General features: G+C 40.9%; 3 protein-coding genes across 4 annotated transcripts; 1 reads left to right on the forward strand and 2 right to left on the reverse strand.

Moving 5' to 3' along the window:
• Positions 1-18,211: 18,211 nt before the first annotated feature.
• On the reverse strand, positions 18,212-43,085 carry TMEM67 (transmembrane protein 67). The gene is made up of 26 exons (XM_065751826.1): positions 42,894-43,085; positions 42,256-42,344; positions 37,559-37,628; positions 37,367-37,441; positions 36,258-36,320; positions 35,193-35,347; positions 34,972-35,080; positions 32,784-32,870; positions 31,993-32,058; positions 31,444-31,600; positions 30,937-31,060; positions 29,832-29,937; positions 28,284-28,340; positions 28,098-28,196; positions 27,793-27,891; positions 27,348-27,434; positions 26,601-26,700; positions 26,360-26,499; positions 24,549-24,689; positions 23,980-24,060; positions 22,823-22,939; positions 21,591-21,707; positions 21,403-21,507; positions 20,941-21,043; positions 18,933-19,075; positions 18,212-18,597 (listed from the first exon to the last, which is right to left on the reverse strand). Exons 1-26 carry the CDS (start codon positions 43,083-43,085, stop codon positions 18,517-18,519), a joined length of 2,763 nt encoding a protein of 920 aa, XP_065607898.1. The 3' UTR covers positions 18,212-18,516.
• Positions 43,086-43,232: 147 nt separating this feature from the next.
• On the forward strand, positions 43,233-49,208 carry RBM12B (RNA binding motif protein 12B). The gene is made up of 3 exons (XM_065753492.1): positions 43,233-43,319; positions 46,022-46,067; positions 46,806-49,208. Exon 3 carries the CDS (start codon positions 46,834-46,836, stop codon positions 48,928-48,930), a length of 2,097 nt encoding a protein of 698 aa, XP_065609564.1. The 5' UTR covers positions 43,233-43,319; positions 46,022-46,067; positions 46,806-46,833; the 3' UTR covers positions 48,931-49,208.
• A 3,053-nt stretch (positions 49,209-52,261) lies between these two features.
• Positions 52,262-69,203, reverse strand: CIBAR1 (CBY1 interacting BAR domain containing 1). Of its 2 annotated transcripts, XM_065752460.1 has the most exons (9): positions 69,118-69,203; positions 67,890-68,124; positions 66,894-66,962; positions 62,672-62,773; positions 60,377-60,382; positions 58,118-58,222; positions 56,971-57,084; positions 55,657-55,776; positions 52,262-52,512 (listed from the first exon to the last, which is right to left on the reverse strand). In XM_065752460.1, exons 1-9 carry the CDS (start codon positions 69,147-69,149, stop codon positions 52,435-52,437), a joined length of 861 nt encoding a protein of 286 aa, XP_065608532.1. In that variant the 5' UTR covers positions 69,150-69,203; the 3' UTR covers positions 52,262-52,434. The 2 variants fall into 2 exon arrangements, with proteins under 2 accessions (XP_065608532.1, XP_065608533.1); XM_065752461.1 differs by lacking the exon at positions 60,377-60,382.
• Positions 69,204-71,488: the final 2,285 nt, after the last annotated feature.

Consider the following 71,488-nt stretch of genomic DNA (forward strand, 5'->3'; position numbering starts at 1 on the left):
TAGATTTATAACCAGGAACACACTCAGAACCACTCTCTTCGATATCATAGGGCCCCAGGTTGTATTTCACGTGTCCTCTTCTAACAGAGAAGGTTCAAAGGACTACCAGACAAAGGAGAGCACTTTTACACTGTTTACTTTCCTGCAGTTTACCCTTGCCTGAACACTGGGAAAATAACATCCAGCTGTATCCTTTGGGACTTAAAACTTGTATGTGATGCGAAAATATAGGCATTTGTTCTTTCTTCATTGAGGAAAGATGAGTTAGGTTACTCTTTTCCTTGACAAATAGAATCGCTATTTCAGGAGCCAAGGAGTGGCAGATTCCTGTTTGTCAGGGACCAGTCTTCACTGCAGGAGTAAGGATTACTGTCACCTCAGCTGGCCTGTGGCCGGACAGTCTGAATAGTCTTCTGGAAAAACAGTAAGTCTGGACAGAAGGTAAAAGTTATACCAGTGTGTTCCAGTTAAAGGGAACTTTGCAAGGGGATTGAGTTCTGGATGAGGGCACTGAGTGCGGTCTCAGTAAGTTTGCAGAGGACACCAACTTGTGGTGATCTGCCTGAGGGGAGGAAGGCCCTATGGAGGTTACTGTTGGTCTCTGCAACTGCCTGAAAAGAAGCTGTGGTGAAGTGAGGCTCAGCTTCTCCCAGGTTCCTAGTGACAGGACAAGAGATAATGGCTTCAAGTTGCACCAGGGGAGGTTCAAGTTGGATATCAAGAAACATTTATTCTAAGAGTGGTGAGGCATTGGAACAGGCAGCCCAGGGAAGTGGTGGAGTCACCATCCCTGGAGATGCGCAAGAAATGTGTGGCACTGAGGGACGTGGTTAGTGAGTATGATGGGGATGAATCAATGGCTGGACTATGTAATCTTAGTCACTTCCATCCTTAATGATTTCTATGATTCTACAAGTGTTTGCCACTGGGCTATCCCACTGCAAGACAGGAAGTGGTGAAAGGAAAAAACCCTTGTTTTAGAAGAGAACTCTAAACTTCCTTATGGTGTTGAGGAACTGGAGATAGACACCTCTGAGAGATCCTGTCGATCTCAGCAGAACAAAGCTCTGCTCCTAAGCAAGGCTATTAGTTGTAAAATAAAGCTTGACTGGGACAATTTCCACCAGGCTTGCTTTCAGAGTGCCTTTCTTTTCCTCAGAAGTTTTTTAGAAAGTCACTTAGGAATCCCAGCTGTTGATATGCCATAGACTGGCACCTCTATGCCACTAGATTCCCATCCAGTGCTGGGTTTAGTTTGGACCTCCAAATAAACTGAGTATTCAGCTACACAAATCAATGATGCCCTGACAGAAGGGTTCAAGGAGGTGGTGCAGAGTCACAGATTTCCCCACAGATGGACTGTGCCTGTGAAGATGCTCCAGAAAGATCCAGGAGCATCAGAAAGACATTCAGTAAGGCACCTCCTATGGTGTGTTTTGAGAGGAAGGATTATTTATTCTACTTGCTCCAATCCAAAGCACTGGGGCCAAAGACCAGCCACATCAGGCTGTCTCATTCAAACTTCTTTGAGCTTCGGGTGCATCTCTGCAGCCCGCAGCTTTGTATAACTGCAGCGATTTGTTCAATTTGACTGGATGTTATATAATCAGTCTTTTCTTTTTGCTTGTGATTATGCTATGTGGGCTGCCTTCTTAAATTTCAGCAACCCCAAGGCAGCCTGAGTCATGTGTATGAGGCTCTTTTTTGCACTGTTGTGTAAGTTAGTAAGTTGCAAAGGTCATGGGAATGAGTTATTTAAAAACTGAAACATGCTGGGCTCTATCCAGCTCAGAATAGATGAGCTCAGGAAGGCATCTACGTTTTAAATTACAGTGTTGGTTATCAAGGACTGACGGACTTGAAGTCAGTCTAACTGCTTCCTTAACAAACTGCAGTGTCACAATATTCCTGTTTCTTTTATATGCATTGCTGTGTCATTATGCCTTTACATGAGACGGTGAATAAAATATTCACTTTCAGTCTTCAGAAAACAGGTTCATTCACAAATACGGCCGTCATAGGCAGTATTAATGCTGATTCGTTTTCAGTGCTCACAGTAATTTCTGTCCCTTACTGTTTGTTCTCAATGGAGCACATTAGGTCAATAATCAAAGTGTGCGTTTGAGTGTTCTGTCCCACCTAATGGTCAGCCCTCTTGCAGTGACCAAAGTGTCCCTACGCTCATGGGTAATCTTGTTTAGTCATAACAACGCTGGTAAAAGGCACAAAAAGATAACAGAAGTCCTGTGGGCAGGTTTCTGTTCGCTCTGTGGCCTGCCTGCTTGTGCCATTTAGCTGCACCTCATCTATAGGAAGCTCTTTCTTGCCATCCTCCTTCATGTCCCCTCCCTGGCCCTCCAAGTCACCACCCATGCCAGAGTGCTAACTGCAGCATCTGACTGTACTTTAAAGTATGGCCAAAAAATACTTTCAAGCTTGGATTGTTTTACACAGTGCAGTTCAGGGCACGGCTCCACAGACAGAGCAGGCAGAGCAGGACAGGCAGCAGTCACCAGCAGAAGGGGAGAGTATGCAGCAGGGCCAAGGGAGCAGGATCTCATACAAGATTGGGCAACAGTAAATCCCATGCAGATTGGTACTGCAGTATGCTGGTGAATGGCACAAACAGAAAGTGGTTAAGCCATGAATCTGCATCACAAATGTAAGATTAAAAAAGGGACAAGAAAAAAAACATAAAAATGAAAGGGCAAAGTGAGTTCAGGGGCATGACACTAAAAATGACAGAAAAAAATGAACACTAGGGCAAAGGGCTTCCTGGCAAAGGCTTGAATGTGAGCACAGGTAGGCTGTTGCTGTTTGCATGGATGTTTTTGGCTGTGTTCAGAAAAACAAGAACTTTGTACATGTCTTGTTAAACTGAGGGACTGCATAAAGTCTGTTGCAGTGTAACCAGTGCCAGAAACATGACTAGGGGTGCAGTCACACAGGGCTGGCCATAAATAGGGGCTGATGCAAGGGAGGCCAGGGGCAATGAAGCCTTAAGAGATGATAACAACCACAACAAATCCCAGTGATTTTCCTAAATTCAAGACTTGTTATTGTGCGTTTGCACGTATCAGCAGGCAGAATATATAACTGAAAGGCTTATATCTTTCTTGCGTGTTGATAATGAAGGAAAACCTTACCCAGGGTCAAAAAGCAATGCCTTGGGTTAATCTGGAAAGCACTGTGGAACCTGCCATCTCTTGGAAGTTGGCAACACACTTTCCTCCGGAGAGCTATAAAACCAAGCAGTAGAGATCTGCACAGAGAAAGCTAGTTCTCTTCTCTCCCGTTGCTGTTACCCTCTTGAACTATCTCAGGTCGAGCAACTAGAAGACGGCATGTTCTGTGGGCAGATGGCTCCTGGAAGGCACTCAGTACAGCTGTGAATGCCAAGCTTTGTGCCAGACATGAGTCTGTAATTTCTACTACTGTCCAATTGTCAGCTTTTTCAGGGCACCATTTAATCGTTTCCTGAGAAGGCAAAGGGTGCCCATCAGGCCTAATGATACTTCACTGCACACACATGGATGTGTAGGAGGCTGGTGTAACACACCCTTGGAAAATGAGCACATCTGATTCAAAATGATAGCAGTAATACTGATGCAGGAATGTGCAGACAGCTCTGAGAGATCCCACACCCTTTGTCAAACAAAGACGAGTTTTCTTCTGACTTAATTTTCTCAGCCATCTACATGTGAGAGTGTTTCTCCCCTCGGGAGAAACGAGAAGCATGTTAGTTTTCATTAACTTTTAATTTGTAGCCTGTGTAACTGAATGAAGCCACTGTAGCAATCTGGAAATGGTATCTGAATGCCCTGTTGAATCAGAGATAAATCCTTCCTTCTCTCTGAAAAGCGCATATGAAAAAGGTGCTTTGTGCAGAGACACAGTGCTGGCAGAGAGTCTTCTCCGACTTGAGCAGCAGCAGCAGCAGCTCTAGGAAGTCATTTCAGGCTTCTGCAACATTCCCAGGGCCGTAGGAAAGGTCAGTGCTTTGCGTCCTTCAGCCACGCGGGGTTCTGATTAACAAATCCGCACAGTCGGCAGCTCTGAATCGTTTCCAACCTGCGGTATACCGGGGCTGCCGTGTGCTCACGGTGTGCGCTTCCCCGTGCCCAGCCGGTGCTTGCAGGCGCTGGGCTTGCCGCACAGCCTTGGGCTTACTACAGGCAGGCTCACACCCAAACATTCCGATCGTGTCAGGAAAGAAAGGTTTTAAGACGTTTTGCTTCCTCTTAAGCAAACAAACAAACCAAAAAAAAAAAAAAAAGAGGGCTGGGTTTAAATGCTTAAGGATGACCTCTGGAAACAGCCTTGCCTCCTAGTCTCAAGTGCCACTCCAGTGTGTTTGTAACACTACTGACGCTCTTGTGAGCACTGATATTGTACATGAAGTGAGGAAAACTCAACTAAAGGAGAAGGGACTGTAGGATGTTCCAACTCTGCAGGGCCAATCCTTAAGTCCACGCTTTCAGCACCAGACCCTGAGTCTGCAGGGTCTCAGCACACAGTGCTGTCAGGAGCCTTTGCCACCTCTTCCTCAGGCTTTGTGACCGTGTCCAGTGCTTTTTGGCCTTGCTGCCAAGGCCAGTTCATCAGGTGAGGTTCTGGGAAGCCACACGTCTCTGGCCCAACCAGGGCTCTGCTGTTACACTGTGGAGAAGGTTCAGGGTTAAGAGCCCTGCCACCCATCCCTGGGAAATAGAAATTCCTTCTCTCTTGCAACCAAGCACCACTAATCAGTGTTATGGGGCTAACTCTGGTTAAGGAGACTGTCATCCCCAGCTCTGCTGCTGTTAGTTCCACGCCATGCATTGGTATAGTGAACATCAAAGCATCTGCAGCATTCTTCCTCTCCTTTTGAAAGCTGATAACAGCAAGTGGAAGTACATTCAGTAGCTGCCTCAAACCAAACAGCTTCAAATAGATAAAGAGTTTTGATTTTTGAGAGTTATTATTTTTCTTTATCCTCTTTCAGCTTGAGCTGCTTTCTGCACCAGCTGCCTGCAGCTCTTAAAAGCCATTCTCTTCGGAGAGCCCACCCCAATGCAAGGGCTTGCTGAGCACAAGTTTGCACAAATAACTTTTAATCCCTAATTTTCCCTCCTTGGCGTGGTTGCTCCCACCATCTGCTGAGTTTGGGAGCCTTTCAGAAATGGTGCTCTCTGGGTGCTGCCCCCACCACCCCATCTCTTGTGGCCAAGCAGCTGGGATTGGGGATGCAGCTCATGTTATAATTGTTCCCATCCTCAGGTGTCACCACCGCTGTGACACCTTGCTTCTGCAGCAGGCTCTCAGAAATGTGATCTTGTCAGAAACAAGCTGGAAGAAGGTCACCCTATGAAGCAGAGCAAAGCAGTAGTGCCACGTGTCTGGCAGCAGCTGGCGAGGGGAGCTCCCTTCTGGCATCAGAAGTTGGATGTGGAGAGGAAAAGCATGAATTTAAGTGAGAGGAGAATCTGGCTCAGGGCCACCTCTTGCTTTTGTACAGTCAAGGAAATCTGAAATCATTACTGCTGGTAGCAGTGCCAGCTTTTAATGCTAGCTGCACCATCGCAGCACATTCTACAAAGATTTATGTTAACACTGAATTTTGGAATTTGCTTCTTTTTTTTCCCCTATGCCTGTCATCTTGAAACATATTTCTCACAATGCCTGGCTGCTGGGTGAAGACGTGTCCCCGTAACCAACATAATCAGGGAATACAGAGGTAGTGTCAAGTGCAAATTTATGTTTATGCAAATTTAAACTTCTTAGCAAGTTTAATATTTGTTAAAGTTCACATCTTTGGAACATTAGTAGGCCAGTACTGCAGATAATCTTGCTCAGGCTCACTGAGTACACCATCTTTCTATATTCCTTATTAAATACTGTGAATGAAGGTTACCATAGTTACAGCTCACTTCAGAAATTAGCTTTATTGTAGTGCAGTTCTGGTTTTTTTCTCCTCTTGCTCAGATACAATGAAAGGCACATTTCCGTTTCTGTAATTAAAAAATGTTGCTCACTGATGTAGAATTGTATGGGGGGGGGGGGACTTTCATTCTCATTTTCACCAGAAGCAGTGAGCTACATTATTTTTCGTGCACCTGTACATTCAATGCATAACTTCTACTTACTTACTTATTGAAATTTAGCTTGGTATTTTAATTTATTGCAGTAATATGGACCATAAAGCAAGCAAGTATACGCTTACTTTCCTTTTTTATGAAAGATAGGTTGTTTGTTAAGACCTGTATTACATTAACAATTATTTTGAGCAACAAAAAGAGATCTTAGTGCTACTGGAGTCTGGACATGGACTTCTGTGTGGTTTGGATTGAGTCTTGAGGTGGTGGGTGGTATGAAAGAGTCAGCAAGGACTTCATGTAGTATCTACTGAAAAGCAAACAGCTCCTTGTCTAGATGAGAGCCGATAAGGTATCTGTCTGACTGCCAGAACAGTTTGTCTCCAGGAGCTGTTTGCTAGCACATCCAGAATGCCACATGAATAATTGGTAATGGTTTGGAGGTTTTTCAGACGCTTGAGTTGTTGCAAAGCAAACTGTGAGCCAGGTCACAATGCCCTGCAGGCGAGGGCTTGACACAGCCAGGTCTGTCCCGTGCTTGGGGGCGAGATCTCCCCCTCATGCGGATGCCCTGGAGCTGTGGTCCGGCTGCACTCCTCACTTGCATCTCCCTCCTGCCCCTGCACCCCTCCTTGTGCCGGCTTTTGATCTCTGCAGAGCCTTTGCTGAGAAAGTGCAATTCCCGAAGCTGGAAACAGAGAGCTGCTCAGTGTTTCTCAGTGTGTTAGATATCAGCGGCTTAGTGAGTTCCCTCTGCCTAGAGAGGAGTACAAGGGGTACCAGGCTGGTCATGGGATGTGCGTGGATCTGCTTCTCCTCCTGGCTCTGCTCCACCATCCAGCTGTGCCTTCTGAGCTTACATATGGTGTGTGGCCATGGGATTTGTTGAGGAATCAGCATCTTTACTTAAAACAGGAGTGAGAATGTGTATGCTTTATTGCCCTGAGTTGGCGTCTGGGCAGGTGTACTCACTGCAGGCAGAGAACACCATGTAAGGGGGAAGCAGAGCCAGCCTGTGAATATTTTCTTTGATTATTTTTCCCTCTTGTTTACCTTACAGAAAGGATCCAGTGGCCACCTGGGACAATTCTCCATAAACAACAAGAGCAGGATTTTGTCTTGAGTTGTCTGAACTAGATATTTAATGCAGAACTGGTAGAACATGAAGGAAAAGCAGCACTCAGCACACTTTAAATTAGAGCCCTCAGAACTTAAATGTGTATCACATAATGGTAGTACTGAATACACACTTTGTACCCACAGCGCAGTAAGTCTTCTGTTTCCTTGCAGCCTGTGAGCTGTGCTGGCATGCACTTGGCTGAGTGCTGCTGCCATATCTCTGTGCAGGGATACTCTGTGCTCCGGGCAGTGCTGTGTGGTGACTCACTGGGGTAGGATGCACGGCAGAAAAGCTCATTTCCCTGCTTACTCAGAGGTAAAATATTTTTGGAATTGAGCCTGATTTGTGTTAGGAATATTAAGGAGGTCTCTGTTTTTCTGATGAAGTTCAGTTTAAAAAGGGAGCAAGAGAGAGAGAGCCCTCCTTCAGTTAGCAATGAATTACCTCAGGAGGCCTACAGCTGAGTTCTCCTTTCCAAATCAGTTTGCGCAGCTCTGTCTGAAACATGCCGCAGAACGGCACAGTCAGCTTATGTATCAAGCACAAGGACTGCATTTACTCTTTCATCTTGGCTTTGTATTTGATACCCATAGCAAACTGGCAGCGAGCCTTCATCAGAAGCACAGACCGTAGGAAATCTGATTTTCCAAGCCTTGATGGAGTAATTAGGAAATGAAAAGTCATATGATAAAAAACAATTTAAAAAGAATAAGTGCAGGGTTAGCTCCATTAAAACTGCTGAAGTTCATCAGAATAATGAGTAGTATTGAAACTGGTTTGTTTGTTTGTTTATTAAAACCTAACCCTGAAAATAATTCTCCTGTAGTGCATATCTGATCAGGCAAAGAGCACAGTGGCACTGGACCTAGAGGTGAGGCACGTCATATATTCAGGTACATGTGCGTGGTGCTGGTGGGCTCACATACCTCCTGTGTTGGAGTGGCTTTGTGCAGATCTTGCCCTGGCACCAGCAAATCCAACAGAGCAGAAAGATCAAAGAGAAAGAGATGGAAGACTGATGAGTTGTGTTTACTGAGCTCAGAGACTTGTATCCATCAGGGTGGAAGAAGGACAGGATGGTCCGCTGATCAGCTCGTCTATCTCTCCATGTACTATATCTTCACTTTTACAAATATTTTATTTTGCATCATTAATTGAACCATAAAATGTGAATGGACACTGTGAGGTTAACACGATGAAAAATACCAAATGATACTATAGCCAAGATACTTTATAGATGGTATAGTTAGACAGATCATTGTGATGGAAAAGAGACAATTGAAATAAAGGGAAAAAATGCTCACCCACAACCTAGGCTCATGATAGGAAACCCCAAAGGAGCAATCTCCAACAAGAGGTCCTTCCCCAGTGGTGGTCAGCCCTTAAATGGGGTCTGGGAGAGGTGGAGCCAGACTCCACCCCTTCTGGTCACACAGTGCATTGCCTTCACCTGTGCTGCTGTGGCTGACTCGGTGCTCACCTCAGGTGATCCATCCATGATCAAGGTGTCATTCAACAGTTCCCATACAGACACATTCAGGAAGTCCATCATCTTGCTGTTGGACTTAGTGATAAGCTGGACAAGTCTGGTGGGAGAACAGATGCACCTACGAGGGACTGTGAGGTACAACTGCTTTGTACACTGGTTGCTATAGAGCTCACGTAGTTGATCTGTAAACTTCTGCAGCCCCTGGTGATGAGATGGAGCACAGTCTGGCTCTGTTCCTGGGGGGCAGCTGCCTGTTTGCAGAGGGCAGATGGCTTCTCTGAGCTGCATACAGTTCTGATGAAGCAAAAAATAGCAAGACATTGAATGTATGTCCTGGTTTTAGCTGGGACGGAGTTGATTTTCATCATAGTGTCTGGTATGATGCTATGTTTTGGCTTTAGGTGAAAAACCTTGTTGATAACACACCAGTGTTTTTGTTGGTTCTGAGCAGAGCCAAGGACTTTTTGTTTTTTCAGATTCTCTTACTGTCCTGCTAGTGAGGGGGGCACAAGGAGCTGGGAGGAACCAGGACAGCTGACCTAAAATGGCCAAAGGATTATTCCGTACCATATGGTACCATGTGAGAAAACAGTAAAACTGAGGGGACTTGGCCAGGGTGAGGCAGGCACTGCTTGGTGATCAAGGCCAAGGTGTATGAGATGTCAGAAAGCATCTCATAACTGCTGCTGTAGGCACCAAGCCTCAGTGGTGACAATGGGAAAACTTATTTCTTCTGAAATGTCTCCTCTTTCCTCACGTTCATCTGCCATGCTCCACATCACTCGCTTCCTTTACTTTCTGCAGACAAAATAAATGAGATATGTTTAATGCCATCCTCAGATGTAGTCAGTGCTGTGGGACGCCTCCTCAGCTCTCTGCCACCCTTTGCAAGTGTGCAGAACTGGGTCTGGTCCTAAATCAGGACTCTGGAGGATCTTGTAGAGGAATTCAAGTGGGTTTGTAACCTGGTGTGAAATGCCTTTAAACTGTACAGTGTAACCGTTGCTCCCTTGATCTATTTTACAAGACCTGCCCAATCTGGTGCCTCGTCATGCACTGAGTGGTGGTGGGAAAGGCCTACCCAGAGGAAGAGATGGAGCTGCAGCCACAGCAGCAGGTGTATTCTACCTTATCTCTGGATCTCTTAAGGGCAGTTTCACTCTGGTATACATAAGAAGCAACACCTGCTATTCGGACACCTTGGAAACCATCAACAAGTAGCACTTACAAATATCAAACGGGAGAGGTGAGCACCTTGATAGAAAGAGGGGACGTGTGCTCTCAGTACAATGAAGGCTGTGCTGAGGGAAGTGCACTGACCAATAGAAGTCCCCAGGAAAAATGGCAGTTCCTGCAAGGAGTGAGGAGGAAACGGACAATTACAAAACCACAAACGCTTTCCTTGCCCAGCAGCAGAAGGATAGCTGGGTTTGGTGCTCCCAGCTACAGAGCAGGGTTTGGGCTACAGCCTGGGGCTTTGGATAAAGCTTTAGACACGTGAGAGACCTAAGCAGAAAAACCTGGCCTGTTATTTCAGATTTGGTGTTCCTTCCCCAGCAATTTCCAATTGATGTTTCTGGGTCCTCTTCAGTGCGTCACTGCTCCCTGCAGGTGGGCATGGAAACCCCGATGTCCTCGATGCAGGGTGGTGTGAGATGCAGGATCAAGTGCGGGCTGGTGGTGGTCTTCCCTCCTTCCTGTCTCCTGCTTGCAGTGCAGGGCCCTCCTCTGGGCCTGTCGACACAGTAGGGTAGGCAGGGTTCTCTGAGCACCTTCTAATTTGTTTATTGACAGTGACAAAGGGACATTTTTAGTTCGGTCAGCAGAGACAAAGCAGCTGTAAACGAGCAGGCTGCTTTGCCTCGTGCATAATCAGCAGAATTGCCAGCTAAGCACTAATTCCTGAGCCCTTTTGTGGCTGATGCTTGGCAATGATGTATGGAGCAGAGCAGCAAAACAAGTCGCCTACTTCTATTTTGCTGTGCTGGTGGTTAGAAAAATGTGACTTTAACCACTGAAGTGATTACACTGCAAGAAGTGAGGGTGTATGTACATGCAGGTGGGTTGTGGCCTCAACAAACCATTTCATGGACGTGCGTTTCTGATCAGTGAGTCTAGATACCTGGTTATTTTGCCCCAGTGCATACTTTTTGAGTAAATCTGCTAAGATGTAGATGGCAGTAATGAGCTGATGAGGTGGAGTGATCTGTGTGTTGCTGCATGTAACAGTGGATATGTACAACATACACATAAAACAGTACAGTGCAACACCCTTAACTCAGAGCATCCTAGGCCCAACATTATAAAAATAACATTAGAGATTGTTCCAGGGAGACTGGTTTTGGTTAGCTTCAGGACCATGCTTTCTCCCCTGGAAGCACCAGCTCTGCTGCTTTGTTCCCTCACCCTCCTCTCTTGGCACCAAAAGAAGGGAAGCTGGGACTGCTTCACAGAAGGACAGGGGAATGACACAGAAAAGACATCCCAGAGGAGCAGCCCGGAGCAGGCTGAATCAAATAAACATAAGCAAGTGTGTCATAACAAACAAAACAGTGAATATTCAAGGTCATTTCCTGGCAGGGGGAGGTTTAAACAACAAGCCTTTTTTAACCTGACTTTTTGCAGTTTCTGGTATATTTTTTTCATCTGCTGTTCTCTGGCAGAGAACGATCTTTCAATTCTACCTCTCTCTTCGGTATGACTGAGATAGACACAGGCACAAATGGGAGTCCTGCTCTTCGGTGTCCCTCAGCAGCCAGAAGTGCCTGACATGCAAGGGATGGGTGGGACCTCTTTGGGAGCAGCAGCAAGGCAGGGGTGTCAGAAGCACCTACCCTCTGCCTGCCCCCTTGCTCTATAGAAAGGGATCCTTTATAGAAAGAGGCCGGCTGCCATAAATCCTCCCCTGCCAGTGCTGGAGTGCAGCTTTCATTCTGCATCTGCAAAGGAAATGACATTTCATTCACAGCTTTGTTCACGAGGGCCACACGTAACTTCTCCACTCAGTAAATATTTGGGGAGCAAACGGTGTAAGAGCCTGTGCTATTGGGCAGCAATGGGAATGGGCTGTGCTGTGCTGTGCTGTCAGCACTGGGCTTAGTGGTGGGGTTGTTTTTTTTTGACCCAAGCACTTACAGGCACTGTCAGCCTAAGCAAACAGGGAGATTTTGCTCTAAAGCTGTGGCATCACAAGACTTTGGACTGGGATGTGAGCTTCTGACGTTTGTACAACTGCTTACAACCTTCCTCTTAAGCAATGCCTTGGGGCACAGGGACAGCTGGGCCCAGCTGGCTCGTGGGCTTGTGGCCAGAAACACTCCAGGTCCTGGAGCAGTGTTTTTTGGGAGGGCAGTGAGGAGCAGCCTGGGCTAGAGTCCTGTGGCTGGGCCTTGGGCTCATCAGTGGGAAACCAACCCAGCAAGCTGTTTTGTTTATGTGCATGTAGTCCCTGCTGGCTAGTGTTCTTTAATCAAAACAACGCTATTTCCCAGTAAGCATTTCCTTAAGACCTGTTCCAGCACACTTGTGGTGAAGGGGCTGAGGCAGGCAGCCTCGTGCTCTTGTCCAGCAGAAGCTCCACGAGGGTCTGCTGTCCACCAGGACTGTGGCCATGCTGCCCACCCCTCAGCCCTGGGGTGGAAGAAGGCTCCAGGATGGCCTAGCCCAGGGCTGCACTTTTCTGAGGGGACACAGAACGTACAGAGCAGGAACTACAGGGCCTCCTGCAGCCTGTGAGCCCCTTCCCAGCCCTGTCTTATTCCCAGGATTTATTTGTTGCCTTTTAGGTATTTATTTATGTTATCCCATCCCCAGCCAAGCAGGGTTAGGTGGAAAGCTGGGACTGAGGCAGCTAAAAGCCTCAGGAAATAACAGCCATTCCCCAGAGGGGATCACCTCCTAGCTATTCCTCTAGAAATACTTAAGTACCTCTGCTACTTAATTGCATCTTTAATAGTGCCCCCAGGACAGCACTGCCCATAATGACAAACCTGGCAGTGGAGGGGGGGTGGGAGCTGAGAGCACTGCATGGCACACATTGAGATCTGGCTGCCTAAAGGACCCCATTTACATTGCACCCGGGCACTAAGTATTGTTATTTCCAAGAAGTATCCTCCAAGCATCACTCTGCCATTCACATCACCAGAAGTAAGCCACTGGTGAGCACCGAAAGCTCTGAACAGCAAGAGTGGCTCAGGACCTCGTGGTTTTCTCACAGTATCAGGGTGAGGAAGCAAAACTTCCTTGCTGGCACCCCCAACCTTCACGTGGAGTTGGAGCTTTGCCTTGCAACCATTGCACTGCCCGGTGCTCTGCAAACCCATGGGCACGGTGCCACCTAAAGAGAAATAACATGCAACTGAGGTCAGCATTAGTCAGGGCTGAGGATTTCAGGTGTGTGTAGAACATTCAGCCATATATATATATATATTTTTTGCAGAGAGGTAGGAGCTGTGACCATGTCTACACAGAGGAATTTGTCAGGCTTTGTCCGCATCTGTATGGAGAGGGACATTCCCCTGATCCTGTATTAGTGATGCTGCTGGGGGAACCCCAGTGAGTTCTGGGCAGGGCTCGGGTATTTTGTGCCACAGATCATCTCTACGGAGCAATCTCCTCATGGAAAATACTTCCTGCATACTGTGTCACGCGTCTGTCCATGCTGTAATATTTTCCAGTGTTTGTGAAGATAAGGACTGCATACAGGGCACAGATGGAGCTGTGGTCTTTCCAATAGTGCCCCATCCCCAGGGGGCAGTAACAGGAAGGGGTGAGGTCAGGAGGCAGTGAGCTGTTTGCCAGGGACAGAAAGCAGCACAGCTCATCTCACCCCAGGGATCAGACAGAGCCCAAAGCAAATTTGTTCATTCAGCATTTGCAGGAAGAACTGGTGACTACGTTGGGAGCAATCAGAAGGGGTTGTTTCCTACTGGTGGTGAAGCAGGGTGAGAAGGTCATGGAGAAGATGGTATTACAGGTTGTTGGCTTGTTCTGTTCTGGATCCTTCCATCCCTCATGAGCTCACCAGCTTTTTTCACAGGAAAGAGCAAAGGAAAACAACCAACAGCTTCACTCTATGGCTTTCTGCCACTCTGATGTGGAGCTGTAAAATGGGAAGTCAATTATTGCTATCGTGGCATCATTTACCAAAAGAACGGGAAAGCATGGAGCTGTGCCTCCCGATGCTTGCACATCACCTAGGTGTGGCTGCTCTGCTTAGGTACCACCACTGCTTCTGACAGCATAAACACAACGGGTTGTGATGATCATCTGGCACGGGTTTTGCTGCCACGGTCAAAAAGGAGATGTCAGCTGCTGCAGCACTGCCTCCCCACAGGCACTGTGGGACCTGCCCCATGTTCCTGCCAGCAAGCAGGAATGCCATCCAAGCCTGCATCCAGGCCCCCCTCCCCTTGCTTTGAACTGGGGCAACAGCAGCAAGCCGCCTTCCACATGGCTCCCTGCAGAACTAGTGCCTAGCAGCCAGCTCCCTGAGCAAGCTGCCAACTTTTATCAAAGCACCAAGGTCCCAGGCATAAGTAGCAGCAGCTGGTGCAGGAGAGGCTGTATTAGTTGAAATTAATTATTAATACCTGTGGTGGTTTAACCCAGCAGGTGGCTGAGCACCGTGCAGTCATTCACTCACTGCCCCCCTTCCCAGTGGGATGAGGGAGAGAACTGGAAAGAAAAGCAGAACTCATGGGTTGAGATAAAACTATTTACAAGCATAGTCATAACTATTATCCTTTTCCTCTCTCAGTATAAAAATGCATATAACAAGGGATGCACAAGCAGTTGCTCACCACCCCACAACCAACACCAACTCACCCCACGAGCAGCAGAAGGGAGAGAGGTGAACTCCCCCTCCTTCCAAACTCCTTCAGTAGATGTCACGGGGCATGGAATGTCTCTTTGTCCAGTTCAAGTCAGCTGTCATCATTCTGTTCCCTCCCAGCTCCTTGGAGCCTTCCCTGTGCTGGCATTGGCTCTGTACAACACCGTGTAGCAGCAACTATAAACATCGGTGTGTTATCAGCATTGTTTTCCTCCTAGAGCCAAAACATAGCATAGTACCTGACCTGCTGAAGGTAACAATTCTGCCCCAGCTGAAACTACGACAGTGCCTTCACTGAGGACAAGGCATCCTATTTTCTTTTGGTTGCCAGTGGTTGGGCTAGCAGTCCAGAGTTTTTTTCCAAGCCAGCAATGGTGCATCTTGTGCGTGCTGGGTGGTGTCAGAGCCCTGCGAGGACGCTGAGGGCTGGGGTGGAGATGGCACGTGGGCAGCAAAGGAGGCAAAGCTGGAGGAAGCCAGGCTGCTTCTTTCTAACAGTTTGTTTGGAGGTGTGGCCACTGTGACTGTCTTTGCAGCAACTGGACAGTGGGTGAGACATTGAGCCTCGTGCCAGCTGTACTCCTCACCTCTTGTATGATTTACCTCAGCAACCATGAAAGGCAAGGACACAACCACACCTATCACTGAAATGAATCACAGAACTGTAGGGTTGGAAGGGACCTCCAGAGATCATGGAGTCCAGCCCCCTGCCAAAGCAGCTCCCTAGCCCAGGTTGCACAGGTAGGCGTCCAGGCGGGTCTGGAACGTCTCCAGAGAAGGAGACTCCACCACCTCTCTGTGCAGCTGTGCCACTGCTCTGTCACCCAAATGCCCTAGTGAAACAGAAATCTATCGAGTCCTCACTATGGAATGAAACTGAATTATAATGACATAGAAATTCCTGCAACTGTTCATTAGGACATGTCAGTATACGTGAATTGTGATTATTTATGGAGTTGACTATTTTGGCAGCTAGCCCAACAGACACTCTGCAATAAGCAACTCACTCATCCCATCAGTTGCTGCTACCCAAACCCACGTCCCTCTGCTGCCACACAGCCCACAACATTGTGTTCCTACACTTCTCAGAGAGCCACTTGCGTTGCAGAGCCAACAGAAGCCCCTACGCTGTTCTGAAAGCAGACAACTAAACCACAGCTCCAGGGCTGTGCCTACAGATGGCACAATCACATCTTCCATTTGTTTGCAGATACTCCCTAGTTTACCAGGGCCTGATTCCTACACTTTACTTATTCTAACTGAAGTCAGCCTGTAAGGTGTGAGGTTACCACAACAAATAATACCAAATGCTACTATAGCCAACATATTTTATAGATGGTGTAGTTAGACAGATCATTGTGATGGAAAAGAAACAACTGAAATAAAGGCAAAAAATGCTCACCCATGCCCTAGGCTCACAATAGGAAACCCCAAAGGAGCAATCTCCAGCAAGAGATCCTTCCCCAGTGGTGGTCAGCCCTTAAATGGGGTCTGGGAGAGGTGGAGCCAGACTCCACCCCTTCTGGTCACACAGTGCATTGCCTTCACCTGTGCTCCTGCAGCTGACTCAGTGCTCACCTCAGGTGATCCATCAGTTCCCATACACAGCAGTAAATCAGAATGTTCTGATGGAGGAATGCTTAAAGTGTGGTTCTATTCCCTGAAATAACTTCATGACTAAGAACACATCATCAGAATCTGCATACAGAAAAAGCTTCTGTTATCACTGACAGTGATGCACAGTGACGTGGCTGGGAAGTGACAGGAAGACCTCTGTCAGGGTCAGTCATGGTCTACTCCCTCACCTATGCACCACAGCCACTTCCTACATTTTTAAGTCACATCGGTCCTCTGGTACATCACCATTTCAGTACAACTCAAGGCTGGATGTGGCTCTGGGCAGCCTGGTCTAGTGGCTGGCAACCCTGCCCATGGCAGGGGGGTTGAAACCAGATGATCTTTGAGGTCCTTTTCAACCCAGGCCATTCTATGATTCTGTGATCTTGCAAGATCTGGAAACTACTTAGATGTAGTTATTAAACTCTGCAAAGATATTGCCTAGAAAAATATATAGGCTCTGTATGAGCCTAACTTTGGCTTGCCAACATCCCATTGCAGATCATTTTTCAGATGGCTCCTTAGCTTTGAGTTTTGGCACTCACTACAACACTGACAGGGGATGTGATAGAAAACTCACAACTAGTGAAGTCACGCAGTTGTGATACTCTGCGGAAATACAAGTTTCACATGGTTTAACAGATCCCAAACCTCAAGGATACTTTCTGTTACTATATTCACTGTAAAAGCATTCACATTAATTTTATTCACAGTGGACATTTTGCTTTTGCAAGTTTTCTTTTTTTTTTTTTTTTTTGAGGTATAAGGTAAACCCACAAACTAAGAATTGTGCACAGTAGACAGAAGTAAAGAAAGCATATGCACATGCCTGTGCTGTACTGCACATTAAGAAATGACGGTCCTTCTGGAAATCAACCTTCCTGTTATCTACCTTGCAGCCTGACTGACAGATACACATTTCTATCAGTTAATAGCCATTACTTTGGACAGACTACACTGTTTTTGCAACACCAAAAGCAAATGCATCAGAGCAACAGCGGCCCTGAGATTTATGTCTGTCTCACTGACAGTATAAAATCGTGGCATGACATTGTATCCACACAACACCACCTTCCTTTTCATGAAGCCAAGAAACACCTGAAAAAACAGTGCTGCTTCAGTTCAGATGGGCACATCTGTGCTCCAGACCTGCAGGGAGCAACCAAACACATCCTTAATCTGTGACTGGAGCAAATGCTCTAACCTTGGTTTATGTTCTTAGAGTGTTTCTGCTGGTGAAAGTCTCTTGTTGTTGTTTAATGATAAGTAACAGTCATAAAAAACAGCAGACAATATTCATGTTTAATCATTTACTGAAAAATATTCTTTTAAAAAGGAAGTACGGAGAGTTTTCAGGGATACAAAAGGGAGGGAGATGTCTCATAAATGGGAGGTAGGCACCTCACTTCAGGGTATTCCAAAGGCCATTTATAATCTCCCTTAACACTTACTAAATGGCACTTGAATAATTATTACCTTCTCTAAATTCTGAAAGAATGATGACAGTAAAATGATATCAAAGCCCAAAAATCAGAGAGCCAGAAGTATACAAACATATGGAGGCACTTGTGAAACACTTCCAAAAGATACCAATAATTGCTTCTTTTGAGTGGAAACTGCATACAACTACTGCTCTATTTCCCTGGGCATCAGGTGAGAGAAGACCAAACCCAGAATATCTACACACATCTCTGTGTAATTACGCTCAGACTGTTGTTCTGCATCGCTGTAATGCATCTCAAACACAAGGAAACTTTTGACACATAGTTTACACCCAAGAAAAACAAGGATAGGATAAACTTCAAGAGAGGAGACAAAATCATATCATACACAACAAAGAACAGTCAAAATTTCAAGCAGGAATCACTGTGATTTTGAACAGACCTCTTGAAATGTTTACCCAATTCAGAACAGCAGTTTGGCTGTTGAACATCATACCTCAAAACAAATAGGCAAAACAGAAAAAAAGAAAGCAAAAAAAAGATTGAAGGGAAAGAAAAAAAAGATTGAAGAAAACCTAAGAGTTGACAAGCAAACTGCCAACCACAATGCTCAAGTTGCTGCCTCACAGTCAGTGCTCCGTGTCGTAGGAAAAGCCATCACATGGTTTATCTTCTCCTGATAATAACAAAATTATGGCTACTCCTGCCTTCTTTTCATGTAGCTTTTCTTTTAAAGACTTACAGTTCTGTGTTCACAACTTCAAAAACATCTGTAAATACACCCAAAATAAAAAGCAATGCCAGTCAGTATCAAACTGGTACATTTCAAAACCATTCCAGCATTATTGAAAAGGGCACCACAATTGATCTGTAGGTCTGAGATGCTTCGGTCCAGGACACAGTTCCCACCATTAAGTTCTCCAATTCTGCAGTCTTGTTAATTAAATGAGAAATCTTTCATCCACCAAGGTTTTAGACGTCAAATTCTTCTGCCCAACTGTATTGCGAATAAACCTAAAAATCTAATGGCATTTAAGAAAAAAAATGTATTAAAGAACGAGTACTTCCAACAGCATGCTTCGATATCTAACAGCATAACTCCGCACTATACTGAAATTAAGTGAGGGGATTAGGTCTTTAACTGCCCTTAGTGATTTCAAAACTTTTCCCATATTTTCCCACCCTGAAATACAATAAAATTAATTGCAATTAATCTTAACTGTTATTTGTGTTTTCTATTGAAAGCTGTCTGTCATCTCTCTGTCCGTGACATGTATTTACCCTTCGCACAGGGTTTAATTACTGAATGCTCTAAGCTCTCACACAGCCCCAACTTTTTAACACTAATAAAGTTTACCTCTTGTTGCAAATACGTTAGAATAGCTGCTAAAACAAAACTCTGGGAAGCCAGATCCACAATGGAGAAAAACAGGATATCGAAGATGAGCAGCGTCGTCTCATTGCCATAATAGAGAACTTCACTGAAAGAGTGTCCTTCATCTACAGAAAGACAATGAGTTTTGAAGGAGGATTTTTACTGTGAAGTGCAGGTCTGTGAGGTTCAGCAGTTTACACAGAGGAAGCAAGTTAGAAAAAGGAAGGTTATAGCAAGAGGCTGTCGGGGGAGCTGGTCAAGGCTTCTCACTTAGGCAAGATAATGCAAACATTTCCTCTTATAAAAGGATTTAATACTCACAGAAGGAAATACATATGACAACTTCATTCGCTCCAGAAATCTCAGTCAAGTCGCTTAAGAAGGGCTGCTTTGAATGGGAAACAGGCAAAATTCCTTGTCACTGACATTTTTAGCAAGTGCCTGGCCCAACACTTATTATTTTGTTTGGTTCAACAAAATAATGAAACACGTGCTTAGATCTCACCTAAAAGGAGCTTCAGAGCTTAACGTTATCTTCATTCACTTAGTGATCAGTTTCCCAAACAGTGGGCCTTTCAAGCTTAAAATACCATTTTCCGTAGCTAAATTAGGTTACTTATTCACTCCACTTCAGAACCAGTGCCACTCTTAAAAGAGAACATTTAAGCAAGTACAGAAAGTGCTCCTGTCTCTCTGCTTTCTTATAAACATGTCCAATGGAAGTTTTATTGGCACACTGTCATTACACATTGCAAACATTCTGCTTTTATGAAATCCTGACTTGAATCTAAACTTGTGGAGACTACTGCAGTCTAACCCATCAAGCAAAGCGTTCATTTCAGTGCTTGCACGACCTCTGAAACAGTGGCAGTCAAAAGACAAAAAGCTGAATGCTGCCTGGTTTAGAAGCATCTCATTGGACATACATTCAATGCAAACATCACATACCCAACAATGCTGATGGCTGAGGACGAGAACAGGGTTTTGGAATGACTGCATGGGGGGGAATCACAGACAGAGGCTGCTGAGAGTTAATCTTGTAACATCATTAGTAAAGATAGTGCTTCATGGTAACAGGCCAGGAGAAACCAGTCCTTGATGAATTATGTGCACCTCAGATAGCCAGACTGAGCAAACCCACCAGGCTACAGCCACAGCTCCTATCTGGTTAGAAAGCACGTGCTATATTCCTGATGATAGGGCAAGGTTTGTGATTCAAATGAGAGGTGCAGATTTTGCAGTCTTGGTGTCAGAGAGCAGAAGTTTCGCACCGCTCAATAATCTAACTGGGGATTGCTATTATAGAAGGATTATATAGAGAGTATATTGCTATTGTATTTAGGATGTGTAACGGTCATTCTGTTTACAACAGTGGATTGGGTTATGGTTCTGATAAGGTTTGAAGTTTCTGAACAGTGAGACTGGAGAATCAAGTATGTAAGGGACTCAAGGCCCTATCACTAGTCAATACTTAGTTTTCACTAATGTGACAGCTGTGGTTCTGGTATGGGGTCAAATAGGAGTCCGAACTGAGTTCAGTAGAGTCTCCAAAAACATGTGGTATAATATAATCAATTATTTCACTAAAACATCCCCACTGTGATCAATATTCTCTTTAGAGAAATTGCCTTTCTGCTCTTTTAGTTGTTTCACAGGAAATTAGTTCTCTACAAAAACATTGTGCTGAACTACTTCCAATACTGCGGATATTAGTGGGTATCAGATCCAGAGAACGAGCTCAAGGGAGTGCTTCACAAACACGTCTGTGCACAGCATCCCTTCTGCCTAAAGGAGACAAACACTGCGAGTAAGTCACAAACAGCAAGTAGCATTTTGCTAACCTAGAGAACACCTCTTAGATACTTCCCTCACCATCTCTCGTTTTAAAGCCCCTCTTGCTATGAAGTCCAGTTTCAGCTGGAATTCCTGGGAAGTAAATCTACACCGAAACATACGTAGTTATAAAAGTACAAAAGCCAAATCCTTTTACCATTGTAGAAAATACTTTTCTCTATTGGTTCCATGAACTCCATGCCTAGAATCCGCTCGAGCAGCAACTTATCTTTAACAATATAATCCATCTCTTTGTGTACCTATAAGACAAAGAAAGGTGCAACTTGTGTTTCATGACCTCAAAGAAAATGCTTTTTTTTTTTCCCCAAAGTGGAGTACAGCCACTCAGACCCCTATGAATGAAGAAAGCATTGGTCTACTCCAAGATAAAAACAAACACGTAACAAATAAGGATTTGTCCTTTTGAAGAGCAGGCTGCATTGTTGCACAGCACTCCAGTGCTTTATTTGAAAGAACCACTGTTTCAGTTCCCACAAAATCTTTAACAACAAATCCTTATGGACATATGCTTAAACAGAAACCACAGGCACGCAGATCTACAGTTGTTAGTCTGTACTTATTGTAATCTTTCTTAACATATTGACATCAGTATACATACGTGATCAATAAAAGAAGCGAGGAATCTGTTCATGGTGTTGTATGCCCTCGTGCTTTGTTCAAAACTATTTGCAGATGAGTCCAAAAACCTAGCAGGGCCACGTCTCTGAAATACAACATGACCACGGCTTTAGTGGAAGAAAACACATATTTAAAATAACATTTACAGAATAAACATGCCTCACTTACTCGTGTCAGGGTTTCATGGATCCTATCATACTGCAGTCTCATTTTTCTTGAAATGGAGATCTGAAACATCTGGCCATCTGTGTTGGGGAGCAAACCTCTCTGACTGCATAGGTTTTCCTACAAATTAAAATAACTGTAAATTAGCATTACTCATGTCATACACAGCCCCCCCCAAAAAAAGGTCAGAGGTTTTTAATTCCTCCTCTTTCACGTACATAGTACATGATACCTCTAGAAATTTGAATTCACTGCACCCTCAATGCTATTACAGCAAGAGTTTTTTAGGACATGAAATCCTGACCCCTGCTGTCACAAAGTCATATCCCTCTTTTTACCTGTGTTCTATTCATTACCTTCTAAAACATCTTTTAATGTTTATTCTGAAGCCTTTTGTTCTGCGTTTATCATTTATTCTCTATTTCTCCTGCTTTTGCTTATGCCTTTCTCAGGTCATACATTATAGATCTCAGAAAAACCAAGAATGCTGAAAATTCATTGAAAAAATTGCCTCCTTCTCCCAGCATTATGTTAAAGACAGTGACTTGGAAAAGAACATAAAGGAATACACAAAAATGATACATAAAGGATTCCTCTACATTTCCATGTCTGAATGCTTTCACACGCTTAGCTTTTTTTTGTCAGTGCTGAAATAGACATATCCTTTGCCTAAGGTACCTCCTTCCTATTTACCCACACAACGATGTAAGATGATGTGAAATTCAGTGCATTGTGTTCCTGCCATATAAGATATATTGCATATTTGCTGCAAAGTTACAACAAATGAGAAACTTGACAAAATAATTAATAAGTTCATCAAAATGAACTGTTTGTAAAGGATAGTTTATGTCACCAGAGGAAGAAAAGATGGTATAAAATTTATTAGAAGAGCAGATGATCCGTTTTTTGGATATTTTCAATATAAAAAAAGATGGTGTATAAATGCACAGAAAGAAAAATAAATTTGTTAGAAAAAAAATAAATTTTATATATTAGAAATCTAAAGAATGGAAAGAAGAGAGAGAGTGAAGAAGAAAAAAAGAAGAGCTAATTAAAAAAATGTCAAGTCACTTATTTAAAAGATATCAGCTGTGAGTCTACAAGTATCTTAACTCAGTGCAACACAATGCAGAAAACTAGATCTGTAATTGAAAGTTTTAAAAGTATACATATATTTATTAATTAATTTAAGAAAATAATTAGAGTAGGCATAAAGCTTTACTCCTTTTACTTACTGCTTCTCTCTTTAGGTTCATATTCATCTCTTCCATATTGGTGTCTGCATGCCCGTGCACTGAGCGGCCATGGATGTAATAACCAAAGCAGCTGTGTGACAACAGGAACACTGAAATCTATAAGAAGTGCAGGAAGAGAAGAATGCTTTCGTTAGGTGGTACTATTTCTTCACAGTGGAGATCAGCAAGACCAGCTCTTCCTGAACACAAAGTATGTACATATCAAAATATACATGGCAGGAAAATATTTAGTAACCTGCTTACTTATTCATCTGTGTTAAGTTAGGGATACATAACTGCTTCAAGTTTAGTGTATGAACAGCAAGGATCACAGAGCCAAACATTTAAAACAAAGACATAAACTTTTCTTCTGATTCTGTGATACGTAGAACATATGTGCGATTTCAGCTGAGTTTCTAGGAGATGGTATGCAACAGATAGTATGATCTAATACTCATATCACAAAATGAACTCCCTATGCAACCCATGTACTACATGGTATTTTCATGGGAAAGGAAAAAAACAAGGCTGGATACAACAAGTTAGTACCTATATTTTCTTAAATTTCTGGCCAAATGATTTAATTCAGTGAGTTCTCAGACTTCTTGTAGTACAAGGCCTCAAAACTCACATTTAAACTAATTGAAGTAGTTCAGATATACATGAAAGTGTTTGAGAACGTGACAGCTATTCAAGCAGGACAGTCAGCAACTTTTGAGGAAGAACAAGAAGACAACAAAATGGAACATAAACCAATACGGTTGTGTCTAGAAGAGAAAAGTACTAAACTGCAAAACTAGAAAAGTGACGAAAAATGACTCTGTGCCAGATTTCTGTCACCATTTTCTACTCTTAAATTCTTTGAGAGCACTGTAACTGATACTCTTTCAAACAAGGATGTAAAAATCATTTCTAGAAGTACATATTGATATGAATGATTCTAAAATCTTTTTTGAATTAAAACTTAAGTGAAATCATCTTGTAGGTTACACCAGTGAACTGAGGTAAAAAAATAAAATCACCACTTCTGGTTGTTAGCTAGTCATCTCTGAACAAATTAATTACATGAAGAAATATTACTTAATGTTCTTGAAAGGATCTTGCATATTATTCCAGTCAAAACTGTCCCCATACAAATGAGTCAAAGAAATACTTACGTTGCTCACACAACACAAATCGACAAACTGGCTTAGCTTATCTTCAACAAATCTTTCATAAAACACAGCAAAAAATATAATCTGAAATAAATCAACCATATTTCATGTCATTATTTCAGCAGATTTTACTTCATTTTCTGAATTGTAAAGCAATTAACTTCAAAGTTTAGCATCCATAAATTACAGACTTCTGCAGTGGTTATCACTGCATCAGGATCTGTGACATGGGGCTGACATCCTTCCTCTACAAAGTAAGGTTGCAGCAATAACTTGCCTTTCATTTCAAACTTGGGAGATGCTCTAAATTTGCTTACAATAACAAAAAAAACGAGTAAATTCTTCCCTTTGACACAGTTAAAACTGCAATAAAGACAGCAAGGTCTCTCACAGTTAGGAGATTTACCTTCTAATGTACCACAGTAAAGAAGAGGAAAGAAGAAGAGGAAAAAAAAATACTCAGTGCTACAGTAAGCAGTGTTATTAGCACTGGGATGGCCTAGGGATATATTTTACTTCCCAAGAACCAGCACAAAAACCTCATCATTCTGTATGCCGTGTGCTTTACATACCTGCAGGAAGGCAATGGCCAACCACAGCGCAGCAGACACACCGAACCTCAAAACACGGCTCCATGGTGCTACGTAACTCTCACTGCTCCTTGTAAGACTGGAAGAAGAATCCATTAAAGCCAGGTTTGAAAATCCCACCACCTGCAGAGATAAGAAGGTTAACATAAAAACAGGAGGTAGCCCATAGCATTAGTTAGGGCCCTGTCATTTTCCTCGTAACAGGAACCAGAAGATAAAAAAAGATTAAAAGAAAAAAAGAATAAGAAAAGCACTGGGAATAGCAGCATGCTCATCAGAGGTGGGAACCAGTATTATTACTGAGAAACAATTAAAAACATGATGTGTTGATATATAAATATTTACGAACATAGATAAACATACACTTCTAAATCTCATGACAAATCAACACTGATTTTTCCTCAAAAAGTCTAGAAGATTCTACTGCTAGACCACAGAGAGATCTTATTCCTGCCAAATTCTAGCTTTCTACTCCTACAAATGTAGAGCTGAGGTGGTTTTTTTGAACAGAAGTATGTTTTCCCTCACTGTCTTTATAACTGAACCTATTTGAAATAAACAACCTGAAAAAAGTTCCCAAGTCAAAACAATGAGAGAAAAATCAGGTACTGAAACACACAGAAAAAGATTTGTGAAAATCATTCAGAAGCAAAACTACAATGGTGGGATCTGTGGTGGGATAGCCCCTGCCACAGCAGGATGGGACAGAGAAAAGGGTGAACAAAATAATACAACTTGTGGGTCAAGATGGAGATAATCTAATAAGCAAAGAAAAGGAAAAAGGAAACAACAACCCCAGAATCCCAAACAATCAAAGCAACCAATAAAAAAGCAGTGACTAAATACCTCCCACAAATAGATCAATGCCCACAAGTGCTTCCCTAAGCAGAAAAACGTATCCCCCTCAGGGTTGGTTTGTTGTGTGTGATGCAATCTGGTCCCTTTGGTCATTATGGGTCACTTATTTAGATTGTATCCTTTTCCAGTTTCTTGGGAAGTTGTGTCCCTTTCCCTGCTTGCCAGGAGGCCACGAGGGAGACACTGTGCAAACTCTCCTAAGCAACAGCTACAACACCCTTCTATTATCAACACGGTTGCAGCCACAGATCCAAAATACAGCTCCATATGGATTGCTGAGAGAGAACTGAACTCCTTCTCAGCCTTGCCCCTTAGTGAGGCTGCCAACCTCACCCTCACTGCCTATACAGTCACCACTGCAATGGTGACCAGTGCTGGCCAGAGGCTGCTTAGGTGCCAGCCACGAGGCCTAAGACAAAAGAGACTCCTTATTCTGTGCTTTGCTTTGCAACTTCCTCCAATACTTTTCCAGGCTTCTTTACTAATACCACACAGCTTGTAACTGTGATGAATGAGGACTGAATGGTAACTTTACCAAAACTAATAACTGCAGAAGCCAATTTTTGATGAATGTAGCTTTCTCCTGATAGCAGCTGATAGCTCTGTCTATTGCGTTTTCCTTCTAGAGAAACAACATTTCAAACATCTGCACAGCAATGAAATTGGTTAGAATTACTGGAGGTTTTCACAAACACCATTTTATTCAGGTATCTTTCACAACTTCCTCCACTGTCACTGTCAAGGAAGGGACTTTTCCAGAGCATATTCACAGCAGGAATTATCAACTAAAATGTAAACAAATAGTTTTTCCCTACTAGTAATAAAAGCTGCCTAAGAAGATTAAACAGAGTCATCCACAGAGACTGCAAGAATTACAATGCAGATACATTTTTTGATGTGAAAAATAAATAAATAAATATTTGTAGCAGTAATACCTCCAGGAAAAAAAGAACTGCAAGCACTTGAAAGAGAGGATTTATCTTCCTCACTGTCTGAATTTCATTCCATTCATTGGCTATAAAATATGTTCTCCATATGCTCACAGGTGCAGCAGCACTTTTTACATCACCTTCACCTAAAAAGAAAACACACCTTAAAGCTCCAGAATGTAATATTTTGGATCAATATAAGTTTGGTTAAATTTTGATATATATTAACAAGTATAGTTGGAGTTACCTTCAACTGCTTTAAGAACTCTGCCCTTAGGTCTCTCCCAGTCAATAAAGAAAATATCTACAGTAAGCTGTGAAACCAATAACTGCAAGAATTGCACAGCCTGAAAAAGAAATAAAAAGGAGAAGGGAGAACTAGAACTCATAAAAAGCAATACACTTTACTACACTTGAAACTGCAACTTCCTTACTAAGTTGTGATATGTAAACATATTTTAATTAAAAACTTGGAAGAACAGTAATTCATGTGATAAATTAGTAAAATACAGCAAAATAATAAATCCCAAGAAATCAACCCAGCATCACATATTAACCAGTACTATGAATTCTGATTCAATATTACATCCAGAATTCAAAATAAATAAATAAATGCTTCTATGTACTACAGAGACAGAATACTGACCTCTGAATTCTAAATGAATGTTTGAGGAGAATGATTTTAATCTGAGTTATACTCATTTTTAATCAAGAACTGACCGCAGTTGTTCTGCATTAAAAGAAAGCATTGGCTTTCTGGATATGCTGCTAATTAATTTGGGTTTCCTTAACTTTTATCTTTGAAATAATCACTTTCCTTAGATTCTTTAGGCATTTGCTTTCCCATAAAGACTTCATAAAATGAATTTCTATGGAAAAGAAAATTTTTAGAATAATTGTTCTTTATGCACAAATAAAATGTACCGTTCAAGCCTTCTGAAAATATAGATGTGTATGTTAAAATTCTTTTAATATATGAGGAAAAAATACTCACCTTTAAACTAAAAGCACATGCTATGTATGTAACAAAAGCTTTTTCCTGAGTTGGGAGTGGTAAAAGGACAGAGACGAACTGCTGAGCCTGCAATTAAGAACCAACACTGAAACAGAACAGGAGGAAATACGTAACAATACATGAAGGGCTTAAGACTGAATGCCTCTGGCAGAAAAAGATCAATATTTAACACGCAATTGATTCAAATTCATAAAATATTTTAACTGACTATTAAGCAGACTGCAAGCACAATGCAATCTAAGGAAAAGAAACAAGTGATCTCAAAAATTTAAGCACACAAAGTAGAATATCACATATAAACTTGCCTCAATAGTCTGATCAGAAAGGCAAAAAAAAAAGGGAAAAAGAAAATGAATTCTTGTGTAAAAATGAATGCCACATTAATAGCTATGCATATAACACCAAGATCTGGGAAAACACTTACTTTGAAGAACACAAGCCAGTAAATCCCTGTGCCCACTGTGATGATAAAGAAAACGTTGGCAAGATCTCCAGCGTAAAACAGTAAGAACTTCAAAACTGTCTGCAATTATAAAAGCACACAGTACAGATCTGTAGAAATAGTTAAGTGACATTCATGTATGCTGTACAAAACATTAAGCTTAACAGCAAGGCTAGAAATTATTCCAGTCCCCATAAGAAACAGAACAATTATATCACAGGGAATGACACCAAAGGTCTCTTTAAATAGAGGAAAACGTCCCTGCCTGGTTTCCCAGCCCTTTATACCTGTAAGTCAATCACAGAGCTGCCCGTACGCCTCTTCCAGCCTGCAGTCCTGAGAAGGGACCATAACACTGCAAGCCCACCCAACACACCCAGTGTGATCTGCAATAAATGAAAAGTATTTGGAGATATTTTTAGAAAGACAAAGCAAATCATTATGTGGAGGAATTAAATGGCAATATAACTTACATCGGTCTGAATCCGAGCCTCCGACTGACTCATCTCATAGCGGACAGAGAAGGAAACCTAAATATTAAGATACAAAAAAAAGTAAATATTGATAGAAATTGTTAAATGCTATAACCATTGTAAGCAGTGGTGGTTTTCATACTTGTTACTTGATAGGGTTACAATCCAGGTGCAACGTAAATCTTTTTCTGAACACATGCTCACCTGATGTGCTACAGTACCAAGTGTAGTACTAGCACGTGCTCTTCCAGCTTCTAGTGCTGCCTTTACTAATGGTAACACTGGAGATGAACCCCTACAACCTCTGGGTTAACAGCTGCACCTGAATGTAATCCTTTCAACTCTGCATGCATTTTTTCCATCTGAAAGTAGGCACCACAGGTTTGATACTTTCCCTTTTACCAGAGTTGATTAAAAGAAAATTCAATCTAACTACATCAACATACGAAACCAGTAAGTGAGCTCCTACATAGCTCAGATCCATTTTTTTCCAACGTGAATGAAATAAAAACTGCTAAGCAGCCACTAATTGCTCTCTATAGCTATTTACCTATTCTAAGACCTAAATCTGTGGTTAAACAAAGAAGTCTGGCTTTTGTTTTTCTATTCTTCTCTAATTCCCCATTCCCTCTTTCCTTTCATGCAGCTAATATGTAATGCAAGGAGTGAGTCCAGTACCAGGAACTTCCAGCTGAACGCCTATCTGAATTGGATACATGAACTGCTGAGGAATGTTGATGAGCAGAAAACATTATTAGCATTTATTTGTGGCAGAATGATTATTGTGTTACATTAAATTCAGTATTTTCATTTATTTAAGCAGTGCGATCTAACAAGCAAGCACGGCACTAGTTGCCCTGGCTACAGATTTTTGGATTATTTTACTTTAATTCTTAGAGATCTGTTGCAAATTATAAACATAAGCAGACAAAACAATAAAGGATGTATTATATGCATTATCAATATTTTAACTTAAAACACAGGTGATCAGAACTGTGTCATAACAATTTCCTCTTAATGCACTTATTAAAAAAAAAAGTATTCAGTTTCTTGCATCAATTGTTGCTTTTAGTGCACTCATAAATTATATATACTTTCAGTATTTCCTTTGCACTGGAGTCTAATGCCATTACGCACCCGACTGTAAAATTCTACATATCTTGATTTAAAAAGGACTCAAGACAGATCACAGAATCACAGAACTGTAGGGGTTGGAAGGGACCTCCAGAGATCATGGAGTCCAACCCCCTGCCAAAGCAGCTCCCTAGCCCAGGTTGCACAGGTAGGCGTCCAGGCGGGTCTGGAACGTCTCCAGAGAAGGAGACTCCACCACCTCTCTGGGCAGCTGTGCCAGTGAAGGAAAAGACTTTTAATTGCTTTGTCTTAAAGCTCTGTTTTGATGAGAGCTTGCGACTTCAGAACTGAGGTGAACTATATAGACTGCTTAGCTTTTTACAACCCTCCCAACATGTTCAATCAAGCAGAATTCCAACAGAACTAAAGCACAATTAACAAATCAGATCAATTAAGCTAGCAGGGGGGTCTCACCATCACACTCTGGGTATCAGGGTCTTGGACAAGCACGTCTGTGTAAGCAACAGTAATAAGAGGTGGGTAGATGGTTCCTTTCCGAGTATGGGATACCAGACGAATACTGCAGAAATACAAATAGAAAGCTACTTAAGTGTAGTAAATGGATTTGGAATTGGAAGGTACTGATTGAAACTTGTACTAACAAGAAAACGCTAAATAAAAACACAATCAATACAATCTGCACTGCAGACTCAATACAATCTGCATTTCAGTTTTGGCAATTCACATCTTAAAAGCACCCTGACAGGCACATACACAAATAGACAAAAGGAAAAGCTGGGCAAGGGCATTTATTTGTAAGATGATGCTTGAATCAATCTTTACATATTATTCCCATCACAATGCAACTGGAGTCAGTTCCAAAAGGTGACCTTTCTCAAAGCATTAGAGAACAAACTATTCTGTATTTACTTAGAATTACTGTTGTTCTGTTTTGGAGTGGGGGGACAAGGGGAACAGTGCTGTTCTGCTAAGGTCTCCTGCGTAAACTAGTAATGTTTTTCAGAAAATAAGGACATGTTAATTTTGTTTGGACAGTGATCTCAGAGAAATCTGTTATGTAAAGAAAATGTTCTTTCAAAACAGATTCCACTTCAGATTAGCAAGCAGCGATGACCCTAAAAGGCAGTGTTTCAGCTGAATGGCTACAGGACCACTCTGAACTGTCTGACAACACTTATAGACCAGAGCTCGTAAGAACACCGCAGAAAGAATACGGAGGATGGGAGCACCCTTGCATACACAGCAATACACACTTCAAAAAGCAACAGAGGAGTTTTGATGACACTTGATATCAGGAGATGAGTGAATGCCTGTTAACTTGCATTATGCACACATAGCCTGATGCATCTTAAGTGAGAAGTGACTTTAAACCCCACAGATCAGCGTTAGGTATTCTCACTCACTCAGGAGAATAACCTACAGAAACTCTTGCTATTTTCAAAAAATCAATGGGGAAAACAGCATGGGACATACAAGAACAACATATCAAAAGAGCTTGCATTTAAGACACCATCAAATGCAGACTGCACAAGGCTCTGTATCATATGTATTTCATCACCTTATTGTTATTTTGCTAGCAACTCTGATTATCCTTGGTAGTTTGCCCAAGTCATTTTCTCTTCCACTTAGTGTATCCACCAAGAAGAATCGACGAGTCAAAAGCCAGCTGTTCATACTGCTGCCTTTGGAAAAAAAAAGTGACGGTCTCGTAAGAGACTAAGAAAGTAATTCAACGCGTGAACAGAATGATATTGATTAGAAACAATATGCCCTCTTGTATTCGAGACTGAAAACTGTGTATTTTAAATGCAAACAAATAATAACACCAGATAACTGTTTTGTGCATATCATTGATTAGTCCAGCATATTCAACCAGAATCTGGTTGATGGTAACACCATCAGAACTTACCTATAAAAATGATAAACTACAAAAAAAAAAAACAAAAAAAACCTACAGTGGATGAAGGTATTTTTAAAAACAGTGACTGTAATCAATACAAAGTCATGGTATTTTGAGTTACTCAGATTATTTACAGTCAGAGAATTGTTACTGTGATGTTCTTACCTTTGTTCACATACATCTCACTGTACTGAAGATTCAGATTTAAAACTGGCACAGCCCAAAGATATCGCTGTCCATTGTCATCATTATATTCAAAGAATAGGTCATAAAAGATTGGATGAGAGAAATCCAGCAAAATCTTGGAAACAGAAATTTTGCACTGTGAGAAAAAAAGCCACATTAGAACACAAAGGTGACTTCCGCCATTTAATGACTTTCTCAAGTTGTGGATTCCTCCCTGATAAAATTACTGTGAAATTGGACCTATATCCTTTGCACAAGACAAGGGATTCCAGCTCTTTACAAGCAGTTATGAAGTCCTAATGATTTGATGCAGAGCTCTTAAAATGATTGCAGTTTACCAGAATAACTAAGCGAGATATACTGCTACTTGGTACAGCCCAGTGAAGGCCATGAAGGTGATCTAGGGACTGGAACACCTCTCCTGTGAGGAAAGGCTGAGGGAACTGGGACTATTTACCTCTGAGTTACTGATGACACTTAAAGCAGTTTAACTCAAACATTCAGAAAAGCATTTTCTCTCTTACTTACACTTTGCTCGTAAGTTGTTCCAAATACATAAGCTGCATTCAGTTTAGTCTGGGTATCAGGACAAAGCTAAACAAAACAAAATGATAATCAGTCTACTTCAGTTTTCTGGGATTAAAAATTCACAGGTACCCCAAGCAGTTTACATACTCATCAGGCTCACGAAACAGACACTGAGTTTTATTTTGTTCTATTTTAAAGATGGACTGATTTTAAAGAGTAAACAATATTCATTGTTCTAATGTAGGCGTTCTTAAAAGTGCTGTTTGAATTTATTCTAACTTATTATTGCACTTATAACAGAGCCAAGGAGACAGTGTGTTTTGTATGTTAAAAAAATAAACAAACAAAAAAATCTCAAAAGAGAACAAAAAGCAAATGAGGGAGTAGATCAGACTTCCTACATCTCCTGACAGTGACGTAACCATCAGTTTGCTTGGCATCCCCAAAATGTGAGAAAACAGCAACTCAAACAGTATCCTATAAAATGAGCTGAGAGCCAATGCATTTATTTTCCTCATCAAGAAAAAGCAGGCTAACAAAAAATATGCACATGGATAACATGGAATGGAAAAAAGAGACCACTGGTTCTCTACATTCTCTACTTTGGAGAGACCATCTTAAGTCTCAATCAAGGGTTATTTTCCCTAATCTAACCATATTTATCTTATGAACTGTCACTTCTGTAGCAAAGAAACACTTGGCTTTTGTTTCCTTTTGTTTCAAGGCTTTGGCTAAAGGCAATCAGAACACTGCACCATCAAAAGAGAAAAGGGCAACTAAATGCAGCCTACCTGTAAGAGGCCTCCTTCCAAACTTTGCCATTTAAGAAAGTTTCCTGCTGCGTCGTACGAGGCTGCAATGAACTGCAGCTTCACATCCTGAGGATAAAAAACAAAAAATAGACAACAAAACAAAAAATCACTTTAGGGACCACTGCCTCATTGTTCTGTGATTCCCTAAAACTTTCAGCATAACGATTTATTTTTTACCCTCAGACTTTATATTTTTAGTTTTGTCATTTTACTTTTTTTCCTGTTTTTATACATAATTTTCTATTTTTTTAAAGCCTCACTTTTTGCTTGTTATATTTTTGTTCTCAAACTGGAAGCTTCCAAGAGAACATCTCAGTTCATCTTAAATGCATACACATCATTGTAGATAAAACAGGCAATTGCTCAACTCAAATTCACAGTCAACACAGATTACCTACAACCTAAAAGCTACATGACCATACCAGTGCAGCACTTGTAGCAGATCTATGCTTATCCGACTATTTTTGTATTCGGTGGTGATTACACTAAGCTTTCTTGGTGTATGAGAACTTGGGTGACGGCATGAAGCAGAGATGGAGCACTGAAGGGGCTTGGCCAGGCCTGGGAGCTCAGCTGCAAACAATACACCCGTGCAACCACAAGGGGCGCACTCCCTAACCTCATTTAAAGGCTGGCAGCCTTAACTGGCTGTAAAAAACACTTGTTTAAACGTATTGAAAAAGAACGTGACTCTTATTTCTTGATTTCGGCTGAGAGGCCTGTGTCCTCCTATGTTTGTCTCAGTGCTGCAGCATAAAGGCAAAACTAACAAAAGCAAGATGATTAACAGTGACAAAACAGCTCAGTTTTTCTGTTTCGCTGAAAGGGATTTCATACACCACTCCAACCCCTATTTCCATTTCCCACAGATATACAAACAGTATTTTATTTTATAGGCCTCTGTTGTTAGAGCTAGTAGGACTGGAAGAATCCATTCACATTAAGTGTATGACTATGCAGGTAGATGTAGATGTGCTCTACATAAATCTGAAATCCAAGCAGATTTCTAACATACAGCAGCCTCGGCCAGCACTGTTTTGAATAATGAGCTCTTTAGTTGTTACAGCAGAAGTTAAACTGCAGCACTGCAATGCTTAATGCAAAACACAACCCAGCTTGGCTGAAAAGACGGTTTATTTTTGAGTCAACTGGAAGAAAAGGTGAATACAGCAGTATAAACAAGTCAGGTTCCCACTAGAACTATTCATTCTCCGTGATCTACTTAATCTGCATGAACTATTCCAGTTTTACTAACTTTAGAACGACTTTATAAAACAAAACACCAATTACTTATCCATAGAAAAAAATTCTGGGCTGGAATGATAGATTTAATCCATTTTGGATATAACTCAGCTTGCTCAGATTTGTAACACAAGAATGAACATTGATATAATTGACATATGAATAGAAACATGTCCATAAGTGCCAGAAACAAGAGAAGGAAGGGGCTAAATAGTATGTAACACCAATGGGAACATCAATATAGTTCCCATCCCTGCAACTGAGGAGTGGGCTGAGATGAAATCACAGACCAGACAACTTGTCAGTAAAAACCCTGCACCCTGACACCAGGAGTACAGCAGTGAAGTTACAGCACATCACATACACCCTTACTTTTCCAATGAGCTCCTGAGGAAAACTGACAAAGCTGTAAGGATATATGTATTTCAAGTAAGGGAAAAACACATCCAACAGCTTTGGTTAAGACTTACAGAAACTGAAGTCAAGAATATTTAGAAGTGAAGGACAATGCCTAAACTGCTGTTAACTTTAGAAGGGTATAAAAGATCTGCCTAAATTCTAGTTTATCATCGCCAATCCAGAATAATCCTGAGGACATAATGAGGACTTAATATTTGGCTTGTTTCCTGTGACACACACAATCAGCCCTGGTCAGATCACTTAGGTAAGCTTATCTTTGCCTCATGAATGTATCAGAGTATGAGTAACAGAAATGTGTGCGAGTCTGAGTTAATATATTTTCCTGCAGATTTTTTAACATAAATATCGCTTTCTTCTTCCATACAATCTCCCACTGAGTTTTGTTACACCAGCTGCCTAAAAATCATCTTTAGTGGACTTGTATCTGCCACAAAATAAAAACTTTTTATGTGATGACATCCTCTTCCTAACGTCCACTTCCCCATGTCTATTACCTATCACTTACCTCACTTTTTCCTTTAAAACTGAAGACTGTAGGGAGATGATTTGTCTCAAGCACTTGAGATGCTAATCCTGGTTGATCGCCATAATACAGCCATGGCAGATTGTGCCTCCTGAAAAAAATTACATTTTCTCTAAAGAAACAAATTTCAAATCAAGGAACGCTTAGAATAATAAAGTCCATAACACAATTCAAGAGAGAATGTAATGGAAAAGGTAACTTACCAGAATGCTATCGAATGTACAATGCCTAGCCTTGCTGTATTGGCATAAATATATTGAAATAAACTGCACGCATCGGTACTCGAAGAACTCAGTGAGTTCATATTCATCACACACATATTTCCAAGAGCTTGGCATGCTGTTAGATTAGAGTACAACTGCAGTGGAGAAATACAGGAACACAGAAAAAAAAAATATCTGTGAACTCCTGCTTTTGGTGAGACACAAAATTTGTTATCTTTAGTCAGCCCTAAACCCTCATTTTCACTTGAAAGTGATTTTGTTCTGTCAACACCTATGTCCTCTAATGCCCTGGCGAGTCAGATCAGCAGCTGCGCTAACATTCAGGCAGCACCTCGGAAGAGCTCAGCATGCTGAAGGAGGTACAGGATAAACTTGCCTAAGTGATGAGAACAGATTCAGTTGGTGAGAATGAAGGGAATAAGGAGGAGGATACATCTCAGAGCTGTGAGTGTGAAACAGGGAGAAAATGTGGGACATGAGAAGTTGAAGTGTGGTTGAGAGAAAAGGAATACAGAAAAGGTGTGTAGTAAGAGCTGGTAAAAATGAGAAAGGATTATCTCCTTCACAACTGTGCATGATTCCGTTGCTGCAGCCACTCTTTGTGGTTACTGCCACCCAGGGCAATATAAATAACACTTGCATACATAAATGAAAACAAAAATAAAAAGGAAGGTTCTATGGTTATCCTCCATCACAAAACAGAATTATAACTGAAAGCTGTTTGAGACAGAAAGACCAGCTGCCAATTTTTGAGTGGTCCCTTCCCCAGTACAGTCAAGAGAAAACTGACTATTGCAGGACTTCTTTAACACCATCTACCTTGTGAAGATTTCAGCCACAGGGACTTGCATTACCATTGATTAGTGCTTTGCAGTCTTTCTAAGCATTCTGTATATATATCTAATATCTTTAACTACTGTCTTCTCAAAATAAGGTTATTTAAAACAAGCAAGCCAGCTTCTACAAAGTGAAGTCCCAGTGTTTGAGGAGCTTTTATGCAGAGTATTTGTTCCGTGTAAAAAAGCAAACATTAACAAAACTCACCCAGCAGGCAGAGGCTGAGGCTTGAAGGTTCTTCAGAAACCAAGCTGATGTCAGCGTCACACCCTGTAAGTAAGGAATCGCTTCACTGTCTTTTTTCAGAACAATTAACACTCAACAGCCTGAGAAACTGCCAACTAAAAGATGCTACTTATAAAAAATAAGAGCTTTCTGACCTTTGGAAATGTCTAAATCAAACCAGCTTGAAAAGAAAGACTGATGAATGAAAGTTGAGAAGAACTATTTGAACAAATTCATCTTGCAGCTATATGGCAGGAGGTGCTAGCTTAACAGCTGCTTGTACATCTTGCTTGCCTGACAGGACACAAAGACAGCTCTAGTTGGGCAAAACAGCAAACTGAATCCAGATTACAAAGACTGTATGAACACAGGAAACGAAGAGGGGTGTCTAATGAGGGGATGGGCACATGGCGGGCGACCTGAGAAGAATGTGAACCCTGAGCACCTTTAGCCAATGAGGAAAGGAGGAGAGCTCACTACAGCGTCGGGGTACAGTAGTAAAGAGAGGCTGCAGCTTCTGATGAATTGAGAGATCCTACCCAGAAATGCCCCCAGTTAAGTCTCCCTTTATTCAAGTAAATAAAGTTAAAGACTCCTGTCTCTTTTTGAGATAACTGAGCAAGCCTTTTGTAGCAGAAATCTTCCCAACAAGATGGGTCTTGAATATTTCCAAAGAAAGAGGCTCCACAAGCTCTCTGAGGAACCTGATGCAGTGCTCTGTTACTATCACAGTAAAGAGGTTCTTGTGTTAGTATGGAACTTCCTGTGCTTAAGTTTCTGCCTGTTGACCCTTGTTCCCTTTGCTGCACACCACCAAAGAAGTCCACATAAAGTAAATATAACAGACTGCATACAACTTGTTCTGTTACCAAACTCAGGAAAATTACTTCCCCTTTTCAGTTTCCAAGACATTCTTAAGTCTACTCCAGTACAGCAGTGCTTACCAGATCTACAGGAGCATTCCACCCTCTATGCTGATGCAAATTACCTCATAATCACTGCGATTAGACAGCAAGCCATCACCTTTGTTTTTAGGAAGAGCATCTGAAAGACTTACTGGATACAGCTTGAAAATGCTTCTGAATACTTACTACCTGTCCAAACCGAACAGTTGCGATTCCCTTTGGAGGTAAGCTTTCACCAGCACCAAAACATAAACCTCCAGTCTGAAAAATAAAGGAAATTTAAAAGCAGAAACGTTTCTATTTTTCAACACACCTTCTCCTTTTTCTGAACACCATCTACCTTGTGAAGATTTCAGCCATAAGCATTCCTCTACTTACTAAAAGATTTGGGCTGCTACAGTCACAGGACTTGCTTACACTGATGAATGTCTGTTCACATCTTACACACCTACGGATTGCAAAAGTGAAGAAAACACTTAAAACGCAGTTAAGTATGAGGTAAAGTATTTGTTTAAAGCTGATTATGTAGCATGACTTTTAAAGATGTAAGGCCTAATACACTGTGAACACCTTCAACAATTCAAACTGAAATCCAAAACTCATTATCAGTTTGTTATTGCTGTCAGTGAAGAAGCAAAGAAATAATATAATTATCAAAACAGTGCTTCTAGTTCACAGCCTGCTTGTAGTCACACTGATGCACAACTGAAAAAAAGAAAAGCAAAACACAAAAAAGTCCCGAAAGAACAACACTGGTCAGCTAAGGATTTTGTTGTACACAATACATAAGATTGATATTGGCTTGAGATATTCCAGCTCACTGCTTTTAAAACTATCACTAAACTTAAGGAAGTATACAGTAGAAGTAAAAGAAAACATTTATATTATCCAGAAATTTTAATATACCCTGGATACAGACCTTATCTCAAAAATATTCTATTTAAATAGAATATGACACTTCCAAATGAATCAGTACAAAAGGAAGAAGACGTACCTACTTCCTAATGCATCTGAAGCGGAGAACGACGGTGCACTTCCATTACAAAGTACGCACAACGCTTCATTGAGCAAAATGCCATCAGTACTTCTTTCCACTGGGTTGAAAAGAAAAGTGGCTGTGATATAACAGCATGAAATCATAGAATCATAGAATCACAAAGTTGGAAACAGCAAAAAAAAAAAAACCCTACAAAATCATCCAGTCCAACCGTCCTCCCAAAAGGGATGCATGATGCACAGTATGTCATGCAGCTTAAGAAAAGTACTGATAATGAAAGTGTCTATGCAGAGCTCTGAAATAAATGCAAAGGTTTTATCTCCCTCAAATCAAAAGCATAACTTGCATGACATATCAACTATAAATGCATATTCATATACATTTATGTCTATATGTATGTATTTTTGCATGCTGTTCATATGGTACACATGCACCATAGTAGGAATGAGAAATTAAATATTTCATGTGCAGCCACTTCAAAAAGGCTCAGAATACATTTTTTTTTTTTCCACAGAATCACAGAACTGTAGGGGTTGGAAGGGACCTCCAGAGATCATGGAGTCCAACCCCCTGCCAAAGCAGCTCCCTAGCCCAGGTTGCACAGGTAGGCGTCCAGGCGGGTCTGGAACGTCTCCAGAGAAGGAGACTCCACCACCTCTCTGTGCAGCTGTGCCACTGCTCCGTCACTGCACTGGGAAGGAGTTCCCACACACATTTGTGCAGAACTTCCTATGCTTCAGTTTGTGGCCATTTCCCCTCGTCCTATCCCCACACAGTGCTGAGCAGAGTCCAGCCTCGTCCCTTTGCCTCCCGCTCCTTAAATATTTACAGACGTGGATCAGATCCCCTCCGAGTCCTCTTTTCTCAAGGCTGAACAGACCCAGATTTCTCAGCATTTCCTCATAAGGGAGGTGTTCCACACCCTTTATCATCTTTGTGGCCTTCCACTGGACTCTCTAGGAGATCCCTTTTTTGTACCTAAGAACCTAGAACTGGACACAGTACTCCAGGTGAAGCCTCACCAGGGCAGAGTAGAGGCAGAGGATCACCTCCCTTGACCTGCTGGCCACGCTCTTTTTAATGCACCCCAGGATCCCTTTGGCCTTCTTGGCGATCAGGGCACAGTGCGGGCTCATGGCCAACCTGTCATCCACCAGGACACCCAGGTCCCTCTCCGCAAAGCTCCTCTCCAGGAGGTCACCCCCAACCTGTACCACTGCATGCGGTTATTCCTCCCTAGGTGCAAGACTCGACATTGCTCTTGCTAATTTGTACATTCCATGTAATCTTAGAGATTCCTACAAAAATTAAAACTGGTCACCTGGAAAAGGCTGACTCTCTGTTATACTATGCAAGAAAGTAAACCAAACTGGACATTAGTAAATATTAAATCAAAGCATTACAGACACATGGGAAATCTTTCTACTCCATTTCATCTGTAATTCCTGTACTGCAAAGTATCTATGCATTATATTCTCCGAAACATCTATGTGCTTTTTTTTTTTAAAGTCTATACTGAAATTGGTTTTCTTCCCTGTTTCACCACCTATTTCCATGTGCCAATCAGCTTCAAGAAAGTGATGTAGCATAGCAGTAGTTTTTTCTACACCTCTTGCACATTAGCTTTCATGTACAATGAAAGGAACAATGATACAGATTTACTTGCTCTCTTTAAGGAATGAAGTTTGAGATCAGTAGCAATGTTAAACTGTTGCCTTACAAATGCAAACATGTTACATTTTTATTTAATAGAACTAAAAAAACAAGCAATAATATCACATAACTTGCATATATTTCTTACCTAATATTTCATTATTGAGACATTTACATTTTCCTTCTGAAGTTATGCCCTTAGGGCAAGTAATACAATTCCATCCATCTTGAGTAACTCCACTCTAAAATTAAATGTAAAGCTATTAACATTTAAAAAAAAAAAACACAAAAACCATCAAATACCTGTGAAGAACAACTGGCCCAGATGTTATTTGCTAGAAAATGTATTCAGACACAAGGACATAATTCCTGTGCAGAGATAGACTAAAAAAATGTTTTTAATTTTTTCAGAAACATTAGTTAACACCTGTAGTGAAGACAACAGCTCACTGAAAGTGCTAGGTTTAAAATAAGATACGGAGTTTTTATGCTAAAATATAAATATATGTGTACGTTCATATAAAGGCAATTACCATACCAATGCATTAAGGCATATTTACACATACAGAAATAATGGAAATGGACAAGTCTTAGAGTTGATCAGTTCTAATAGCTGCACACACGGATCTGAACAGTTCACATGTATGATTCTGTTACATTATGGAGTAATGGCACCACAGATCAAAAACAATGGGGGAAGAGAAGATAAATGACCATCCTCGTCCATCCTCGTATGATACAGATGTTATTCCCTTCTCCACTGCTGTGGGATCAAAGAAGATTACCACTGTTAGAAGCAGAACGACCAAAATACTGATATTTGCCAAGGACTTTGTGTAGCTAAACAAGACAAGAAGAGGAAAATTACTTTCATTACCCAGTTAGCTGCTAAACTTATGTAATTAAGCTCGTTTCTTAAGTTGTTCTACAGCTATTGGAAGGAAAGTATTCCAGAATCACAGAATCATAGAACAGTTTGGGTTGGAAGAGACCCTTAAGATCATCCAGTTCCAATCCCCTGCTGTAGGCAGGGACACCTCCCCACCAGGTTGTCACAGCCCCTTCCAGCCTGGCCTTGAATGCATCCAGGGTGGGAGCATCCACAGCCTTGCTGGGCAACCTGTGCCAGTGTTTCACCAAACTCATGGTAAAGAATTCCTTCCTAATATCTAGCCTAAATCTACCCTCTTCTGGCTTAAAGCCACTTCCCCTTGTCCTGTCACTAAATGCATTCATAAAAAATCCCTCTCCAGCTTTCCTGTAGTCCCCCTTCATGTACTGGAAGGCCGCTATAAGGTCCCCCTGACGTCTTCTCCAGGCTGAAGAGCCCCAACTCTCTCAGCCTGTCACTGTAGAGGAGGTGCTCCAGCCCTCTGATCTTCGTGGACCTCCTCTGGACCTGCTCCTACAGTTCCATGTCCTTCTTGTGATGGGCTTCAGAACAGTACACAGTACTCGAGGTGGGGTCTCATGAGAGCAAAGTTAAGGGGCAAAATCACCTCCCTTGACCTGCTGGTAACATTTTCTTGATGCAACCCAGGATACAGTTGGCCTTCTGGGCTGCAAGCACACATCAAACAACACTCCTAAATCATCCATTTCCTGAGGGCTCTTGAGTCATTCTACGCTCAATCTGTATCTGTGCTTGGTATTGCCCTGACTCAGGTGCAGGACCTTGCACTTGGCCTTGTTGAATTTCATGAGGTTGGCATGGGCCCACCTCTCAAGCCTATCCAGGTCCCTCTGGACGGCATCCCTTCCCTCTAGTGTGTCAACTGCACCACTCAGCTTGGTGTCATTCTAGAAGACTCTGTTTTCCCCTGGAGAAATATTGCTTCTCTATTTACCATAGAGGGAGAAAGATAGTTAAGATAGTTAAGGCTGGTGCCTCCAGCTCCATGCTTTGAATATGACACTAAATTAAATACTTTAATTTGCCAAGACAGAAAGAACTCAGCAAACTACAAAGGTATGCAGGTACAATTACAGTAATGTAAAAGCAGTAGCTCATTTCAAGGTAAAATATGAAGGAGTAGGAAGATACAGCTTGAATATTATAATCTATAACAGAATTTATATAAATAAGATACTTACGAGCTGCAATACTTCTTCAGCATTCTATAGAACAGTGGTTGATTTTTGCATGAGTGTAACACAATGTGAGACAGAACACAACAGCACTGGAAGGAGATTAAACTTTTAAAACGCACTTTGACATTGGAGTCAAATTTTTATTGAAAAGATACCTCCAAAATAATAAATCATTCTAAAGAGAAAACTATTCCTAGGAATCAACATGGTTTTAAAGTCAAAACTTCCCAATTAAAGACTATTTTTCAAAATCATTTTAAATGAAAAACAACTTGCAGTCAGATGGAAATTTAGTGTTAGTATTATGGCAAAGTATGAAAAGTTCAGTACTCACCATATTTTCTGGGCATTTTTCACAAATAACAGAGGACCCACCATTATTAGAAACCATCCTATATCCTGGCAGGCATACACATGAACTACCTGGAAACAAAAACAAACCTTTAATCTATGTAAAATCGATTTTTCACAGAACACTAAGGACAATTGTGATTTTTTTTCTCCAAGGAATTCATGTAATTTTTCAGATACACACACAAAACACAGAAGTAAGATGTATATGAAAATTACCTTGTCTTTTTAAAAAATGTTCATGCTAATGTTCATAGGGAAAAGTTTGGGGAGAATATTACTGGGTTGAGTGATACACGAGGGGGCTGAGGAGGAACACAGAAAACTTTTGTGTTTATTTTTTTTCCTCCAGCTCTATCAGTTGGTTTAATAATGCCGCAGTGCCACTCTCAACCCTCTCTCTCTACATCACCACCTGCATTATATATCTGAATACAGCTTTTATCCTTTGAATACGCCGTCAGTCTTAAAAATAAAACGCGTTTACCTGCAGAAGTCCTTCAAAACATAGAAGCAGTTTTGAAGCTATTTTTAACACTTAAGCACGGGGCTGGGAATGCGCGGGCTTTAAGGTCCCACCCAGCCCAAGCCGCTCCGCGCTTCAGTTCCTTCCCTCCCCACCGCAGCCCGCTCACCGCCGGCGCTCCGCTTCTGGTTCGGCCCGCAGGACCCGCAGGACAACTGCGAGATGTCAAAGTAGCGCGCATCCCCGCAGTCTCCGGGACGCTGCAGCGGCAGCGAGAAGCCGCGGGCGGGCGGCGGCACCCAGAGCAGCAGTAGCGGCGGCAGCAGCAGCGCGGCGGCGGTCGCCATGACTACGGGCTCACACACATGCGCACACGGCGGCGGCTACGGAAACGAGGGTTACGGAAGAAGCGGAAGAAGTTGCGGGGCTTCAAGGGCTGGGGAGAGGGTCGCGCAGGCGCACTTGGGCTCCTGCGCGGAGCGTTGTGGGACGGAACGACGGAGGGCGCCATCTTGGCGGTACTGCGCCGCGAGCTGCGGGGAGCGGCGGTCGGCGCGGAGGCGGTGCAGGCGGTGTGTCCGGTGGGTGGATGGCGTGAGTGACGGCACCCGGGGTCCCCGGGGTGCTCCGCTCGCCGAGGGCGCGGGGTTCCCGTTGGTAGCCGGCCGCGCGTTGCCGCTCCTCGGCGGCCGGGCCTGTTCGGTGCCGCTGCGCGGCCTCGCGCTGCCGGGCTGCCTCCCGCCCTTCCCTCATCGGGGCCTCCCGTCGCCCTGCGCCTGGGCTCGGCTCCCAGACGTGGCCGCGGGGCTTCCTGCTCGCCCCGTTCTCCTCGGCCGCCATCCCGCGGCTCTGAGCTGCGGCCGGGACCCGTTTCCTCTCCGTACAGCCACGGGAATGCGGTGTGTGACAGCCCGTGTGCAGTGCTGAAGTCCGTTTGTAAGACGATTGGAATAGCAAGTCGTCGTCGCCCCACCAGCTGCCTGACACTTCTCATACATACCCGCTTTTACAGTTGTGAATGTGCCTTCTGGTTTGCACGTTCACCGTCTGCAAGCCGTTGCAATCTCACTACGTTGCAGCAAGAGTGCTTGTCAAATTCAGGCTTAATTTCATAAAATGATTTTTTTTTAAGCAAACTGTTACTTTGGTGAAGCTTTAATAGCATTTGAAATTTGGTAAGAGGTGCAGCATTGCTTCCTGGCTAACCCGGTCAAGCGTGGAATTTCTTAAATCATTGGTGTGTATACTGCTTTGCTTTTAAATGGGTGGCATGAGGTTGTCAGTCTGTTTATGAGGTAAATCCTTGTTCTCTGAAGTCCTTCCTCAGCTTATGAGTGGGGACTTGCATCCTAGAAGTCACTCTGATCAATCATTTATACAGTTGCATGGCTTGTCTACAGGTCCTACCACTTCTTGATTGTTTTATGTGCAGTCAGTAAAAATGTGTTATCAGCTCTTGCTTTTCTGTTTAAGGACTTCTTAAAGTGCCTTGTTTTGACCAGTGAAGGTTGTATGTTGTATCCCTGGTGCATCGTAGAGAACTTGCCATTTATCATCGAAGATGTTCTGAGGAGATCTGTTCTGAATGCTGTTTAAGAATTGGGATGAAATTCAGAAGTACTTCAGGTTAAATACATCGGCAAGTAGCAGGGCAGCGGATTTGACTTTTCAAGACATGAAGGCCCTACAAAGAAAATCCTGCCCTTGAATTTCTCCTTGCTTCCTGGCATTGCTTTCACATCTGTTGAGAAGATAGATTAAAGTGCAGTGGGTCCAGCTGGGATGGAGTTAACTTTCTTCATAGCAGCGCTTCATATGGTGCAGTGTTCCGGATTTGTGGCTAAAGAGTGTTGACGACACCAGCGTTTTGGCTTTCCCCACACAGCCCTTGCACGAGGTCAAGGCTTTCTTTTTCCCATTCAGCTACTCCAGCTGGTAGACAAGGAGTGGCTGAGAGGTTTTAAGGGCATACAGCCAAGACGGGTGACCAAAGAAATGTGCCATACCATATAGTGTCACGCTCAGCAACGGGAACTGAGGTAGAGGAAGATTTTTGTTTTGTGGATTTTTGAGGGAAAGGGAGGCAGGGTATCTTCTTGGCCTCTAAGACAGACGTTGTTTTGAGGCAGATCCTCTTTTAGGAGTTGGTGTGTGATTTCCTGTGCTTTGATTTGTTTTTTCCTTCTAATCTTTTCTTTACTTATTGAACTGTCTTTACTGTGACCAAGTTTTCTTGCATCCATTCTTACTTTCTTCCCTGTCTTGCTGATGGGGATGTGGAGTAAACAGTCAACTGTGTGGCTGGTGGAGTCAGTTCAGTACAAAAATGTAGACAGCTGATGATCTTCAGTACAAGTATTAAAGAGGGATTTGGTTTTGCTTAGTTGTGTTTATGAATTGCTGATGTTGAAGTGACCAAAAGGTGTTAGTTACAGAATTTGGTCTTAGCTGTTGCTTTTCTGGACTTTGGTGAAATTAAAGTAACTAAGTTGACGTCAGGATCTAATGCTTTGTACTTGTTAATGGACAAGGGTTTTTTTTACAGGAGATGTTCCCAAATGCTTGTTAACAGAGCCTTGGGTTCTTGTTCTTTTTAAAGGGATGTAGTTGTGTGCTTTGGAAGCTTGTCCTTGTCCTGAGGGTATTGTACTGTGTTTTGTGTGACGTTAGATGATAAAGATGATAGTTTGGGTATGATCAAGTCAGCATATTAAATCATTCTGAAAGGCAGTTAATATTTAGGGAAGGTACTGACTTCTGCTTTGTGAATTGAGGAACTCATATAAGTTTCTTCTTGCTACGTACGTTAGCTCTTTTGATTGTCTTCGCTGTTTATGTTAAGTGTGGTGCTGGACTGGTGAGTAGCATACGCTTGTGAACTCTGAATACAGGTGGATTGCAGAAGAATGGACATGTTCTATGAACTTGAGAAGGACTTGTGCATCTTTCAAGAACTCAAAAGAATTGAGGGTTACCCCCGATGCGTAGACGGTCTGTTTGATTTCAGCAGTTCGGTATGAAACACTTGATGAACTCACCGTGTCTTCATCATTTGCAGAAGCCAACTTAACTTTTGAATTTCCTTTGCTTCTAAAATGGAAACACAAAGATGTAATGTTCCTCGGAACAGGGAAGGAAGCCTTCATTTTATCACAGATTGTGGTTTCATTACATGCCGGGCTTTAATGTTAGCCTCTGCTATGGAAGCTGCAGCAATGTAGCAAAGTTTGTGAACCGAAGTACAGATGTCAGCCATTAATTATGTTTCATTTTCTTTCCACAGTTAAGTTGATTTTACAGAATTTATCAGGTCTTCCAAGCAGAAACAGGTAAGCTGCCAAAAGCTTAACACTTCTCACTGAGTATTGTGACAAGATGGTACACGGCAGTTGATTCACACAGACTTGTGGCTGGGAACTAGGATATGCTCTTCCGAGTGCATGTGACTGCTACAATTAATACTCTGACTACATGAAAGAGACAGCATTTCTGAACGCTGAGAAAAGACACATGATTGAACAGAACTGGTCACCGGTTAGAGCAACTTGTCAAAGCAGTAAAGTCATCACTGCTGTTGAATTACTTCATTTTTCCCATGTTGCAGTTACCCTTTTTCTTTTCTCCTTTTTTCCTCTAGTATTTTTAGTGCTTATGTTGACAAATGTCCTGTTCAAAAGTAAACAGGAATTTTTGTTCCTTAGGACTGGTCTGAGATTTCTGGCATACAGCAGCTGTGCCGTGAAAGACTGTAGGTGTTCTTGAGGTATCATGGATGGAGAGGCTAACTGAGGTGGATTTGGTTGCCCTTAGGATAGGGAATGTCGATAGACTTGTGCAGGTGGAGTAGCTAATTGTTTTTGACTAATTAACTTTCAGCGCATCTTGTTTTAATCCTGTTCTTGTGAACTTGTGAGGGTGTTTTATTTGTTTGTTTGTTTTGTTCCTGCTATCTTTTCTCTTGAGTGAGATGAGGAGAGCCATTTTAAAAAGGGTCTAGTTTAAGTTTTAAGATACTGTAATAGCTGAGTACTAAAGACGTGCTATCATGTGTACCTTTTTGTCTGCAGGTGATTTTTGCTGTGGGTTGAGCTCAGCATGGCTGTAGTCATCCGTTTGCAGGGGCTTCCTGTTGTTGCGGGTCCTGCAGATATTCGTCGTTTCTTCTTGGGATTGAATATTCCCGATGGAGGTGTGCATATTATTGGAGGAGAAATTGGGGAGGCTTTTATTATATTTGCAACAGATGAAGATGCACGGCGTGCCATGAGCTGTTCAGGAGGGTTTATCAAGGACTCGCGCATAGAGCTCTTTCTCAGCAGCAAGGCAGAAATGCAGAATACCATAGCGATGAGCCGGAAGCGATTTGAGCGTGGGGGACGAGAAACTATGCCTGGGTCTAGACGAACAGGTGCTAATGGTTCTGGTGGATCAGGCGTTGGAGACGTTTCACATTTAGTTGCACCGTTTACAAAAGGAACAAATAAACCTGGTTACGGTCCACCACATCATCCGGAAGCTGGCTTCCACACCAATGGCACAAGACAAGGCGATATAGGTATGCCTAAATCAAGCTATCAGTCGAGAAAGGATCCTCATGCATTTAACCCGGATGATCTTTACTTATTTCTGCGTGGTATACCTTACTCTGCAACAGAAGATGCAGTACGCGATTTCCTTTCTGGGATACGTGTGGACGGAGTAATTCTGATAAAGCATCGTAACGGTTTGAACAATGGGAATTGCTTGGTAAAATTTGCTACGCCCGGGGATGCCTTAGAAGGACTTAAACGGCACAGGCAGTATATGGGTCAGAGGTTTATAGAAATAAGTCCAACTACGGAGGAACGGTGGATTGAATATGGTGGGAGGGTAGACATGCCAAATGAAATGGATCACTTCTTGTGCAAAGAACATTCTCCAAGAAGCTCAGGCTACATGCATGCAAGGAAACATTCTCGTTCAAGGTCACCGAGGAGACAAAGAACGCGTTCTCCATCACCTCCCAGCCAGGAGTATTACATACACTTACGGAATCTGTCGACTAACGTGGAGAAGAGAGATTTGAGAGAATTTTTCCCTGACCTGGATATAAGCAACAAACAAATAAAGATTTTATCAGAAAAGCATCAGAGGAAAACTAGAGATGCCTTTGTGATGTTAAGGAGTGAGAGAGATTATCAGGCTGCTTTGGAATGTCATAGAAAGGTTCTTCTCAATCGTTCTGTTTACATTTTTCCGATTTCAAGGAAGTCAATGTTGAAAATGCTTGATTCTTATGAGAGGAAAAGATCACAGGAAAGAGGTCATCCTGGGCAGGCCATAGGAGACAAAGGTTACCGGGAAGGTCATTCCGGCCTGAAGATGTGTGCTTATGTAAGGAATTTTCCATTTGATGTGACCAAAGTTGAAGTGCAGAGGTTTTTCGAGAGGTTTGATATTGATGAAGATGATATTTACTTGCTCTATGATGAAAAAGGAGTTGGGCTGGGAGAAGCATTAGTGAAGTTTAAATCTGAAGAACAAGCCATGAAAGCAGAAAATTTAAATCATCAAAGGTTTTTGGGAACAGAGGTATTACTGAGACTTATATCCGAAGAGCAGATGGAGAAGTTTGGTGTAACTGCTCCATTCTCCACAGCAAACGAGATGCAGGGTCATTCACACGCCTATAACAGAGGTGAGCTTTCCCGTCCGGTTGGCTCACCCGGACCACCACAAGGGCCACCCATGCATTCCTTTGGTCCCCCTGGGAACTTCAGGCATCCTTCTGAATTTAGGCACCCCCCTGAGAATTTCATGGGCCCTCCTAAGGATTTTAGAGGTCCACCACCCCTCATGGATTTTGGTGGTGATGGCAAACCTTTTGGGAGGATGGAGTTTGGGAATAATAAAATGGGAAATTTTCCTGAAGGAAGATTTATGCCGGACCCAAATTTCAGTGGTGGTTCTGACCGTATTGTTCCCATCCGCTTGAAAAATTTACCTTTCAAAGCAACTCCTAATGAGATTCTGGATTTTTTCTATGGCTACAGAGTTATACCGGAGTCGGTTTCTGTGCAGTACAATGAACAAGGATTACCTTCAGGCGACGCCATCGTCGCTATGACAAACTATGAGGAAGCGATGACTGCTATTAACGAATTGAACGATAGGCCAATCGGGCCAAGGAAAGTTAAGTTGAGTTTGCTGTAAAGGAAGGAAAGATGCTCTAGAATAAAACATTTTAGATTTGACAGTATTGACGGTTACATTCACTTTTTTAATTACTAGAAGATGCAGAAGAAACGGTTTCCATCAATGGTTGTAAATAGTAACCAGTTCGGTTTAGTTTTTGGTTGAAATATCTGTATGGTTAAGATATGAGAAATATGTAGTGCCTACTTCTTACACCAGAGAAGAGCTTCAAAGTTCTGGAGGACATTCAGTATCCTACATCAAGGTATAAAAGCATGGCATTTTAATGTTTTTTTTTTTTTTTAAGGAAAAAAAGTGTTGGGTTGTTTTGTTTTTTTTTTTAGTTTGCTTTAATTCCTAGTTCCCTGACTTTGCATCAGATAAAATTGTAAGCGTTGGTTGATTGACCATGCACAATTCAAATAGAAAAACTTCAGTGCTACCTGCATTAGTAAATAACAGTTCTTATTGAGGTTAGCTTCAAAAACTAAAAAAAAAAAAAAGAGGTTTTTTTTTGTCTAAGCTGTTGGGTTTTATGTGGTTGCAGGCGTCACAATTACAAGAGAAAAGAATCTTCCTGTTCACGTTAGCTGGCTTTGCTGGCTTTTCAACTTTTTTAAATAAAAAAGAAATTGCTATTAAGTGTCTGTCCTGTGTAAGAATTGTATGGTTAATGATCTCATCTGTTTCTCAGCATATGTGGATCTTTGTGAGAATGATGCTGGCTGCTCTCCGTGGAAAGGCTGATCTGTTATAGTTTGTGTCATCAACATAGCAGTGAATACAGAGACTCCAAAAATCTCTGAACCAGGCTGATAGGCAACTGTGCTGGCAACCAGCTTTGGTATTTTCTTAAGTAGGAAAATAATCTCTGGATTGGTGTTCAGAATGCTTTGATTGGTTTGGTAACAGGGTGTATAAATTCTAGTAAGAGATAAAAGCTAGCCCATTTGAGGAAAAGGCAGCACTGTGTTTTCAAAATTCAGGCTTATTAGGAAACTTCCATTCTGTGGATAATACTTATTAACTTTAGTTCTTCTATATAAAACCGTAATTGCTCCATCTCATGTGATGACTTTAAGTAGACATGAACAAGACAGACCACTTTCGTAACCTTTAAAAGCAATAGTTTCATTTCGTTAGGCATATTATTTATCTTCTGAGTGCTAGGAGAACAGTATTTAAATCAGAATGCTGATGTCAGGTTTGTATGTCTGGATTCCTCACAGCAGGAACTTAAGATGGGGCCAAACTTCCTGAGTACACTTACCTTCTTTTGCTGACTGTTAAGAATTTCTTGACTTGAGAAGTGTTACTGTTCTGTATACTCATCTAAATTTAAATGCAATTTTACAACAAAATGATGCTTTTACTTCATAGTTGCTCACAACTATGCATAACAAAGCCAACAGACTTTGCAGGGAAAATAATAGCATGAATGCAAGAATCTTTAAAATAAAGTTGTCTGGACTAATTATGCTGCTAAAAACTTATTGAGTCATGATTATTTTTGTAAGCTAACATCATTTGTACTATTAATTCTTGCCTCTGTTGTCAATGTTGTTTTGTAAAGAATGAAAGAAACTATTATCACCTCCATTTAATCAGCTTTACATGACTTGTTCTTTCTTAAGTTCTTCCAGCAACTACGCAATAGCAGTTGTCAAGTGCTGAATATAAACGGGCAAAATTGATTCTGCAGTAACACTGGTACACACATGCTTCTGTAACTAAAAGGATTTGGAGGCTGAAAGGGTAAGATAATTTATTAGGTCACTTGCTGGTAAAGTGTGAGATTTGTTTGGAAAAATGCTTACTCCAGTAAGTTTTCCCTGCTTACAAAAATGTTTGAGTACTGTGGATAAAGGACTATTCAATTTTGAGGTGGTAAATCCTAACCACTTAGTTGGGAATTGATGTAAATAGTTATTAATAATTCACTTTTCAAAGCATAGTAAAGAAATGACTTCTTTCTGCATATAGCTGTACCACACTGGTGCTGTCATCAAGTTAACCATTTGTTTAGGAAATGGAGAGCAGAACTTGACTGATTGTGAAATGGTAAATTGGGTGACAAGTGTGGTTCTGATGTCGTGATACAAATATCTAAGTACCCTATTTGTTGTAATAGGGGGAAATTAGTTACCTAGGTACTTTTAGGTTTTGGTCATTAGCATTCTACTCCTTGGCAGCAGTAGTTAAACGGTGATGCTGTGTCATTCTGCTGTAAAACTATTGTCTGGGTTTCTAACCAGAGCCCCATATAGCAACATTTTCACTCAATTTTTTTTATCATGTTTTTGGCAAAACTTATAGTCACTCATGACAGAACAAGTATATGCATACTTCGTCAGTGAACAAGGATAGCATCAATACTAATGGCTTATTTCCTTAACTGAGAGAATATTTATTAACTTGAAATTATTTTCCCAGTTACAAGTTCAAATTCTATATTTATACATGTGTATAACTTCTTAAACTTTTTAAAATGTTTGTTTTCTATAGAATTTATGAAGTTCCCTTTATACATTTAGCAAATGGTAAAGCTGAAAATTACACTCAGGATGTGTAATTTCGTAAATGTTTGATGGAAACGGTACCTTAATCAACCAGTTAAACACAGAAAATGTGGAAAAATATATATAATGTCAAGTAACAGAATAAATGTCAACTATATAAAATATCAACTAGATTCAGTTTGAAGGCACTTAAATAAAAGCAATGCAGTATTCAAAGAAGATAATGGCCTAGGTTCTTAACCATTAATGCTTCATTCTGTATGGAATGAAAGGAATCACAAGTCACCTTAGTCAAGCCTAAGGAATACAAAAAAATAAGCTTGTCAGCTTAGTGTATTTTTTGTACATTGCTTGTGTTCAGTACCTGAAGGCTGCCTATGTGAAAACTGGAAAGGGACTTTTTGTATGGGCAGGTTGGGACAGGACAAGGGGAAACTGTTTTAAACTGGAAGAGGGTAGACTTAGACTTAGATATTAGGAAGGAATTCTTTACTGTGAGGGTGGTGACAGTGGCACAGGTTGCCCAGCAAGGCTGTAGATGCTCCCTCCCTGGAAGCATTCAAGGCCAGGCTGGATGGAGCTGTGACAACTTGAGGTGAGGGGAGGTGTCCCTGCCTACAGCAGGGGGTTGGAACTAGGTGATCTTAAAGGTCCCGTCCAACCCAAACCATTCTGTGATGCTATGTAAGTTTAAATGAACATGACTACAGTATTCGAACATTGGAGCCTCTTTAACCTGGGATTCTATTTAAATTTTTCATTTTCTAGCTACTGTAACTTTGCATTTTCAGCAAGTTAACGTTCTGTTCTTTGAGATAGGTTACTTGTAGAACACACTGCATACGTTAGTAACAACTCTTGCTCCTGCTGGAATTTTAAAAATACAGCTACAGTGAAGTTCTTGATTAATAACACAAATGCCTTTATGTAAGAAGATCTTTTCTGTTTGCCAGTCAGTTAAGATGTTTAGAACAGTTTTGTTATGTCTCTTCATTCTTAGCATCTATATTTCTTCGTCCTCATCTTCATCTTCCTCCTCTTCTTCTTCCTCTTCATTTTTCCTCGTTGTACTGCTAGAAATCTAAAATGAAAATCCAACACAAGTACATTTTTAATCATAGAAAAAAAACCCTTCTCTGTTGGCATTTAACATCAGAATATTTGTGTGGTGGCTTTTTTGGTGCTGTTGTTTAGCCCTTAATCCTGCAACTTACAGTAAAATGCACAATGCCAGCAGAAAGATAACAAGGCACAAAATACAAAAACAATAAATGGGTCTTAAAAGCTTAACATTCCCAGCATCATAAGAGCTACTTATATGATAAGGAAAACTGCTGATTGAATTAACATTAAAAACTGCTGCTGGTTTTTAAGTCAGTTCCTTGCTAGGTTGGCTGCCTAGATAGCAGGCTGAAGATGAGTGTAAGTGTGATCTTATCTTGAAGACATCAAACCTTTTCAGTCAAATGAGAAACTCAAAATTCTGCTGCTCTGTTTCTGACAAGTTTGGTTCCACCCCCCCCCCCCCCCCCCCCCCAAAAAAAAAAGCCCTACAAAAGAAACGTTGAACTCGACAGCTGTCCACGTCTTCTGGAACGCTGTTGAAAAACAGTTTCAGGTTCAGCAGTTTCCTGAGGGCAGCTGCAGCTCTAACATTTCCTGAGTTTTCTCACATGCAGTTGTATATACAAACTTAGAAACCTCAGCACTGAAGACCAAACTTTTTTCCCCAACACCCAATTTTAAAAGCCAGTTAGATGCTGACTTCTGAAATTTCATAGTTTGTACAGCAGCATATGTAACAAGCTTTTGTTGCGTACATAAACTATTTATTGAACTAATGAAAGCAGAAGAATCCTCAGTTGTGTTGATGCTCACAAAACACATCTAGTTTTAAACAAATACTTGGTTACAAATTTCTGAATGTAACAGGGAAATTGAGTTAATCATTAGATAGAACTGCGTTAACTTGAGTCTAAATTCCTAAAATAGCAGTGTTTCATTCGGTGAAAGAAGAAAGGCAACAATGCCAGTTTGTAATCTGAGATAAAGGAGTACTGCAGACTAAGCCTCTTAAGGTAGCTTCATTTCAACAGATAAATGGAAAAGGCTTGAAAATAAAGTCTTAAGAAATCCAGATGCTCTAGAAAGCAAAGAGCTTAACTCTTTTCTGAATGAAAGCTTCTGCTTTCCACTTCTTGCTGATTTTGGCTTTTTCTCCTTGCTAGTCATGCAGTGCTAAACACCGGTTAAAACATGTTGTTTCCTTTGCTGGCAGGTGCAAAACAGCTAGCTGTATGCTCAAGGATCAGTTCAGATTTTCTTTGTGGAAATAATCACTGAAAACTAGTTGCAGAAACAGAAATTAATTCCAGGATAGTATGAGCTAAATCCTCTGAAAAACTAATAAATTATTATTATAGGCACAGTTTTTTCCCCTTCTCTACAGCAAACTAGCAGTATTATTTACTGCTAGCAAACTAGCAGTATTATGAGGTGCTAAGGGATTTGATTTAGTAGTTGGGTAGGGATAGTGATAGGAGGATGGTTGGACTAGATGATCTTATAGGTCCTTTCCAACCTTATGAACCTATGAACCTATTTATATTGCTTTAAATCAAAAATTCCAAACTCATAGACAGTAAATGATGACTGGTGAAATCAAATAGTTGTGAAAAGTTGGAGAGAAGGATCTGCAGAAAGATTACACCAGTTACCTGAAGGTTTTCCTGAAAGCAGCGTGTTTTGCTAGTGGGATGTTTGGTGGTTTTAAAAGATTGCAGCCCCTAGTGTAATGCAAGGTGCTGATGCAAACAGTACTTGAGTCAAAAAAGGCAGCGTAGTTAGAGGGTACCGAACAGGATGTCTGTGTCTCTACTGCTCTCTAGTGACTGCCTTAAGCAAGGTATTCCACCACTCTATTTATTTTTTTTCTGCTATATGATCCTGTGGATACATTGCATAACAGAGTAAGATGGCATTGTGGTTCCCTCAAGGTCTAGGTGACTTCCCATTCCACTCAGATATAAGAATAATAAATAAAGAGAAATTAACAGCTGAAGGAGTTGTGGGAGAAAAGCTAAACTTGCACGTTAGTCAAAATAGAGCCTGTGCCATCTCTGTTCATGTTTACATTCACATTTCTTTCTAAAAGTTGAAACAGCTATTTCACCTAACATAATTACAAATGCTTCTGTAACACTGATAAAGTTTTATGGCACTGCAGGGAATTCTCAAGGATGCCTGCAATGGATTTTTGATGGCTTTCTCTGTCTTCAAAACGGAATGGTTGAGTAATTTCTGAAGTGACTTGAACCTGAAATGTGCTTGTTTGAAAGAGGAAGGGCAGCCTACTTAAAGTCAGAGTCGGTCATCATGCTCTGGAATACAGCTTGCTTTTATCTTTTCAGATGCCACAACTCTGTCTTTTGTCAACTGAGTAACTCAGCTGTAATGGTGATCCTTTAAGTTTTGAGAGCAGAGAAGGGGTAATGCAGAGTATGGAATCAAGAAAACTTTGCAGTGTTACACTACCAATGCATGGTTGTCCAAAGAAGAAAGGTGGGATGTGCACTTTATAAATTTGGCCATCTCTGTAACTGAAACACTACTAACAATCGGTTTAGCAATAAAAAAATAAATTAGTCATTTGGTGATGATATCTGCAAGTTCAGTATTGCAAACAACTGTAAAAGATTTTTGCAAGGTAGCAGTTCAAAAGCAATGACACTTGGTCCAGCTTCTTCTAATTGTTATCCTTCATCTGCTCTGAAGTTTCAGAGCGTTGGTCAGTGTTTTGCTTTGCTGCTAGGAGGTATCACTCGTCTGAATCAGGATGTGGTACAGAATCCACACTGAGATCTGGATACTGTGACTAGGAACATGCAAATGTCATTTAAAGAACATCACTTCTGTTTCCAAGAAGCTCCTAGGCCTTTGCACTGCAAGATGCCACAGTTTTGTTTATGAAAGAAATGGTATCATTTGGAAACAGCAGTTTCAAAAATAAATAATATTGCTTAAAAAGCTGATTTTGTATTTTTTCCTCAAAAAAATATTTTGAGGCTGCATGATACAAAACTTAGTATGATCTTCGTGCCCTAACTTTTTGACTGTCTTAAACTGATTAAAGGTAATGGATTAATGTACATTTACATTAGCTAAGGTTTTCCTTAAGATGTTTTCTTTATATACAGCCATCTACCATTTAATTTTTCTTTCTTACCTGTACTGTCTTCAGTGAAGATCTTAAGGAGCCGGTTCTTTGTAGGGGGAACTTGGAATTGGCACGAACTATGTCTAAGCGAGACTGATAGTCTGGTGGATAAAGTGAACTCCGAAAAACCTGTTCAGATGAAGAAAGCTGTTACGCTGGTACCATGATACAGCTTGCAAGTTAAGTTAACCACCACCAAATCTGACACTAATAAAAGTGCAGCACTGGACAATTAACCCTGCTCTAGATAGATGTATTAACTGCAGTTTGGAGTCTTTTTACCTTTTTTTCACCTTTTGCTGAACGAACAACCTTGCTTATCTTGAAACTTAAGTGGTCAAACTAACCATTCTTCAGATATCAGAGGGAATTTACAAAAATGAAATAATGGTTTCCCATCAACATATGGCCAGTTTCAGGCTAACCTAACCCAGCAACCCTAGCAGCTTCTCGCTTTCCATTTCTTGGTTCATCACAAGGAAATCCTTGCTGCCAGCCAGTTCATCGTGTAGCGCCTCCAAAATGTTCAAGCAGTGTGCAACAATTCTGGAAAACTCCAGAGCTCAGGGGAGAATGTGGAATCCATTATACTTAGAAATTCTTTCCAATAGCCAAAATGAGTATATGATAGGACTAAGCTCGATACCAAAAACAATAGAATAATTTGTGCAAGACTTTATTAGTAACAGGAAAGAAGGCAAGAATTATGGTAAGTCAGTATTTTCATGGAAAGTATATACTGTCAACAAGAACTCCAAAATTAGGTTAGAAATTTGGTTGTGAAAGGTAAAATACTGAGTTAAAGGATATTTTTAAAGTGGTATTATATACCACTTTAATTCTGAAACCAGAACAGCACAAAACTGCCCTGCATTCAGCTTCAGATAAAACAACTGAAAGATGAAAAAAATAGCAGGACTCAGAACAAAAATTAGATATTTTTAATGGAATAAATAGTCTTTAAATGATCTCATCAAGGCAGCATAACATTCTCTTACCATGTATCTATGCAGTAATATTCACTGCAGAAGTGTCCTTTAAAAACTGACTAGCTGAGCATGGAATAGCAATTAATTTAGGAAAAGTCTTTGATCTCTATTTTGTGGGAAAGATTAGACAATCAGTGTGGTTCTTGTCTGCTTCTAAACTGTTTATAAACCTGTGTCCTCACTGGAGAAATGCAAGAAATGGCTTAGTATAACTGAGAAGTTCTGGGAACTAGAAAATAATGTTGCATTTTTTGCATGAGACGTAAGTACTGCTGACGTGAGACCTGTCTTTCTGTAGTAAGTAAACTGAACAGCAAACCTTAATTGCTCTTACCTCTAAATCTTCGTTTTCATCAATATTCTGGATATTTTGGTAGGCAGCAGTATAAATCTCCAAAGCTTTCCCATGGAACAACATTTCAATAGTTATAAATTCAGAAAATATATTCTAAAAGGAAATGAAAATAAAAGTTGTCTTAATGCAATAAATATTTCTATTCAAAATGCCAGAAACTACTGAATTCTGTATGTGGTATCTGTATGAGACAAACATCTGCGCAGTACTTCGTTCTTCTAAGAAGTGGTCAGACCTGATTTTCAGAAATTATGTGTCTGTCATCTATCCAGTCATGATTTCATACTAAGTTCTGAGGAAGCACTCTAACACTGAAGGTAAGAGTTAAGGAGTAAATACAACATCATGCTAGAAACTCAGCCAATTTTCTCTGCAGTCTAGTCACAACTATCCACTCACTGATAGGAATCTTTTTTAACTCAACAAATCAACAGTAAACTTTACACACATCTATTATTTTCAGGTAATTATGTTTCTGTAATAAAATATATAAAAAACCTCTTAGTGGTTGATATGGACAACACAATTTTTTCATATACCTAATGAACATCAAATACTGTTGTGTTTTTCTTTTCCCTCCCCAACACTTTTCCTATTTGCTATTTAATCTTAATAAAAACTCATTTTTGTTATTAAATCATACAATTTAAATGCTTTTCAATTACTGTAGTTTTTGGGACTTAAGCTACTTTATGTCTGAGATTTAAGAGGGAAATGGAAGCACTGATTATTTGCAGTCACAAAGTGTTTGGTGCTTTCTGCACTACAATAAACTACACAAATTGTGGCATAGATAAATTAATCATTTATTTTTTGCTGTTTGTTTGTCTTGCTGCTATTAATCCAGCCATTATAATAGGAAATGCAGCTACCAATGAAGTAGACTAAAGCAACTGTTAGAAACTGCAGACACTAAATCTTAACACAGTAAAACTCCCAATCCAAGAAACTAAGGATAACGAACTCATTTTCAAATTACAAAGTTCATGATGTTTAGATTATAAAATACTCATTACCATGAGTTTTGCATCTATGCAGGTGTAAATCTTGCTGAAGAGTAATTATAGTAAATGTTATTAAAGGAGAAGTGTGATGTTGTATTACACAGATATGGGAGCACACGTACTTTTATGTCCTTTATTTTCTGCTTCTCAAAATTATCAATGGTTTCCTCTAATTGCCGGGTTGTCCGCGTTGCATCCAGTGAAGCTCTCTGCAGTTCGCTTTCAGCCTGGTAAAGTGACACTAAGGTGAAATTAGTCCTATATTTGATACAAACTTATTTGCTATAATTACTATGAAACCTTTAAATACTGGTTTTCAAAATATTACACTTCTGAATTACTGGATATATAGCTTAAATAAAGATGTCTTTTATACTGTTGAGATTTTTATGTAAAACATGAATAAAAGCAACTCCAGGCAGTCAGGGAAGTCTTACTGTCCTGGCCCTCTCAATACTCATCTGCTAATAGAAGTGCTAATAAAGGAGAAGGCAGAAATGCAAAAGCTGGAGTGGTGGATGAGCACACAACATCACTTGATACCATTTTTAGATGCAAAAACATTTCATCTATTTTATAACGGTTTATATTAAAAAACATTTTATGTAATTATTTTATAAAAATATCTTAAACTGGGACTGGGAAAAGGTTGCATAAACCAAGTCCTAATGCATAAACAGCTTTTCTCATTATATTACTACAAAAAGCATTTAGGATGTGTTTTTTAATTAGATGCAATGAAACTGTATAATACGCACTGTACCACTTAAATAACAATATCAAAACTAATTTGGTTAAGTAATACACAGTCTGAGAACTCTACAACAAAAAAAAAAAAAGATGTAAAGTTCTAGGAGCTTGCACTTAAAAACTGCAATTATTTTATTTTCCATAAACTGCTGGTCAATTGTTTGCATCAAGGACTGGTCAAGTCTCTACTTAAATTCTAGGTCAGTGTATGGGAACTGTTGAATCACGGCCTGAACCACTGATGGATCACCTGAGGTGAGCACTGAGTCAGCCACAGCAGCACAGGTGAAGGCAATGCACTGTGTGACCAGAAGGGGTGGAGTCTGGCTCCACTTCTCCCAGACCCCATTTAAAGGCTGACCACCACTGGGGAAGGATCTCTTGTTGGAGATCCCTCCTTTGTGGAGTTTTTCCTTGCAACCCTCCATCCTCAAAGACAGGTGAGCGTTTCTCTTTATATTGATGGTCTCTTTTCCTTCTCAATAATCTTCCTAATTATACAATCTATAAATTATATCAGCTAACAATACCATTTAGTGTTACCCATTTTGTTCACCCTTTACAATCAGAATCTGTTCTATCATGGCATTTGGAAATGGTGTATGGATCAAGCAATTGTATCTTACCATCAAGGTGTAGAATTCTTTCCATTTCGCCAACATTGTACTTTGGGAACTTTTTTTTCTTAAATGTGAGTGCGCAGGCATGGAAATAGGCATCTCATACCCAATTTCTACAATCCAGCTTTTACAGTTTCATATACATTGAAAATATATGTATGCTGTGCTCTGTCACTTTTCTTTAAAATCTGCTAACCTTATACTATATACTACCAGCTTATCAACTTAAAACCATTTTGGTATGGAGGCTGTTTGAAGTCCGCATAGATACAATTCTGACATTACTTGCTATATAAAGCCAGTGGTGATAATGGTTTGTCAAGAGATTTTAAAGACCATTCAGTTCCACCCCTCCCCCAAGGGGAGGGCTGCCCACAGTCCCACCCAACCTGCCCTTGAACACCTCCAGACACGAGGCGCCCACAGTGTCTCTAGGCAGCCTGTGCCAGTGCCTCACCACCCTCTAAGTAAAGAATTTCTTCCTGTCCAATCTAAATCTATCCTCTTGTAGTTTAAAAGCATTACCCCTTTTAGCACTACACTCCCTGACAAAGATTCCATCCCCATCTCTCCTCTAGGCCCCGCTTTAGGTACTGTAAGGTCTGCTGCAGGCAGTGATCCTGATGGGGTCCCATGATGAGCAGGCCCTACCCTTCCTTTGATGTAGCCCCAGGATAGTATGTCAGGTCACAGGCTCATTTCCCTGTCTTGATTTTTTGCACAAGAGAGAAACAGTAAGAAAATACATTTTGTGCTTTCTCAGATACTATGGTGGCACTCTGTAATAAGTCAGCTGTTAAACCTAAGCAGCCATTACACATGCAAATGCAGTATGTTATTTTTATGATAATCAAATATAACTTCTTGAATCATCTTAAATAGACTGGCCAGATATACGCAGAAGCTTTGGAAAAGGAATTTTCTTTGACGGAGAGTGAAATGTTCAAACGTGAGGCACCTGCATAGTTTCCACAGCAGCAGTCTGATATTTTACTCTTCTGCAATACTCACCTGTGACTGGAAGTATTGGTTAAGGAAGCAAATGGCAAAATAATCAATAGGCATAAAAGTAGCTGTTTCCACTTCTATGTGTTATATGCTGTGAAACATTTACCTCAGGTATTTAACAGACTTGGCAGGTGTTATTAAGATCTGAAGCTTCCTGTTATGAGACATTACTTCCAGGTTATTTAAAACTTTCTTAACAGTTTGTTACAGAATTCAAATGTTATAGGCTGAAGTATTTCAGGACAACCGTTCCTCTTGGAATGAGGGTTATTTACATATTTTTACTTCAGACAACCTGTGTAGACTGTTTTTTGGGGAAAAAAGTTTTGATTTAAAAAATGTGATTTTATATGAAAAGAAATGTATTTAGCATGGGTTTTCTTTGCAAAGCTGAGCTACTCTCATGGTTTGTAAGATGGACTTGAAGTCTGGAGCAAGTACAATTCCTTTGCTATTTGTGGCCAAAGTTGTTAGCTGCTGAAATATGACAGTTGTGCATGAAGAACAGAACCACCGCTGGAGCCTAAGAGCTGTGCTATCATTGAACATGATGAAACCTCACAGATCTAAAAGCTGGCCTGCATGCATCCTCAAAAGCAACTGAAAGTTTTCCAGCCCAACTGAAATGAAACAGATGTTGGCAAGAGGGTGAGGGATTGAAACTAAGCTCACCTAACAAGTGCTCTAAAATTTGTTAGCTGGGGCCTGGGTAGCATGGCAGAGAAGCTGACTAAAGCACCACAAAAGAAAGACTAAACAACAGATACTGTGCATGGCCTCAGTAGAAAAGACTGAGACAAGACACTACATGCAAAATGTAACAAGCTCTTCTCAGTCTGCACTTGTTTGAATGCACTGTACTCACTTCTCACCAGAATTTATCATAGGACTGCCACATAACTTATTCAACTGCAGTGTTCTTTTCTGTCTCAAGGCAAAGAGTGTTTATAGTGCTGAGTCTCTCCTTGGCACACAGAACCCTCACAAAGTTGCATGGTATTTTCCTGCTCCCAGTAGTTCTTAGGCATTTTCTGCTGATCACTTTAAATGCAAATACATGGTATTTTGTATGCATATACCTTTGGGCATATATGAAAATAGACTTAAGCTTTCAAGCAAAATCTTAATTACAAAAACACAGGTGTTACAATAAGCTGGGCCATGAAAGGGCATTTAGAAGTGCAACAAGACAAGAAAAAAGTCATTTGCCAGCCATCTATGAAACTAAATATGAATTAGTACAAGAGACAAGAAAAAGGCAACTGCTTCCTTGCAAGGATAATGTTTTACTGTTAAAATTTACTATCTTAATCTTACTGGAAGAGAGCTCTTCACTGTGGCTCAAGTTCCAATCATACAGCTGGCACCCATGTCACATGAGGAACTCTGATTAGTCATTACTTGATTTAGCTGATTTGATTAGAAATTAACAGAAATTCCTTGGCAGAGAGACAAACAGAATGTGGCTGTCCTGGGTGGCATTTGACCATCACAATAATTTCTCTCCTTCTGCAGTACTGTGCCCCACTTGCTAGAAAGATGCTAATTTGAGATAAGTAGATGGAACCCTACAAAGAATACCACTGTTGTACTGTGCAGTCCTGAGTCCAACTTCAGAGCATAAGAAAAACAGGACATGGTAATGAACTTAAATGCTGTATCATAATATAGGAGCTAAACTAGGATCACCTCCAAGATTTTTATTCCGTCATTCACTAGATTCTAATTGTTTTGTAATTTACAACTACCGTAAAGTTTTATTAGAAATGCAGTAGAGGCTTAGTTTTTCCCTGGAATATACTGGGAAGGGTCACCAGTCTCTCGAGAGGAAGAGCAGTCTGATTTGATCAGAATTAGCAGAATTCCAACTTTTCTGATCGCACATCATCTCACATCTAGAGGACATTCATATCCTGCCTAGCTACGAGGAAGAACTACCAAAATTACAGAAAAAAGAAAGCAAGAACTGCACAGATGTAAAAAGGTATCTACTTATTTTTCAAAGCCCATCACTACCTCAGATGTAGTCTCTGCTTACCTCTCCTGCATAAACACATCTGCTGCAATTACTTTTTTTAATCAAACAGATCTGATAACAAAGCAACTATTATATGCTATAACTTATTATTAACAAGTTTAATTACTTCGGTTCAAAGTCAACATAGGCCCTTGAAATTCCATATACCAAACAGTCCCTCTAAAAAGCATTCTTCTATTACGTTCTAAATACATCCTAAATACTTTAATTCCTGGAAAATTAAGAAATAGATTCTTATAGTCACTAGGAATAAAGGATACAATAATGTGCCGATCTGATGGGTTCCGCTGACGTGTCTTTTCCAGTTGAGATAATTGCTTGGCTTCTCGATTCTTTGCTGTTAAAGTTGCTTTAAGATCATCCTAGAAATGAAGACATTTCAGACATGTTGAAACAGATCTAGGAAAATGTGAAATATTTTTATTCATATGAGGAGTCTCTAGAAAACATTAACAAAACTGGTTTAAACCAAACCATATTTTACTGAACTTATCCTACAATTTAAAAAGTAAAGAAATTTATGACTTTTCAGAGAAAGAACAGTAGGCAGCCAAAAGCTAAGGTCCTGGAAGCATTCACAAGACAAGCTCATTCTATTTGAGCAACAGAATCAAGTTAGCATATAGAAATAAAAAGCAACATCAGTAAGAAGAACAACAAACAAAACCAAACAACAACAAACCCCAGGCAGCGGTCAGTATGAAGTACAAGTTATGAAGAAAACTGCTACAAAGAGCTTAAGATGACATAGCAAATACATGGCTGAAATGGTAAACTAGCTACATATTTGTATATGAAGTAAAGTACTTAATTACATTTTGAACAAAGTACATCCTAGTTACAATGTAGCTGGAGATGAAAGTTGATCGCAGAATGGTTTGGGTTGGAAGAGACCCTTAAGATCACCTAGTTCCACCCTCCTGCTATAGGCAGGGACACCTCCCTCTAGAGCAGGCTGTCACAGCCCCATCCAGCCTTCCACTGCTTCCAGGGAGGGGGCATCCACAGCTTAACTGGGCAATCTGTGCCAGTGTCTCACCACCCTCACAGTAAAGAATATCTTCCTAACATCTAGGATAAATCTACCCTCTTCCAGTTTAAGACCACTTCCCTTTGTCCTGTTGCTACCTGCCCTTCTAAGAATTCCTTCTCCAGTACAGTCCCTCCTCCTTGATATAGTACAAGGCTTATTATTAAGAAACACACAGTACATCATCAGCCTTGAGTCAGCATCACAATATGCACTTTCCTCCTACTTTCTACCCTTGTTGCACATTAATGTCTTTCTGTATATTATTGCCATTTTTCATTGTCTTTAGCGACAGAGCTGATTTGTCATAATGAAAACAACCACACCTTTAGTCTATCGAAACTAATTTTGCTTCTGTTCCAAGTTACAGCACCTTTAATGTCATCTGAAAGACTCCTGGAAAGGGCTTTCTCTTTTTTGAAAATCATGCCACTACAAGAAAAGCAATAATAAAGAGCTTTTTAAATTATTTACATTTTAAAAGAAAGACACAAAAAAGTAAGAGGGAAAAATATACTTCTGCCATAGAGCACAGCCATTTCATGTCTAATAACGGCTGAATGTCTGGTGTTACTATGCAAGAGGACTGGGCCCTTTTTCCTGCAGTGACTGTTAGGCCCATTTGAACTACTCAGTCAGAGTTAACTCTTGGCTCAAAGGGCTCTGACAGTCATCCTAAGTATGCTTAGGAATGGGAAGGAAAACATTATTTATGATTATGAAATTCAGTATTTTTTTTTCTAGCACACAGTGGCTTTAAAAATGTGTAAAGGGGCTGACTGCACCGTTACTTTCTCCACTCCAGTTCTTAGTATCAAGAACAGACAACAAACGTACTTCTTTCTTTGTGTTAGCCAGAGACTGACAAAGATTTGGTGATAGTGTGGTGGTGATACATGGATGTTTTGAATGTACAAGTATGTAGTTACGTGTGTAATACCTGAGATGTTGAGAAGATGAAAAGGGAGAAGAGACATAGAAACATTCAAAAAGTAGGATCATGTTAGTATGGTGAAAGAAGTAGCTGTCTAGCTTAATGAAAATAATGATAAACTGTTTTTATTAGCATCTAAATACCTTCATCTAGAAAATCAAGTATCACAGAGCTCTTTAATCTCAGTGGAACATAAAACAGGCACCAGAGATTTGGAAAAATCTTTCATTTAAAATAAACCACCATAAGCCTCAACAAACCAGTCACTAAATATCACAGTCACACATTCTCCTCCAGTGTCTTCAAACCAAGACTGGATGCATTTTTGGAAAAACGTGCTTTAATTACATCCAAGGGGAAATGAGATGGAATGTAATCATCAGTGAGATAAAGGAATTGCAGAGTAATAAGTCATTCATAGTTCCTCTGGATTAAACCATGAATTCAAGTGATACCAAGAACTCTGTTCAGCCATCTCATTTCAGACCATACAGAAGTACAGTTACAGCCACCAGACAGAGCTGGCAGATCCTTGTCACTGTACAGTTACCTGCCTCATCCACTGAAGTTAGTAAAGCAAACCAGTTCTGCAGGTGGATCACTTTTTTTTTTTATGATGTCCTGTTTTATACAGATAAAGGGAACCAGGAAGAGAGTTGCCAAAAAGCAGAAAATGAAGACTGATGGGTAGGACAATGAAACAGAAACAAATGCTAAGCTGAAGATGGATTATGAGCCAAGACCACTAAACTAGCTTCCACTGTGGCTGCCAAACCCTGTTCCAAATTCAAGAGAGTAAAAGTGTAAACATCTCATTCAAACAAATCTACTGCATTAGCAGTTAAAAGACAAATGTACTCTGACTGACCTGGATCTCCTTAAAGCATTTATTATCATCGGAAATACCAGCAGTTATTTTTAGATACAGGATAAAAGTAGTTTGTGTATCCCTTTGAACAGATTCAACACAAACACCCTGTTTTTAAGGAGTACCACAGTGATACATTACACCAGGTTTACTTAATCCGTGAAGGTTAAGGGGCCATATAGCTAACACTCTGTGCTAGTTTTACACGAGTGACAAACTTCATTTTATCACTAAAAAACACCTCGCTATTTGAAGACAATAAAAGACCAGCTGGGTAAAGTCTCAACCAAAGTCTTTAAAAACGATCAATAAAAAAAATGAATTAATGGTCCACATCTTCAGTAAGATCTCTTAGTTCAAAGCTATCTTACTGCATCACTTTTATGGTTCAGGAACGCTCCTGGACTCCTCTCTATAGCAAAGATAAACTTTATGTAATGCTTCCTAGCATTGAGTGGCAAAGATGACAGGGATGACCTGGCTTCAGCTGGTTCTGCACCCAGCACACGCTGGCTATCAGTGGCAATGCAGGATGTCTCAAGGCAGTGTTTCAATGCTTCTCAAGCAGCAAGCGCTGGTGCAACATTCTGCATGACTCCTTTGCAATGCTGTTACCACAGGCACAAGAAACTGGTCTCTCACCTTCAAAATTTACAACGTATAGAATACTCAGTCAAGTAGGTCTCACCAACTGTGATTCAGTGTGAGTATTATGATATTAAATTCTAGAATCAAGACTCTGTAGTCTACAGCCTTTCCAAGGACCACTCGAGTGCAGGACATATCTTTGTAATGCCAAGTGACAGCTGTACAGTATAGCAAACACTGTGCTTGCTTCTTCACCACATGAAAATGATACAAGAACAATAATGTATGAAAAACACTGCAGTCTGAGATGCAATGGCACAGTGTGCTCAGATTAACTGTACTGAAAATACTTCTAGGATTCTTGTACCTAAAGCACTATCTTAGTATCCATCATTTGACTTTTCTATTTAAATACACTGTGATAGAGATATACATGTCTGTAAGGGCAGCTATTTTGATCCCTTATATATGCTGTTTCCAGAATATAGGGAATGAAGAGATCTCACTTCTTTGTGTATCTTCATGGTCATCTCGATGAAATCATAGGATGGAGATAGATTCCCATTGCTAACTACTTGGCACTTTCAGAACAGGTTTTCTATGTAATGGGCATCAACACAGAATGCAATTCTGAGTTAGTGAAGCTGTTAAACACAGCATATATTTGACTAAGAGACAAAAATAGATGTAATTCACCTTTTGGAAGTCTGAATAATAATAAAACAAGAATGGCATTATTTATAAAGAAAACATTTTCCACCTGAACTTGCTCTATGCAGGAAGCTTCTCACTATTCCAATATTCTTTTTTCATAGAAAAAAGCCCAAGCAAACGGGCTCCAAGAGTTGTAATATCCCTGACCTCACATCAGACATTATTCCTCCATCACACAGATGTTTCAATTCAGATGCATTCTTCTATGATTTTTTAGTTATATTGGCTAGTGCAACACCAAAAAACAACAATAAATCAAAACCACTCTCCCATCACAAAGTAGATATTCTCAATGGAGTGGCCAGAACACCACTGTGTACTTTGTGAGGAAAAGCATGTGTGACTTACCCTTTTCAGTTTCACTATAGTCCCATAACTTTTCAGAGGCTCAACAACTTTGGCTTCAAGCCTGTCAACCTACAAAAGAAAACACGAGGCCACTAAAATCACCTGCGTGCACAGTGTACAGAAACAATAAAACAAAATTAAAACTTATAAAACAAACCAACTAGCCAATCAACCTCATTACACTATCCACATCCTTGAATTTCTTATTACTTCTTAAAAATCCAGCCCTAAGTACACCGTAAAAAAACAACACAGAACTATAAATACGAATTTTCTATGCCCTTCTGAAAGAATAGATATGCACATCAAAATTTATTTCGATCAAGCATATGTAAACAAATTCTTTTTCCTTAGATCTCAGCATTTCAAATTCTGGATCCTTAAACTGTAACAGTGACAGCCCTGCACATGCATTTAAAGATTTACAGGCAGCACAAACCACTTTTCATGCATCTAGCAGAACTGTGGCCATACTGATACATGTTGTCCAAGATGGTACATTAAGCTCTGAAACACAGCCTTACAGATACCTACAGTGGTCCTCGACAGCACCTCAGATTGGCTGTCAGAGTGAAAGATTCTCTTCCATACTGCTTCTGGTCACACATTCAACTATAGGAAAATGTTGCTACACAATTAACATAACAAAACTAACCACACAAACACAAAAACCACCACTTTACTAATATTTAATCATTATCTGAAATCTGAGACCAGTGAAAGACTTGCTCTATTTCAAACTATATATAAACACTCACATGCATAGTTTTCATTGACTTCGACAGGATTAATTACAGGCAGTTTTCACTAAAGTTATTAGCACAGTAAACTATAAATGATTTGGCAGCTTCTCTCGATCTGTCACTAATATATTTAAAAGCAGTTTCTTCCATGTTTCTCTTACGATTACAGAGCATATTTTTCCCCTTTTAGTCACAGATAAGTAACTGCAAAGTTCAGATGGCAAACGCAACATGTACAGCTTTCATTTTGTACCTCTGCCTGGCGATAATCCTGAAGTCTGGAAAATTCATCTGCAAAGTTTTTCAGTCCAACTTTTAAGTTTGGTGTCTCTGTGGCTGCATATGCATATATTTCATTTACTAGAAGATCTGCTTTGTCTCGTAGTCTGGCAGTTTTACGTACATATCCAGCAAATATTTGGCACAATTCACCAAAATGTTTTTCCACATTTGAAACAGCATCTTGTATTTGTCTAGTTTGATTGTCCCTAGATACCAAAGAAAATGAAAAATAAGAAGAAGGAGAAAAATGTTTACAGCACATACAGCATAAAAGCTATACAATTATACTGTGAATAATTTATATATGATTTGGGTATCTCGTTTTACTGTTAAGCACAGGCCTACTCGTAAAAAATGTACTGTTCTAATGTAACGTTCTAATGGAATGCATTCTTATGAATAACAAAATAAATCACAGAAGCATAGAACGGCCTGGGTTGAAAAAGGACCTCAAAGATCATCTAGTTTCAAACCCTCTGCTGTGGATAGGGTCGCCAACCACTAGAGCAGGCTGCCCAGAGCCACATCCAGCCTTGCCTTGAATGCCTCCAGGGATGGGGCATCCACAACCCCTCTGGGCAGCCTGTTCCAGTGCATCACCACCCTCTGAGTGAAAAATAAAGCAGGATTTGTACTTACATCCAACAGGGAAAAAATAATAATCAGAAAAGTCATCTCAGAAGCCTTCCCACTGCAGTTCAACAGCAAAGTTTGGGATTGCTCTTACTGATAAAACAGCACTAGCGTCCGCAGGTCTCAAACGAGACAGGGTTACACGGCTTATTGCAGGACTCTGTAATCTATATGGACAAGCGAAGGGTTGAGGAAGAAAAGTAATTCTGAGCTCCAATGCAGTCAGTTTAGACAAAGTACGCCTTTCTACTGAAAAAGTACCGCTACGGGGAGAAAGCAAGCTGCTTCAGAGCAAGCTACGTAAAAAGACACTTCAAAGGAGAGCTCGTGCTTTCATATTAACAAATAAATCCAAGTTACTTAGCCCTTCAGGACGCGGTTGAACACAGAACCGTTTTTATAGGAGAGATTTCAGCGCGGGCAGCTCCGCCATGCGGACCGAACCGGGGCCTTCACCCAACGGGGACAGACGGACAGAGACCCCGCGGCCAGACCTCAGCTGCCCACCACAGGGATCGGGACCTCACCTTCCCCCTCCCGCGGCCCCGGGCCCCGCCCGCCGTTACCTGGCGTCCAGCCCGCGGCCCAGCATCATCATGGCGGCGGCGGCCCGGCGGGAAGGAGGCGGGGTCGGCGTGCGCTCGGTTTCCTTGGACACTCACCAACGCCCGCCCCGCCCCGCATTCATTCCTCCGGGCTGGCGGGGTTCAGCTGAGAGGAGGGTGCTCACACCGCCCTGCCCCTCAGGGTGGGCGGGGACGGGGGAGGAATAGCATGGGTCACCAAGAGGGGTCTGAAAAACACTGAAGAACGAGCGGAGCGCTCTGTGTGACACTGCTCTGCTGGGTGCTCAGGGACTGTGGGCATTGTCCCGGCTCAGGGCTGGAGAAATATCAGCTGTTTCCTGAAGATCTGACCGCTATTCAGCAGCAGGCTTGAGATGAGAGACTAAAATTTATTGATAAGACAACACGCTGGTAATAATAAATTCCTTAAATGATTTAGCTAATAATTACATCACCATTTACGTGAAACTCCATCATTCTTTACTCAGTAGTGATTTTTGAACTTATCGCTTTCAGATCTTCTGATTGGACACAATTACAATCACTCTACATATTATCAGAATGCAATACCATAGGTCTCTGCCCTCCCCTGTCATACCAAGGCTGGAAATCATGCCTCCTTTTCTCTGCCCAACCTCCTACAGAAAAAAAGACCCATCCTTAATTTTTTTTACTTTTCCATTGGTCCTCATTTTGCTATATACGCACTCAAATTTGCTGGGTTTAATACAAGGGATGAAGCAATCTGAGTTTCTATGTGGTATTACAAGTGTGGTTACCTGGGTACTAGTGGCCTTGCAAGGTTCATCCACCAAATACTCCTTCACTTACCTCATTCATATTGAAATATTGTTTATCTTGCACACTTTCTATGACCTTCCATACCACTTTTGTCCCTGTTCCTCTACATAGCTCCAGTTAAGTCTGAGCAGTTTATCCTACGTACAAACAATTGGCATAACAGAGCAAGACTTGTCCTGGTATGTGTTCTCCCCCACTCACCCCTTTCTCCAGTTTTTATGCTTCTTAGATTTAAAATACTTAAGTACAAATCATTGGTTCTGATATCTTCAGGCACTCACCTGGTTTTCTGCTGATGTCCTGCCTTCGCAAGAGCCCCTGTACTCCAGCAGGATCTCTAGCTCACAGATTCTGACCTGGTTCTGTTACACTGAGGCCTGGAAGTTCAAAACGTGTTCAGCTACTTAAAGCCTTTTTAAAATTGGTCACTCAGAAAGCAGGATGCTTTTTATGTAAAGTGCTACACTGTAAGGAAAAGTACAGAGTTACTACTTTCTCAAATTAGGAGCCAATGAGAGACAAAACTGACACTTAATGAGAAGTGCTTTGAAACAAGGAAAAGTTGCTTGTGATTAAAACCAAGGAAGTGTCTGTCCCTGGAGCAAGACACAGAGGAGTAATGACAGCTTATTTTCAGCTACTGCAAACTAAATCTTCAATTCTAAAGTATAAGAAGAGCACAGACATTTAAAAATGGAATTTATATATGCTGATTTTGCACACATTTTGACTTAACACGATGCTACAGATAGTCCTAGAATGTATGGCCTAGCAGTTCCAGCTGCACATAAAAGGTTGAAAAGAATTACTTTAATGTCATAAGGGCCTGTTGAAATTTTGAGTCATCACAGTGTGCACAAGAGCACAAGCTGCATAAATCATGGAGTGGAAAAATATTTTTGTACTATGATTTAGAAGTAATTATGATGTTGAAAATAATGCCAAATTTCCTGCTTATTACCTCTAAGTAAGTTTCTAGAATAACATACTAAAGATGATGATATCTTACAAACGGCAAATTCTAAAGATAAGAAAGCTTTGAAATATCCAATTGACAGTGTTTTCCAATATTCTTCTGGAGCATAAGCAACTAGCAGGGTTTATGATGATGCCTGTTTATATTGTATCAGTTTAGGCATGCTTGCAATGAGAAATCTCCCTGCAACTTCTCCCCTCAAAAGGAAATCAAGTAAATGCTCTGCACTTTTGTATTGAAAAATAGTATAAAGCTCCAGCTGCCTGCGGCAGCGACGAATTGTCAGTCAGAGCTGGGTAGAAAAAACAGTGCTCGTGATTCTGGGCACCAAGTTTTCAAGTATATAATTTGGGATAGAATCTATTCTGTAGTATTTAGAGAGCACTGCAGCCCATCGATAAAATATAACCTTTTTACTGGACTGAATTTTGCATTTCATCGATGTGCTTATCCAAATACCAGCAGAATACTCACATCACTTTCATTTAAATTCACTAATGTTGCATATGTGGCATAGTAATTCCAAATGGATCCACATCAGTCTGGAGGCCCATCCATGCAAATGTCTGTGATGGAGTCTCTGTAACCAATTAG

Source organism: Cyrtonyx montezumae, unplaced genomic scaffold, assembly GCF_038088225.1.
Source record: "Cyrtonyx montezumae isolate F1298 unplaced genomic scaffold, pur_monq_1.0 scaffold_8, whole genome shotgun sequence".
NCBI classification, from domain to species: Eukaryota; Metazoa; Chordata; class Aves; order Galliformes; family Odontophoridae; genus Cyrtonyx; species Cyrtonyx montezumae.

What these genes read in the sequence shown, in the direction of transcription:
- CIBAR1 (XM_065752460.1), bottom strand. Translation starts at nt 69,149, where the DNA reads ATGATGATGCTGGGCCGCGGGCTGGACGCCAG. An exon ending in AGGATTATCGCCAGGCAGAG is followed by an intron (nt 66,963 to 67,889) that starts GTACAAAATGAA and finishes TTTCTTTTGTAG; the next exon opens with GTTGACAGGCTTGAAGCCAA. An exon ending in AGAAAATAAAGGACATAAAA is followed by an intron (nt 57,085 to 58,117) that starts GTACGTGTGCTC and finishes ATTTCCTTTTAG; the next exon opens with AATATATTTTCTGAATTTAT.
- TMEM67 (XM_065751826.1), bottom strand. Translation starts at nt 43,085, where the DNA reads ATGGCGACCGCCGCCGCGCTGCTGCTGCCGCCGCTACTGCTGCTCTGG. An exon ending in CCGGCGGTGAGCGGGCTGCG is followed by an intron (nt 42,345 to 42,893) that starts GTGGGGAGGGAA and finishes TTTTGTTTCCAG; the next exon opens with GTAGTTCATGTGTATGCCTG. An exon ending in AAAAATGCCCAGAAAATATG is followed by an intron (nt 37,629 to 42,255) that starts GTGAGTACTGAA and finishes TGCAATCCGTAG; the next exon opens with GTGTGTAAGATGTGAACAGA.
- RBM12B (XM_065753492.1), top strand. Translation starts at nt 46,834, where the DNA reads ATGGCTGTAGTCATCCGTTTGCAGGGGCTTCCTGTTGTTGCGGGTCCT.